Source organism: Helianthus annuus, chromosome 4, assembly GCF_002127325.2.
Source record: "Helianthus annuus cultivar XRQ/B chromosome 4, HanXRQr2.0-SUNRISE, whole genome shotgun sequence".
In the NCBI taxonomy this organism is placed as follows: Eukaryota; Viridiplantae; Streptophyta; class Magnoliopsida; order Asterales; family Asteraceae; genus Helianthus; species Helianthus annuus.
Genome location: NC_035436.2, coordinates 198156035 through 198228123, shown reverse-complemented (window position 1 = coordinate 198228123; position 72089 = coordinate 198156035). Strand labels below are relative to the sequence as shown.

General features: G+C 39.9%; 1 pseudogene; it reads left to right on the top strand.

Annotated features, from left to right (window-relative positions):
- Window positions 1-45032: 45032 nt before the first annotated feature.
- LOC110934144 lies at window positions 45033-69966 on the top strand (annotated as a pseudogene).
- The last annotated feature ends 2123 nt before the right edge of the window (window positions 69967-72089 follow it).

Genomic DNA, 72089 nt, shown 5'->3' with positions numbered 1-72089 from the left:
CACACGATTTGATAAGATGATGGATATATTGTTTATGTTTTGATTAGAATTAGAGTTCATAAGAATTGAGGTTGGAAATCTCTGTTTGATCGATATTAGGTTAATCACATGTTTGTACATTGTGTTAATTGATTGATATGAAAATAAGGAAACTGTTAGTGATTGTTGTAACCGAATTTGCTTGATTATTGGAATGATTGAACAAATCGCACAAGAGACCCCCCCATCACACAAGATTAGCCGGTCGCACAAGGGAGCCCACCCGTACAAGACACATCCAGTCGCACAAGGCTTGCTGGATCGCACATGCGTTTAACAGTTGGGCCTTCAAGCCCAAAGTGGGTCGCACAAGACACATGGACCGGGCTGAATAGTTGTTGTTGTTGTGACTGGGCCGCACAAGCCCATATCTGATCGCACAACCCAATCTGACCGACCAAGCCCATCTGTTTCGCACAAGGTGCACCTTATTGGGCCGATATACTAATTGGATTATTTATGTTATTGGATCGCACAAAGTCACTTACGAATATTAATTGGGCCGAGATTGTATTATTAGTTTGTTATGATATTTGGGCCGTATATGTTAAGCTGTTTGCTTGTATGTGGGGCCGGGGGATTTGTTGGACTTGGACATTGAATCGCACAAGATGGTTGGGCTCGCGCAAGCTCAATGGCCCAACCATCCGAACCTCAAAAGTGGAAAATGTTATACTTGGACTGATTACGTGTTGCTATGATCTATATACGTGTCTACTATGATTTATACGTGCATTATTTAAGTCAAAACCTGACTTGTGTGGTAACCCTGTTAGGACGTGATTGACCACTGTTAGTTCAAGAACCCTTTTTCTTTGTGTATCTGCCGAGCAATCCAAGGTGAGTTCACACAGCCAAGGCATGGGATTCCCGGGTTGGGAATTGGGTTGGAATGTTTGATATGGAATGATTACTCGTACTTACGCAATCACTAGACTATAGACCATCGTCCTCAGGATAGCCAGGACACTTACGTAAAACCTACGTAAACTAGTTTCTACCATTGTCTCCCGGGTCGGGAGGACACTTACGTAAATCCTGCGTAACCTAATACCCACTACTGTCTTCCGGGTCGGAAGGACACTTACGTAAATCCTACGTAAACCCCACGCGTACCACTGTCCTCGGGGAAGGGCACTCACGTAAATCCTGCGTGACCTAGTACGTATTCCTGTTCTCGGATTAAGAAGAACACATGGTTGCAAATAGTCTAGTAAGTACCATAATGGGAAGCCCCCATTAGTAAAGATAAACGTGGGAATCCCCCACTAGTATTATTATATATACAAGGCATGGGAAACCCCTACCATTAGTACATACATGCATGGGAAGCCCCCACTAGTTGAACTTACGCATTACTGTTATGAACTTACTTTCTGTGAACTCGCTCAACTAGTTGTTGATTATCTGCTGCATGCCTTGCAGGACCTTAGGTACTTATGGAGCTTGCACAAGGAGGAGCAGGTCGTTGTGGGCAAATGGATCGTGATCACTTATGTCATTTCATACATTAATACTTATGATTGGGTTTTTCATTAATGCTTCCGCTATACTTAACTATGTTGGTTTTGAATAACACCTTTCGTATTGATGGATAACTTTTACTATATATATTACTTGTTCAATATGATTGGTGGCTTGATCCTGGTCATGTCACGCCTCCAAGCGGTGGTACTCCGCGGGTGGATTTTGGGGGTGTGACAGATTGGTATCAGAGCCATTGGTTATAGAGAACTTGGTTTTAATATGGGAAAACGTTTTTATTAAAACCAGACTATAACCAGAACAGTGCTCTCAACGATCCACAACGACGCTTCGCTCCACGTGCAAGACTTGACATCCTAGGTAATAAGGTTTATGTTTATTGCCTGTATGTTAGAACTATGTAGAACTTTGCTCGTATTACGCTTAGATACACATGACACTATAGCATGAGAATCCCTACGTGCTTACTCTTTTCTGTCATCGCCCTATTCGCGAACCATTCTTACTTACGCTATTTTTACTATGAAGATCATGTCTGGACGAATTAACATGACTCAAGCCCAGCTAGAGGCTCTCGTTCAGGCTCAAGTGGCTGCGGCACTTGCAGCTGCTCAAGCAGGTAGTGTACCCTGCAGTATAGACTCACACTAGGATCCTTAGATCCTGCATTAACTCTCGTATTTAACTTCGTCCTATTCATACACGATAGGTCAACCCGCGCAGCAGCCTGTCTGCACATTCAAGAACTTCATGGACTGTCGTCCAAATACTTTCAGCGGCACCGAGGGGGCAGTGGGACTCCTCCATTGGTTTGAGAAGTTAGAGTCAGTATTCGAAATGTGCGAGTGCCCTGAGGCTCGCAAGGTTAAGTATGCCACTGGCACCTTGGAAGGAATAGCACTAACTTGGTGGAACGCCCAAGTTCAGATCTTAGGGTTGGCAGCTGCTAACGCCACACCCTGGAATGATTTTAAGGAACTTATCAAGAGGGAATATTGCACGCTTGAAGATATTCACAAGTTGGAAGACGAGCTATATAATTTGAAAATGGTTGGATCAGAGATCGAAGCGTATACTAAACGGTCGAATGAGCTGGCCGTGCTGTGCCCAACTATGGTGGACCCTCCAGTGAAACGCATTGAGATGTATCTCAAGGGGTTGGCGCCAGAGATCCAGAGCCACGTTACATCGGCTAATCTTGACAACATCCAGGCTATTCAACGCCTCGCTCATCGCATCACCGACCAGGCAGTGGATCAGAATAGGCTGCCTAAATGTGTCAATGCTACTGCCACTGTCACTACTTCAGCTACTCCCGCTACTACTAGTGACAGCAAAAGAAAGTGGGATGGAGATTCTAGTAAAGGTTCAACATCCGTTAAGTCCCAAGCTCAGCAACAGAAGACTGATCACTACCAGAGTCCTAGTCAGCAATCCTCTGGTGGTCATAGACAGAGAAGATATCAGGGATTTCACCCCAAGTGTCACAACTGCAACAGACACCATAGCGGCCAGTGCAACAAGGGTCGTTGTTAAAAGTGTCTCAAGATGGGGCACGAGGCCAAAGACTGTAGGAGCCCGCGGCCTGCAAATCAAAACCAACAACCTCAACTGCCAGCTCCGCAGAATCAGAACCAGCAGCAGCAGCCACAGCGTGGAAACAGGGGATGTTTTCAGTGTGGGGCTGAAGGTCACTTCAAGCGTGATTGCCCTCAATTGAACCAGAATCAAAACCGCAACAACAATCAGGGCAACGGGAATAACAACAACGGGGGAAACAACAAAAATGGCAACGAAGCTCGTGGTCGTATGTTCGTGCTGGGTCAAGGCGACGCAAGGAACGATCCCAACGTCGTTATGGGTAAGTTTCTCCTCGACAATATTTATGTTACTGTTTTGTTTGATTCGGGTGCGGATACAAGCTATATGTCTGTGAAAATGAGTCAACTATTAAAACGTGCACCAACACTTTTACCCACCAAACATGTAGTAGAGTTAGCTAACGGTAAAAGTCTAGAAGCCACGCACGTAGTTCAGGGTTGTAATCTTATCCTAGCTGGTCAAGTCTTCTCTATCGATCTCATTCCCATAGTTTTGGGTAGCTTCGACGTCGTGATTGGGATGGATTGGTTATCCCAACACCAGGCAGAAATCTTATGCAGTGAGAAGATAATTCGCATTCCTCGTTCTGGTCAAGAACCTCTCGAGGTACAAGGCGACAAGAGTAGTGCAGTGGTTGGCATCATCTCCTTCTTAAAGGCTCAGAAATGTTTACGTAAAGGGCACACAGCCATTTTGGCTCTTGTTTCGGATGCATCGATGAAAGAAAAGAGACTGGAGGATATACCAGTTGTACGTGATTTTCCTCAGGTATTTCCTGAAGACTTACCTGGATTACCGCCTCATCGTCAGGTTGAATTTCAGATCGAGCTCGCTCCAGGAGCGGCACCCATAGCTCGCGCACCATATCGTTTAGCTCCATCGGAATTGGAAGAGCTGTCCAAACAGCTGCAAGAGCTCTTGGAAAAGGGCTTTATACGTCCAAGCTCTTCTCCTTGGGGAGCTCCAGTACTTTTCGTGAGAAAGAAAGACGGTACATTCAGAATGTGCATCGACTACCGTGAACTGAACAAGGTGACGGTGAAGAACCGTTATCCTCTTCCGCGCATCGACGACTTATTCGACCAGTTGCAAGGGTCGAGTTACTATTCCAAGATAGATTTGAGGTCAGGGTACCATCAGCTGAGAGTCCGGGATGAGGACGTCTCCAAGACAGCCTTCAGAACTCGTTACGGTCACTACGAGTTTCTCGTCATGCCATTTGGATTAACGAACGCGCCTGCTGTATTTATGGACCTTATGAACAGGGTGTGCAAACCCTACCTAGACAAGTTCGTCATAGTATTCATCGACGATATTCTGATTTACTCCAAGAGTCAGGAGGAACACGAGCAGCATCTCCGTCTTATTTTGGAACTCCTTCGGAAGGAACAACTGTACGCTAAGTTTTCGAAATGCGACTTCTGGCTTCGTGAAGTCCACTTCTTAGGCCATGTGGTGAACAGGGATGGGATCCATGTCGATCCATCCAAGGTAGATTCGATCACGAACTGGCCTACACCGCGTACACCGACATAAATACGCCAATTCTTGGGTTTGGCAGGTTATTATCGGCGGTTCATCAAAGACTTCTCAAAGATCGCTCAACCGCTCACGTTACTGACACAGAAAGGTATCGTCTACAGATGGGGTAATACGCTGGAAACTGCTTTTCAGTACCTAAAGGATAGGCTTTGCAGCGCACCTATTCTCTCATTGCCAGAGGGCACGGATGACTTCGTGGTATATTGTGACGCATAAATACAGGGTCTGGGCTGCGTATTGATGCAGCGGGATAAAGTTATTGCCTACGCCTCTCGTCAACTAAAGGTTCGTGAACGGAACTACACGACGCACGATTTAGAGCTGGGAGCTGTTGTTTTCGCGCTTAAGATATGGCGACACTACCTGTACGGTACCAAGTGCACGATTTACACCGATCACAGGAGTCTCGAGCATATCTTCAAGCAGAAGGAATTGAACATGCGTCAACGACGATGGGTCGAGCTGCTTAACGACTACGAATGCGCCATCAAGTATCATCCAGGCAAGGCCAATGTTGTGGCCGACGCCCTCAGTCGCAAGGACACCTTACCGAAGCGCGTGCGAGCGCTACAGCTTACTATTCAGTCCAGTCTTCCCTCACAGATACGAGCTGCTCAGATAGAAGCACTGAAGCCCGAAAACGTTAAGGCTGAAGCCTTACGCAGCTCAAGGCAACGAATGGAACTAAAGGAAGACGGCGCCTACTATGTAACAGGGCGTATTTGGGTCCCACTCTATGGTGGTCTACGCGAACTTGTAATGGACGAAGCACACAAGTCTCGCTACTCGGTACATCCAGGGTCGGATAAAATGTACCATGATATCAAAACGACATATTGGTGGCCAAGTATGAAAGCTCTCATCGCGACCTATGTCGGCAAGTGCTTGACCTGTGCGAGGGTCAAGGTTGAATATCAGAAACCAGCAGGCCTACTTCAGCAGCCTAGGATACCTCAATGGAAATGGGAAGAAATTTCCATGGATTTCGTTACAGGCCTACGTAGATCTCAGCGTGGGAACGATACTATATGGGTGATCGTGGACCGACTCACCAAGTCTGCACACTTCCTAGCTATAAAGGAAGCGGATAAGTTCTCCACTCTCGCAGACATCTACCTCAAAGAAGTTGTTTCGAGGCACGGGGTGCCCATCTCTATCATTTCGGATCGGGATGCACGCTTCACATCAGAACTGTGGCAAGCGATGCACAAATCTTTCGGCTCATGATTAGACATGAGCACGGCGTATCACCCTCAGACGGATGGCCAGTCTGAACGAACAATTCAAACTCTTGAAGACATGCTTCGAGCGTGTGTCATCGATTTCGGCAACGGCTGGGAAAAGCACCTCCCTTTGGTGGAGTTTTCGTATAATAACAGTTATCACACCAGCATACAAGCCGCTCCATTCGAGGCATTGTACGGGCGTAAATGCCGGTCACCTCTCTGTTGGGCAGAGGTGGGAGATAGTCAGATTACGGGTCCAGAGATTGTTGTGGACGCCACGGAAAAGATTGCACAGATACGACAGCGCATGGCGGCAGCACGCGACCGTCAGAATGCCTACGCGGATAAGCGTAAAAAGCCATTGGAATTTCAGGTCGGGGACCGGGTATTACTTAAAGTCTCACCCTGGAAGGGTGTGGTACGTTTTGGCAAACGGGGTAAACTCAATCCGCGGTATGTCGGACCATTCGAGATTATAGAAAGAATAGGCCCAGTAGCCTACAGATTGAACCTCCCAGCTGAACTCGGGGCAGTTCACAATGTCTTTCATGTGTCGAACCTAAAGAAGTGCTTATCAGATGAAACCCTCATCATTCCTTTTAAGGAACTCACTATCGACGAGCGGTTGCAGTTCGTCAAGGAACCTGTTGAAATCACGGACCGGGATGTGAAGGTCCTCAAACACAAGAGAATCCCTCTTGTTCGAGTTCGTTGGAACTCCTGTCGTGGCCCAGAGTACACCTGGGAACGCGAAGACCAGATGACAGAAAAGTACCCCCAGCTATTCGGAACCAATGCAACCACTACTGAGGCTGAAGCTACTACTTCGGAATTTCGGGACGAAATTCCAGATCAACGGGGGGAGGATGTGACACCCCAGGAAAACCAGTGAACGATACAGCTTACCTAGCTTCCTCAGTGAGTGCATACCAAATTTCGGGACGAAATTTCTAATTAGTTGGGGATAATGTGACAACTTGTATCTCGGACCTACTTTGTGTAACGTATGTGAACGTGGTATGATTATATGAACGTTGATAATAATGAATGTTATGTGGATGTTATGACATATTAATACATGATTATGTGAATCTTAGTTAATAAACGTAAGTTGTATGTTATTATGTGTTTACGTGTATCTATGTATGAATATATAAACGAACCAAACCGCACCACACTCACACTCGCACAAGCCCTTTGGGCCGTTTTGCTTGTATTCGGACTTCAAGGGCAGCCCAAGTAGGGGCCGGCCCATTGCTCTTTCTTTTACACGTACAAACACACACATGAGGGGATTGCACCTCATTTGTTACAAAATACCTTACACACACAAAACCCTAGCATCTCTTCCTTCTCTCTAGAACTCGACGGCAACAACATCTCTCTTTCTCGAAGCTTGTGATTCGGATCACTCTCACCCATCCTAGTCGGTTAGTGTTTTGTTTATGCTTTCGTGTTAAATGATGTTATGATTACATGCTTGGATTAAACCGATTGGAGTTGCATGATAATAAACTAGGGCCGATTCGATTATGTTGTTATGCTTGGTCCTCGGATTGATTGTTACAATGATTGTAGATTGGGTGTTTGTTAATCGTCTGATATGTTTGTGTTTATATACGGATGATGTGCCAATTGTTGAGTTAATATGCATGCTAGTAATCGGACTGTAACACACGATTTGATAAGATGATGGATATATTGTTTATGTTTTGATTAGAATTAGAGTTCATAAGAATTGAGGTTGGAAATCTCTGTTTGATCGATATTAGGTTAATCATATGTTTGTACATTGTGTTAATTGATTGATATGAAAATAAGGAAACTGTTAGTGATTGTTGTAACCGAATTTGCTTGATTATTGGAATGATTGAACTAATCGCACAAGAGACCCCCCCATCACACAAGATTAGCCGGTCGCACAAGGGAGCCCACCCGTACAAGACACATCCAGTCGCACAAGGCTTGCTGGATCGCACATGCGTTTAACAGTTGGGCCTTCAAGCCCAAAGTGGGTCGCACAAGACACATGGACCGGGCTGAATAGTTGTTGTTGTTGTGACTGGGCCGCACAAGCCCATATCTGATCGCACAACCCAATCTGACCGACCAAGCCCATCTGTTTCGCACAAGGTGCACCTTATTGGGCCGATATACTAATTGGATTATTTATGTTATTGGATCGTCACATACGAATATTAATTGGGCTGAGATTGTATTATTAGTTTGTTATGATATTTGGGTCGTATACGTTAAACTGTTTGCTTGTATGTGGGGCCGGGGGATTTGTTGGACTTGGACATTGAATCGCACAAGATGGTTGGGCTCGCGCAAGCTCAATGGCCCAACCATCCGAACCGCACAAGTGGAAAATGTTATACTTGGACTGATTACGTGTTGCTATGATCTATATACGTGTCTACTATGATTTATACGTGCATTATTTAAGTCAAAACCGGACTTGTGTGGTAACCCTGTTAGGACGTGATTGACCACTGTTAGTTCAAGAACCCTTTTTCTTTGTGTATCTGCCGAGCAATCCAAGGTGAGTTCACAAAGCCAAGGCATGGGATTCCCGGGTTGGGAATTGGGTTGGAATGTTTAATATGGAATGATTACTCGTACTTACGCAATCACTAGACTATAGACCATCGTCCTCAGGATAGCCAGGACACTTACGTAAAACCTACGTAAACTAGTATCTACCATTGTCTCCCGGGTCGGGAGGACACTTACGTAAATCCTGCGTAACCTAATACCCACTACTGTCTTCCGGGTCGGAAGGACACTTACGTAAATCCTACGTAAACCCCACGCGTACCACTGTCCTCGGGGAAGGGCACTCACGTAAATCCTGCGTGACCTAGTACGTATTCCTGTTCTCGGATTAAGAAGAACATATGGTTGCAAATAGTCTAGTAAGTACCATAATGGGAAGCCCCCATTAGTAAAGATAAACGTGGGAATCCCCCACTAGTATTATTATATATACAAGGCATGGGAAACCCCTACCATTAGTACATACATGCATGGGAAGCCCCCACTAGTTGAACTTACGCATTACTGTTATGAACTTACTTTCTGTGAACTCGCTCAACTAGTTGTTGATTATCTGCTGCATGCCTTGCAGGACCTTAGGTACTTATGGAGCTTGCACAAGGAGGAGCAGGTCGTTGTGGGCAAATGGATCGTGATCACTTATGTCATTTCATACATTAATACTTATGATTGGGTTTTTCATTAATGCTTCCGCTATACTTAACTATGTTGGTTTTGAATAACACCTTTCGTATTGATGGATAACTTTTACTATATATATTACTTGTTCAATATGATTGGTGGCTTGATCCTGGTCATGTCACGCCTCCAAGCGGTGGTACTCCGCGGGTGGATTTTGGGGATGTGACAGTAAAGCCATTGTATAATTTCTCTACATGTGCCCAATCTGATAGACCGTGCTGCGAATAACGAGAAAGGAGGGTTTGGAATCTCTCCCAAGCTAGGTGTTAGGGCTCATCAGGGTCCATTTGGAACGAATGGATCTGATCGCGAAGTCGAGATGCCTTGGCTGGTGAGAAGTATTTGGCTATAAAGGTATCTCTAAGGGTGGCCCAGGTGGAAAAAGTACCTGCGGGCTGCGAATCAAGTCAGGTGGCTGTGCGGCCCGCAAGTGAGAAAGGAAAGACCTGTAGGTATCGAGCATCAAGGTTAACACCCTCTATAGAGTAGGTACCACAAAGGCGGGTAAGGAGATTAATGTGAGCGAGTGCGTCTACGTCATCACGACCATGAAATTGACACGAGTTATTGATGGCGGTCATGATGTACGAATGGATTTGCCAAGACCTATGGTTAGCTATTTCAGGAAGGGTGATGGGTGAATTTGCACCGGTAAAACCGACGACGGAGCGTTGGTGAACAGTTTTATTTTTAGCCATTTGGACTTCGGGTGGCGGACTCAGAGGACGGGTGAGTGGTGGGGAATTATGGGGTGATGGCTTCGGAGTGAAGTCGAAGGCTGGTGGTTTAGATTAAAGAGTAGAGTTAGAAGGGGCGAAGTGTGAAGAAGAAGAAGAACTAACCTCAGACGAAAAAGACGAGAAGGAAGACTTGATCGTAAACGGACTCAGCGGAGGCCCCTGCGAGCGCGTATGGGGCATCCACTGCAAAACCGAAAACAAACAAGTAAGAAGACTCTAACAAACGTCTCGCAAAATATAAAAGACACTAAAATAAATACTTTTTTTGATTTTTGATTTTTTTAATTAGACTCCTACGACTCGAACAAACGAACAAATAGCACGTATGATGTAAAACCAAGTCTAAACAAAGTAATTAACGCAATCACCAAAGACTCCCGTCAAAGGCGCCAAAAACTTGATGTGCTAAAAGTAGTTTAATAGAAACAACTAAAATTAACCTAAATCTAGACTCAAAGTAATACTCTAGACTCTCTAAACTCGATTAAACTACTAACCGGCAAGTGAACCGATCGACTCTAGTAAAGTAAAGTAAGTCTGGATTTCTAACCATGAGACTCGATTAAATTATGCTAAGACTCTATCTAGACTAAGGCTGACGTGAACTTAACTAATTGTTTATTTGATTGGGGGGGGGGTGGTTTACTAAAAATCCTAAAATTGCAATTAAAATTAAACTAAATTAACTAGATTAACTAGACGCGAATTTGGACGAAGGTTTTAACACAGTGGTGATGAAGACTACCTAGGCTAGAATCCTATTTGACTAGGAATGGTTTTCTATTCGAAATTAAAGTGGTATGGAACTAGGATCTTTGTGTGCTAAAAGAAATCCCTACTAAGACCTCCCGACCCTTCTCAGGAAGAACCTTGTGAGACTCTACAGAGCTGTTTTGACTACTTCTTTAAAAGTGCCTTAATCTGACAATCTACCTCTCAGCGCAAAAGTCTAAGGCAACTATGGATTTTGTTGGGATTGAACCCTGCCAAAGGAACATATAATAAAAGCCAAAACTGGATCAGAGCAGTAGATCCAAAATAAACAGATGTTTGCATGCAAGTCTCTCCCCTTGAAAGTGGTTTCAACATCTGCTGACCTCCTATCTGCTGATCATACAATCTGCTGACCTACAACTGCTAAGCAAGGTCAAGGACTGTTGAAGAATTAAAGCTCTGCTGCCCAATCTGCTGCCTTGAGTCAAGCACTACTGATCATGACAAGTACTGCTGGGTTTACAGCAGTGGAAGGATGCAGCAGTTGTTTTATTTATGTAATAAAATGTAATATCAGTAGTTAGCATAGCAGTATTTGTATAGATCAGAGGTTAGAGTTTGTTAGGAGGTTAGATGTCACTTTCATGGTGACGTCAGCTTAGATGCTCAGTAGTTTGCAAGTGCCTATAAATAGAACAGTACACAGCTCATTCACCATCTTTTTCCTGTACGAACAAATACTGAGCTCGGGCTGGGGGGAGTTTGCAAATCATAATGCATTGTAATCAAAGTTTGAAATAAATTTAATCATTTGATTCTGTGTTGAAAATGTATGATTGAAAGCATTTCTTCTGTTTGATTGTGAAAAGTTTACTTCCATTTAATTTCCGTTGCACTACTCTTCCATTATTCATCTAAATTCAAACACAAATCACAATCAATCCAAACTCAGATCCTAAAAATTGGTATCAGAGCCTGGATAGTTAAATTTGATTTAACAATCATTTTGACGTAAATAGTTCAGCTAGAAATTGTTGATACTAATAGTTTGTTCGTCTTGTTGAAAAACAGAGCAAGGGTTAATCACCGATAAAGTTGATTAATCCATACCTGTAAAACAACCATGATGTCGTCACAGTCTCAAGATGATAAGAATAACATTGGATCGCTTTTTAAACCTCCTATGCTTAAAAGAAATGAATACAACATCTGGGAGAGAAGGATGTGTCACATCCTTGGTCAACAGAACACTGGATGTTGGAGGTCTGTTGTTTTCGGTCCTCATGTTCCTATGGTGCCAAGTCCTGAGGACACCAAAAAGTTCATTCCTAAACCAACTGAAAATTATACTGAATCTGATTTTCAGATGTTCGGACTTGATGCCAAAGCATTTAGCATCATAGCTTTTGCACTGCCCAATGAAATCTATGCTGGGTAGTTACATTGTAACAATGCCAAAGAATTATGGGATGCATTGAAGGAACAATTTGGGGGAACGGAAGAGGTTATTGAAAACAACAGGGAAATTCTGAATCATCAGTATGAAACATTTTGTCATATCAAAGGGGAGTCACTAACTCAATAATTTGAACGTTTCAGTTGTCTCATCAGTGAACTAAGGCTTGTTAAAGTTTCATTTCCAAATGTAACTCAAAATAGCAGGTTCCTTAGATCACTGCCCGAAAAATGGGACACAATTGCTTTTGTCACCAGAAATTCAGCTGAGTTCAAAGATCTGACCCTGACCCAACTCCATGGTAGACTCCTGACCTATGAAAGGGAGTTAAACCAGAAAAGGAAGTTGCAAGAGTCTGGAAAAATTGCTGATGACTATTCATTTGGCAGCACAGCTCTATTTGGTCAGGAAGAATCTGGTAGCAGTAGTAAGGATCAGAGTTATGATCACTTTATTGACATAACTGCCGGGGATAATTTTAACAACTCTGATTCTCACTCTGCAAATTATGCTTTCACTGCGAAAACCAGATGTCAGACAACTTGTGCTTTGAACTGAATGATTTGCAACATTTTGATCCCACTGACTTAGAAGAGATGGACATTTTGCATTTATTGGCTTTGCTTAGTGTTAGAACAAGCAAATTCTACAAAAGAACAGGGAGAAAATTCCCAGGGCTTCATGGGAATTTAAGGGTAGGGTTGGATAAGTCAAAAATCAAGTGCTACAAGTGTAATAGGCTAGGTCATTTTGCTAGGGAATGTAGGAGTCAAACCATTGGTCCCATAATCACTCACCCTGGCTCAAACCCTAGACCACAACAACAAAACACTGTGCACTATACCCAATATGCCCCTGCAGCACATGTTAACACTGCTCATTATGCTGCAACCCCTGTGCCTATGCATTATGTTCAAACCACTGTTCCACGAATTCAGTATGTTCAGGCCCCTATTCCTCAGGCACAAGTTCAACCTTTTGCACCTCAACAAGCTGCTCCAACAGTGACATAACCAGATCAGCAAAGCTTTTTCACACAAGGCTTTGTTGATTGGGGCAGTATGCTTGATGAACTTGGTGATGAAATTTTGCTCTCTAAGCTTCTAATGATACTTTTGATGATGAATTTTGTTTGATGGCATTAGAGTCGATACCAGAAGGGGTTGAAACTGAAGGTGAATAGCTAAGTGCTGAAACAGTGGATGAAGTTGCTGAAGTAGTGGTTACTGCAGTTGCTGGTGAACTACTGCTTGGAGAAAATTCAGAAACCCTGCTTGAACCACTGTCTGACCCCTGGTCCAAAGAAGACAAAAAGGAAGAAGAAAAGAAGAAAGCTAGTGAGGAAGAAGTTAGAGCTGATGAAGAAGGTGATCATCAATGTGACTGTGCCATGATGGCTGCTGCTAAGGTATCACCTCAAGTTCTTGAAAAACTGTGATCAGACAAATGTATTATTGCATTTGCTAACATCAAAGAGGTAAATGAAAACCTTAGGAATAAAATCTTATCTGATGAAGTCAAATTTGAAAAGTCATTAAAAGAACTTAGTAACAAATTGGCTGAAAAAGATAAAGAGATCGACAGTTTAAAAGAAGAGTAGAGCATAACCAAAACTCAACTCCAAACTATGGTAGAAAAATACCAAGTTTGCAAAAAGGAGTTGGAGTCTACCCAGATCACCTGTGAAAGATGGGTAGAGTCTTGTAAAGGATATGAGGTTATGCTTGCAAAACAGCTTGAAAGCAATGTCAAGTTTGGAATAGGACATAGAAAATATGATGAACTTGTAAACACTGCTGAAAAACAAGCTGTTTAACTGAGATAATACCAACCAACAAAAATGGCCAAGAGGTTAAAATAACCGACAAACTTGGTAACAAAATTACTCTGGAAAGATCTGTGGGATCCTCAACTTTTGAGGAAATTGAGAAATACTAATTTAAACCCACATGGTCTGATGAGTGTGATATCCTGGAAAATTTCAAACCAATGGATTTCACAACCACTGATGGTGTGAAAGCTCCAAAAGAAAGAATCATTCCTATCAAAGATATCCCAACAGAGGTTCAAAACTCTGCTGCAAAGGAATTTGAGAAAAGGAAGAAAAGAGAAAAGATTAAAAACTTGTTTTGTGATTTTTGTGAAAAGAGGAATCATCTTACAAAAGACTGTTTTCATCTAAAAGCACATGATCTAAACAAAACAAATGTCATTGTTCATGCTGAAAGCTGCACCATCTATGGTAAAAATAACCACAAAACTAAGGAATGTGTGTATCTCAAAAACTTTGGTGAAAAGAAGAAAGAGTACACTGCAAAAACATCCTTAAGTTCATCAGCATCATCTGTTAAGTTCACCAAGAAACAACCACTGTTCGTCCCTGTCCAAACTGCTGTCACAAAACAGTTGAACCAAACATCTGTTCAAAGGGATGTACAGGTGACAGATGCACCTCCTGCCAATCAATTCAGAAAAGGCAAGGAAAGAGCATCATACCAAAGGATTCCACACGTTTATGAGGCTTACAAAAAGCCCTCTAAACCCAAAGTGAACAGGTATCCTTTTGGTTATCAACAGATGATTGGCCAAGACCCCCAACCGTGGTTAGAGAAAAACATTCTCAAAAATGATCAAACCCCTGTGCTAACCACTGTCCATACATCTGCATCCATCCCAGACACTGTTGAGACCCCATCCAAATCCTTATTGGCTTTGGAGACCTTTATGAACTAATCCTTTTACTTCATGTGCAGGGAGCTTCTGCATGCTTAGATAGTCTTTGGTATGTAGATAGTGGAGGCTCCAGGCACATGACAGGATGTAAAGCCCTTCTTCAAGATTTCAAAATCCATGGAGGGGGTGATATATCCTTTGGTAATAATAGTAAAGGAAAAGTTCTGGTGTCTGGTACAGTAAAGTCTGGAAATGTAAAATTTGAAAATGTCACTCTTATTGACAATCTAAAATTCAACCTCCTGAGTGTGTCTCAAATGAGTGATAAAGGGTTTGGCTCATTTTTCATAAAGGATTGTTGTAGGATTGTGGACCAGAATGGTTAATATATAAGATTGAAGCAATAATAAAAAAAGGCACAACTAAACTTGTTGCTCAAAGAAGTGGCAATGTTTATGTTGTTGATATGTCAAGAGAGTGTCCCAGAGCTGATGCCTGTCTGTTCTCAGCTGCCTCTAACAAAGAGACAGAGCTATGGCACAAAAGACTGGGGCACACAAATCTCAACACAATCTATGAAATTTCAAAAAATGACTTAGTAAGAGGCTTACCACAAAAGATGTTTTCATGTCCTGAGCATTCTGTTTCCTGTTTAAAAGGAAAACAACATAAAAGCTCTTTCAAGCCCATTGAAGAGTCCAAAACAACCCAGTGTTTGCAAATGCTGCACATGGATTTGTTTGGCCCAGTGCAAGTCATGAGTCTCAAAAAGAAGAGATATTTCTTGGTTATTGTTTATGACTTCTCTAGGTTTACATGGACTTTCTTTTTACACTCAAAAGATGAGACTGCAGGCATTTTGCAAGACTTTGTGACACAGGTTGAAAAGCAATTTGACCTTCCAGTGAAAGTCTTCAGGAGTGACAATGACACAGAATTCAAAAATAAGGAGTTGGATGCCTTCTGTGTGAAGAAAGGGATTGTAAGGCAATACAACATCCCTAGAACACCAGAGCAAAATGGGGTTGTTGAAAGGAAGAACAGAACATTGATTGAGGCTCCCTAGAACACATAGTAAACACTGCTTGCTATGTCCAAAACAGAGTTTTAATCAACCCCAGGCACAAAAAGACTGCCTATGAAATTTTGTATAAAATAAAGCCATTAATCTCATATTTCAAAGTTTTTGGTTGCCCATGTTTCATTCTAAACTTAAAAGATTCTATCTCAAAGTTTGCAGCCAAAATTGATATGGGATACCACCTGGGATACTCAACCATTGCCAAGGCCTACAAAGTGTTTAATACACGGACCAAGGCAGTGGAGGAGACTTTGAATGTAATGTTTAACGAACTTTCATCAATGAAAATCCCAGCAAATCCTACTGATTTGTTTGATCTTGATAAATTCACTTTTGAAAATACTACTGTCAAGACTAACAGTGCAGGGTCATCAGATGATTCATCACCAGACTATGGGTATGAGATCATCATTCCTCAACAAAAGTCTGCTACAATGGGAAGAGCAGCAGATGTCCAAAGCAGCTGTCAAAGCTCAACCACTGCTACCTCAACAGTTGTTGACCAAAGTAGCCCTTTAACCCCTGCTTCCACCTCATCAAACACTGCTGAAAAAAGCCCTCAAACAGTGGATTAAAGTCAGCAGGTGTCCACATCTCTACCTCCTATGCCACCACCTTTTGAAGCCACTGCTGGGTCATCAAAGTCACCGGCAGTGGTTAGCTCAGATGATACACATCTGCAGCCCTCACCACTCAATGCCATTGTTCCATACCAAGGAGAGCTCATCTTCTTGAAATCTCATCCACCAGATCAAATCATTGGCAACATCAATGAAGGGGTGCTTACAAGAAGGCAATCCCAAAACATTTGTCTTTTTGCAGGTTTTCTATCACTCCATCAGCCAGTCAAGTACCAAGAGGCACTGAAAGATAATAGCTGGGTAGGAGCCATGCAAGAGGAGCTCCAACAGTTTAGAAGACAACAATTATGGGAGCTTGTTCGATTGCCAGAGGGTGTGAGTCCTATTGGCACAAAATGGGTCTTCAAAAATAAAACTGATGAAAGGGGTATTGTTGTCAAGAATAAAGCCAGGCTTGTGGTTCAAGGTTACAGACAAGAAGAGGGCATTGACTATGATGAAACATTTGCCCCTGTAGCAAGATTTGAAGCTATCAGACTCTTCCTGGCCTTTGCTGTCAACCACAACATCAAGGTGTATCAAATGGATATCAAATGTGCATTCCTCTATGGTAAGATTCAAGAGGAGGTTTATGTATGTCAACCTCCAGGTTTTGAGGATCCATTTAATCCAGATCATGTCTACAAGCCTTTGTATTGCCTGAAGCAAGCACCAAGGGCCTGGTATGAAACTCTGTCCACCTTTTTACTTTCCATTTGTTTCACCAGAGGCAGGATTGATAAAACACTATTTTTAAAATGGAGAGGGAAGGATTTGATGATTGTCCAAATTTATGTGGATGACATCATCTTTGGAAGCACATGTAATAAAATGTGTGAAGAGTTCAGGCAATTCATGACAGCTGAGTTTGAAATGAGTGCAATGGGTGAACTTCAGTGCTTTCTTGGTCTCCAAGTAAGGCAGCTGCAAAATGGTACTTTCATCCATCAAGGCAAATATGCCAAAGAACTTTTAAAGAAATTTGATATGTATGATTATAAACCATGTAGTACACCCATTGCAACCAATAAATTGGTCAAGTCTGAAGAAAAGGATGAATTGGTTGATCAGACCTTATATAGAAGCATGATTGGGTCTTTATTGTACCTAACTACATCTAGACCAGACATCATGTTTGCAACATGTGTCTGTGCAAGATCCCAATCAGCCCCTAGAAAGACAAACCTTATTGCTGTAAAAAGGATATTCAGATACCTCAAAGATGCTCCCACACTTGGTATCTGGCATCCAGCTGATGGTAAAATTGAGCTTTCAGGTTTCTCAGATAGTGACTTTGCTGGATGTGATAAAACAAGGAAGTCCACTTCAGGAGGGTGCCAATTCCTAGGCAATTGCTTAGTGTCTTGGCAAAGCAAAAAGCAAGCAGCTGTTTCCACATCCACAGCTGAGGCAGAATATATAGCTGCTGCAAGCTGTACAGCCCAACTGCTCTGGCTTCAGAATCAGTTGCAAAACACAAGCAGAGGTGCCTGAGCAGACTTTAGCAGCAAACACTGCTCCTCAGGTATCTGCTGCTAAGCCCACTGCTCAAGGTGATCAAGGTAGCCAAACAACTGCCTTGAAACCCACATCTAAAATCACCAAAAAGCCACAAAAGAAGAAAAATCAAAAACCCCCCAAACCCACCAAAAAGGCAACTCTGGAGGATGAGATACCAGAGCAACTACCTGTGATAGCACAAAAGTCACAACAAACCACTGCTGCTACTTCCTCACAACAGTTGGTAAAAATATCTCAAACCTTAGCCGAAACTCCTCCTGTCTCTTCACAAAAAGAATAAGTTGTACAACAAAGGTCACCACATCATGATGCTCTTGAAGCACTTGTTTCCATCATCCACAGCCCAATACCCGGGGCAACTCCTCTTTCTACACCCAACTTCACATCCCCAATTCCCCCGAACACCAAACTACTGTTGGATGCAATTGATTTGAACCTGGCACAAACCAGTCTGTCTCAATCACCTGTTCATGAGAATATACCTCAACATGAGACTAGGCCTGATGTATCAATCTCTGCTAACCCACCAACACAACCTGAGGAGGTTACACCCCTTGAGTTACAAGTAACTCTTGGTGGTAATCCAAGTGAAGCAACCACTACAGGTGTGGAACCTACAGTTTTACACTTGGATAGTGGTTACATCAATAAGACTTCCTTGGAGGCAATTCCTTCCATAACACCTCTGTTAGGCACAAACCAGTCTTTCTCAATCACCTGTTCATGAGAATATACCTCAACATGAGACTAGGCCTGATGTATCAATCTCTGCTAACCCACCAACACAACCTGAGGAGGTTACACCCCTTGAGTTACAAGTAACTCTTGGTGGTAATCCAAGTGAAGCAACCACTACAGGTGTGGAACCTACAGTTTTACACTTGGATAGTGGTTACATCAATAAGACTTCCTTGGAGGCAATTCCTTCCATAACACCTCTGTTATCTGCCAGTGAGTTTGTATTAACCACTGGTTCCATCAAAAGATTATCAAGTGTTGAAGGAAGAAGACCCCACTACCAAGAAAAAGGGGCATCAGTTGTTGATGTTAGGAGTACACTCCCTACCTCAACCTCTGATACAACCACTGCTAGTGGGAAATCAGATGATCCCATTAAATTGGGTGATGGTTTAAAGTACCAGGAATTGACGAAAAGAGTTGAAAAACTGGATACATTTGTTGTAGAAATCAAAGAAATGCTGCAACAGTTATTGACAGTTCAAATGGTACCATCCACTGCTGTTCCACCTCAAGCACCTGCTCCACCACCAGCAAATGTTACAAATGAGCTCTGGAATCTTTTTCAACCATTTCTCCACCACCAACAACAGATGGCTGAGCAGCAGCATGAAAAACATGTTCAAGAGCTCAAAGAAGCAATGGAGTCTAGTTTCAAAACCACACAGGCAGACATCAAGGCTCTAAAAACACATCTGTTGGCAACCACTGGCACTCCTCCTCCAACAGTTCTTTTTATTGATGAACTCCCCACAGATAATGCCAAAAAGGGGGAGAAAATTAAGGAGTGGACAAAGAAAGGAATTGATAATGGGTTGTATCTTGATCTAGAAAAGGATGCAATGCTCAGAAATATTCCCTTACCAGATGGTAGCAAGAAGGTTGATGTTACCCAGAATGCACTTGATGGAGTCATAAGTGTAAAAAGGGATAGAGCGGCAAAGGATTTATCAAGGTGGAATGAGGAGAAAAGAGCTTTCATGGAGCTGAATGCGCAGGGTTGTTCTGGTGAAAAGGATGATCAAAATCCTGTTCCAAAAAGAAATCTTACTAGAAAAGTAAGGAAACCCAAATCCACACCATCCAGCCTTCCTAAGCATACTTCAAAGCCACCATCCAAAAGCCACCAACATCAAACCTCCACCCAAACAGTTGCTGAAACTTCTGTTGTTCCAACATCTACTGGTACTTCAGTTGTTACAACAACTGCTCTCACTTCAACACACACCACTTCAACACACACCACTACCACTGCTTTATCACCTTCAAAAACATCTCCACCATCATTTCCTGCCATAAAGCAGAAGACAACAGATGTTAAAACATCTGTTGTAATGGCAACAGTGGTTGAAACACCAGTTGTTTCAACAACTGTTAGTCAGTCACAAACCACTGCCACTCAAATCACTTCCACTGCTCCACCCAAAACATCATCTGCTTCTCCTAAAATTAAAAGGAGAAGGATTATCATATCAGATGATGATTCTCCATCACCACCTTCAACAGCTTCAAAATCCCAAGCACTTCTCACAATTCCAAAACCCATTCCTCTCTCTTCAACTCAAACTCAAAAGCCATTACCTTCTGCAGGTGTTGTATTTCCTTTAGAACTCATAGCAGTTAGAGATAAAATCAAATCTTTCTACTATGAGGATAACCCTGCCAAAAGGAGCTTACCTTCAGTTAAAGGATATCATAGGCCAAACAACATTGAAGAATATTTAGAAATTAAAGCCAAGCAAGCAGAGGATATCGCTAACAAAAATAAACAAGGGAAATCTGATAGGGAATTTCAACAAAACTATCAGTTTCATCTCACACAGGTCAGTTCAATGGAGCAATTTGCCAAAAATGTTAGTCGACAAATTTCAGAAAGGGCATATGAGACCCTAAGAAAAGACTACATTGAAAATATCATGATCTACAAGAAATACAAGGGGGAGAAACACATGTACAAAAACTGGACCATCCCTGAGCTTGAAAAAGAAGTAGCCAGGATTCATGAAATGATCATGAATAAGGTCAAGCAGACTCCTCCTAAAAAATTCAAACAAATTGAAGATGACAAGGCCTTAGAATTGAAAAGAATGAAAGAGGAGTTGGTAACAGCTGATTATGGGTCAAGGAATTCTGTGTCAAAGTGGGGAAAAGCTAGGGTCTGGGCCACCTATAAAAGGTTGGAGGAACTTAGAAAGAAAGATCCAACAGCTCCACAAAAACCTGACTACTCCAAAGTAGAGGTCTCAAAACGACCATCAAAGCCGCAAGCCAAAAGAAACACTGCTCCTACTGGTGCTGCCATCTACAAAAAAGGAGTCAAAGCCAGTTTGGTGCTGAAACAGTTCAAGATCTAATTGCTGGAAATGACCTTGTAAAAGAGGGCATTAGGTTGATGATAAAGGAAGAGTCTTAACTGGAACAATCTGCAAGTACTACTCAACCAGTCATGAATAGGCCAGCATCACCAAATACCTCATCTAATAAAAATCTCCCAAGAATCCCACCAGGCTCAAAAGTAGTAAAGTGGAAAACTGATAAACAGACCCACGTACAGACAGTGTTCAAGTCTAGTGGAGAAGTGAAGAAATTAACAAGGGAACAAGCTCTTGGCCAGAGTATTGAAGATTTGCAGAATCTCCTTGATCTTTCACTTAGCCGGGATGAAGATGATCAGATGCCTTAACCTTTAAACTACAACTCAAAGGGCAAATTAGGGAACTGTTGATGAGGCAATAAAGATCTGTTAATAATGAAGAGTTTTGGCATTATCTGTTCCAGGGGGAGATTGTTGGGATTGAACCCTGCCAAAGGAACAGATAATAAAATCCAAAACTGGATCAGAGTAGTAGATCCAAAATAAGCAGATGTTTTGTAACACCTCGAAATTTTGTGTCCAATAATGTATTGACACGTGTCATGAGTTTAACACATGGTATTAAACATTTAATAAAGGACTAAAGTTGACAAACCTTGAAACTATGTAAATTCGAGGGTTAAAATGTCACCGAGGGGTAAATATACTGTATAGTAACCCTAAATGATGCTCGTACCTTCAAACGAATGAATCATGGATCGTACGGAGCGAAATGCGGGAGAAAGTGAGAGATTACAAGCTACAGGGGTTAACTGTGTCAACATGTTTAATTTATACCTCTGAGTGACCCTTTGATGAACCCGAGGCTTTGTAACAGTAAAATACGCTCACTAGAATATACGACATAAATTTCGCTAAGTTCCGTTTTAAAACGAGAAAGTTATGATCAAATTCGTATGCGAGGGGTTAAAAGCGTCAACAATAAAAGTTAAGGCTTTTCGGATAGTAATTAAACTAATCGGGGACTTAACAATGCAGGTAAAAGTCACGAGGCCCTTAATCGTAAATAACCAAGGGCCAAATCGCAAAGTTACCCCTTCGAAACCGAAAGGTCAGGTTAATGATTACGAAAGATTTGGTTAATCATTACAAAAGATTTGAAAATCTTGAAAACCAGACCTAATGCGGGCCGCGTCGAAGATGCGCATGAGTTCATGCGGGCCGCGAGCCACCTGATAATCCGTTTCCTGACATGAAGATTCAGGCGGCCCGCGTACAAGTTGCAAGATCTTTCATGCGGGCCGCATGGGACTCCCAGATGCAGAATTCTTGGACAGATTCAATGTTTGAGCTTGTGAACGATCATATGTGCATTAATTGAAGCATGGGCGCCCTCTACATGCCCCTTAGCACCTAGGGCCACCTGCTGATCATCCATGCTCCCTTGTAGGTTGAGTTGTAATGATCTTAAGTCCAAATCTTCACAATAAAAGGACCTACATTGCACCAATGTTCACCACACCTCAAATCTGCCTTCTTGTGCATCTCTGGAGCTCTCAAGCTTTCTTCTAGCATCCTTAGTCGTGCACCAAGCTTCTGTAAGTGTGTCTACCCTTTTGTGGCTTAGTTTAGCTTAAAAGTCAATCCGTCGTAATTAACGATTGACTTTGCGACAAATCACAAATGGTCCAGTGGTTTGTTGAATCAAAGATAGTTATATGTTGGTAATCATGTGGGCTTTAAACCCCTAAAAGGGCTCCCTCTGATTCCCACTCTAACTAGTCCGAATGTCGAGTCAAACATGCTTAGAAAAAGTCAACAGAAATGCTATTTTGCGATTTCTTGCATAATCAGTAATGTAGTTGATATGTAACCTGTTTAAACACATATAAAACATGATAATAAGTATATTAACAAGTCTAAGCTTGTTTGATCCGACCATTTACCGTTCTGACCCGGTTCGGAGCCGAAAGTCGCAAAAAGCTTTGGCTTTTGCATTGACTTCAGTTATGACCCGTTAAAGTCTAATTTAGATAGACCTTAGGACTGTCTTAGGACCAGGTTACATGATGGTATACCCCTCTGTGACCGGTTCGTTGTTTGTCCAAGTCGTTTACACATTTCCGTTAAATGCTTAAAAGTTGACTGTAACGCCCTTTCTAAATTAAAACGAGAATTTCGGACATGTGAAAGAACCATAACATTAGTTACTGATTTCTAAGCATGTCCCAAAAATTACACGTCAATCCGAGGTCCAGAGTAGTAATTATGCTAAATAGCGCAAATTACGGAAACTTTAGTAATTAAATAGCGCAATTAGCATAACGCCTATCTAAACCCAGATTTCGACACCAAAACTTTTACACACTGATGTAAAATAATATTTTGGGATTTTTAAAGATTTTTAATTATTTTTTTTGCCTGCTCATAACATGCGGTTATGGCATCGGTTCGGTAATTACCGAATATACCCTTTTCGGACGTAACTTGAGTTCTACAAGGTCTTTTGACCCGATTCCAGTTGCTACTGATTTTAAATATTAAATAGAGTATTTTGAACTTTATAAAGTGTTCGGGAAAATCAGATTTCTTGTAGAACTCGGAAACCTCCTTATAAATCTTTAAAATGACCGAAATACCCCTACGGGGCATAAAATGGATTTAAACTCGTTACGGGCATTATGGAAGGTATCCTACTGATACCACAACCTCTTTAAAGCATATTGACTTAGGAAACCAGTGTAGGACTGTTACGGTTACCCATTACGCCTTTTGCGCGCACGGTTCGGCTTATGTAACTAGTTTACATAAACTAGCCCAAACGGGTCAAACCTTATTGTTTTGACCCCAAAATCCAGAGTGTGGTTATTAAACCCATATAAAACAAGTCTTCAAACTTGTTGGGTCCAAATCACGTTCCACTCCCGATTTTCGCCTTTCACGCGATTAAACCGTAATTATCCTTTGAAACTGACCGGTCTAAGCTAAGGCTAAATTAAAGACCCGTTAGGATTTTAATAGGTTATTATAAACCTTCGTTCCAGATTAGGAGCCCAGTAAAAGTACTTGCATTTGCTGTATTTAATTGATACTTTGCTCAGGTAAATACTCTTAACTTATTTTCCCTATACGGGCTTGGGATACGGTATAATGATACCGCTTGGTCGGGTATTGAATATTTAATCGGATTGTGATTAAATTATTGAGGTAACCCGGTTTGATCTGTATTGTTTGAAATAAAAGCCTTTAGGGGTTAATGACCATGTCCCGGATATCCTTGACATCATTGTATTATAAAATGGCCATGTCTTAAGCATGGGGTGTAGGCATACACCTGACAGTTGTTTAAGTAATAACGGTATCTCACTCTTTTGTGGGCCTATACTTGTGGTGTGTCTGTTAATCTTGACTCGGTTTCTATATCGGGCCCTGAACGTACAACGAACATGTAAATCTGTATACAAGATTATAAATATGATTGTCCCAAGTTATAAAAGATTAATTTTGCCTCTGTGCATTTTAATCATAGTGTCAAAATAATTTGTGCCTGGTGCATCAAAAATAAATTTTCTTAAACTCTTTTCAAATGAGTCAGTGGAGTGTATTTACCAGTGTAAACTGATGTATTTTTCCAAAAAGGCTAAGTGCAGGTGCTAGACGTAATAGGCTGGCTACTCCAGACATCATTACTCAAGTTTTGCAAGCTCTAGATGTTAAAGTCTGTTGAACTATTGTTTCATATTTTTATTTCCGATCCTTCTGTGGATAAACTTCCGAATAATGTGACAATTGATATTACAATAATAAATTCGGTTGTATTATATTTTCAACTGCTTTCGCTGTGCATTCATATATTGTGTGGTTTGACTATATTGTTGCCAACTACGTCACGATAATCCCCCACCGGGCCCACCGGTGAGACACGTGGAAATCGGGGTGTGACAGGTTGGTATCAGAGCCAACATTGAGTGAATTAAACACTAGCCTTTTGTGTTTAATCTCAATGACACAATTGCACATACTTGAGTCTAGACTTAACATAGGAATATTCTCAATTCTAATCTGGAAATTTTGCTTCCAAATTTTAATTATATATGTCGCCAAGCGAAGAAGCTGTAATAAAAACTTCTCCACATCTAGAGCCTTGAAATGCCAAGCTTCGTACCGCGGCTAGAATGAAACGAGCATCTAAGGAGAGGACACTCATAAATAAAGTAAAGAAGAAACTCCTCTTGCTGAAGATCGTTTCCTTAATAAAGTCCTTATAAGGACACAATAATCTTTCAGTCCCTACTAGGACAACATTATTCCTTTCAAGTCCCGCTTAGGGCAACCTTATACTTTTATTTTTATGTAGTGGAATGATTAAATTTAAACTTTCATTCTAAACAAGAATATTAAATAAATGGAAAATAACATTTCCTTTTGCAAGATCTACCATTATAATAAAATGGCAAAATCTAAAAAGGGCAAGACCTAGCCACGTGTTATTTTAAGATCGGGCCAAGATGGTAGTTCCATAATTAGATTCAGATCCACATTTAACACCTCCATTTAGAAATTGTTCTGCGATAAATATTAAAAGAATCTTAAGAGTGAAACCTAGCCAGGTGTCTTTTTAGACCCGACCAAGATGGTAAGACCTGATTAAAAGATTCAGAATCCCAGATTAATCTCTGTGAACATGTTAACAACCATGGCAGATGCGATTCGTTAAAATCGCACGCGTCATTCTTATATAAGAATCCTTCTAAGGATTCCAAAGCCCAAATGAATGATTTGTAAATCATGGGTTAAATCGTCAATGAAGATGACCAATTATTAAACATCCATTAGTGATGTAGTGCCTACGGGCCAAACTTATTAAACATCCATTAGTGATGTAGTGCCTACGGGCCATACTAATTGTCATATAAGACAAAAGGCAGTGGTGGTCTATGACTCCCTGTCAGAAAAAGGTAATGAACTAGGTTCAAACCTCAAATGCTTTGATTCTCTGAAATCATAGCATATAATTTATATATGTCCTTGTGACTAAGCCTGTTGTGCTAATAAACTTAAAGGCCTTGATTCTCTGAAATCATGGCTTTGATTTAAAATTGTCCTTGTGACTAGGCCTTTTGTGCTATTAAATAAAACTGTTATTGTTGCTTTGATTCTCTGAAATCATAAGCTTATAATTTGTAAATGTCCATGTGACCAGGCCATTGGGTGCCACAAATAAAACTGTTAATGTTTTATAAATAGGATAAATAATAATAGAAATCCTAAATAAATATGATTAATAAATTAACCAAATATGGTCTCTGCTTACCATGGTTAATGAAATTCCCTAAGGGAAATTCTGTAATAAACATCCCTAAGAAGGGAAGTGCCTACGGGTTATAGTTAATGTCCTCTGAGACTAAAGACAGTGGTAGCCTATAGCTCCCTGTTAGGAAAAAGGTAATGAACTTTGATTCAAACCTTAATGCCACGATTCTTTGAGATCATGGCTTATAAATTAAACTTGTCTACGCGACTAGGCCATTTGTGCTATTATTAACTTTTAAATTAGGGTTTATGATAAAAATCCTGAATAAAATAAACATCCTTCCTTCCCTACCAGTATGCAGTTTAAAAAGAATCTTAAAGGTGAAATCTAGCCTACACGGCCAAGATGGTGAAACCTACTCAAGGGATTCAGATCCGTGTTAACACCTAAAAACGTGTTAGCACCATTGACAAATGTGATTCGGGAAAATCACAACAGTCATCCTTATATTGGATTCTTCCAATTCCCTTATCTAGCCTAGTGATTTAGAAATCATGGCTTATATCATCCTATGAGATGATCATATTATAAACATCCGTTAGTGATGAAGTGCCTGCGAGCTAAACTTGTTGTCCGATAAGACAACGACAGTGATGGTCTTTGACCTCCTGTCTAAAATATTGGACTATGTCCAAACATAATAGTCTATATGATCAATGCGATCATGACTAATATCATCTAATACGATGATAATATTATTTAACATCCTTAGTGATGTTTTGCCTACGGGCTATAATATATTGTCCATTTGAGACATTGACATTGTTATCTTTATGATTCTTTGTCTGAGGTGGTGAGCTATGCTCAAGCCAAAATAGTCAATATGATTAACGCAATCATGACTTATATCATCTAATAGGATGAACCTATTATAAACATCCATTAGTGATGTTTAGCCTATGGGCATATCATATCGTCCATGTGTGACAAAAACCTTGTGACCTTTACGATTCCCTATCCAAGGTAGTGAGCTATGCTCAAGCGATGATTAAAAAATCAACAATACCATGATTAATGCCATCATGACAAAAATCATCAATACGATGATTAAAAAAAAAAATTTAACATCCTTAGTGATGTTTTGCCTAAAGGGCTATATTACGTTATCCAATTGAGACAAGGCAATCGTAATCTTTTGTGATTCTTTGCCCAATGGGGTGAGCTATACTCAAATCCCATAGTCTATACTATCATTGCGATCTTGACTAGGATCATCAGTATGATGATCATAATATTAACATCCCTCGTGATGAAATGCCTACAGGCTATACTTTATTCTAGTGTCGGTAAGACAAAAATAGTAATGATCTTTATGATCCCTTGTTCAAAATGGTGTGATTATACCCAAACCTAATAGTCAATATGATCGATGTGATCATGACTAATAGCATTAGATACGATGGTTATATATAAACATCCATTAGTGATGTTGCTTGGCTTATCTTCTGCCAAACGAATCGTCTTTCAAGATGATGACAGTTGTAGTCTATAACTCCCTGTCCAAAGGTGAAGAACCACGTTCAAACCTTGAAGCCCTAATCTAATAAGATAGCGGCTAATAAATTAAGGACCTTGGTGGTAGACCATCGAGTTATGTTTTAAAGTCGTTCATGACAAGCCTATGTGCCAAAAATTGTCATTCGTGACAAGCTAACATATTAAATGTTAACATTCCTGGTGACATGCCTTGTGCCAGATTTGATAAATGTCCTTATAACAAGGCCGTTTGTGTCATATCTAAATGTCATTACGACAAGGCCTTCGCGCCATATGATTACTTATGTCCTTCATGACTAGGCTTATTGCCATACCTTTCTACGTCCCTCGTGACAGCCTTCTATGCCATTTATGTGTATATATATATATATATATATATATATATATATATATATATATATATATATATATATATATATAACCAAAGTCATGTAAGGCTAGCCTTTGAGCTATTTATAATCGTCCTTGTGACAAAGACAGTTGTGACATTATGGTCCCCTGTCAAGTAGGTATTGGACTAGCTCCAAACCTTAAATGCCATTGATGGTCCTTTTGTGACCTAAGCTAAATGTAATAGATATACATTCAGATAGCATACATTAAGAATATTCAGAACAGAATAGCCCATATGGTTTATGGACGCCGTGGCTAATCTAGGGCAGGTCATCAGAATGATGACTAATAATTGTTAAACCTTGGTGATTGGTACCAAGTTTCGAGTATGGAAAACTCGGATGAGGTAGGCGACAGTCGCAATACTATTAATACGATGAAAGTTAATAAAACTACAAACGTAAACCTCAATATGAATGGAGTTAATCTCCAGGCTGTGGTTGACGCAACAATTGGAAGGACCATAGAAAGTTCATGAAACAATCCAAGGGCCGAATGCTCCTCGCTCTGAATCTCATTCAAAACCATGTTCAATTGCTCATGAGAAGAGTTTGGTTCACACTTCGTATATGTAGAATGAACCAAATGAGGAAGATAACTCCCAGGAATCTAAGAAAGAGAGCAAGTACAGGCTTAATAAAAAGCAACGAAAGTTCAGTAAGAGCCTGTATGTAAGAATTGCTATAAAAGACACTAGGAATAGTGTCAATTTGAACAAAGACCAAAGCAGTGTGACATCTGCTAAGGAAACTTGTCATCATTCCCATGAATGTAGGGACATAAAGACTGCAGTCTATTCCGGCTGTGGTGAGCAAGGCCGCATCAGAACTAGATTCCATAAAGCTGCCAAAGAAGGTACAGCTAAGCCTGGAAAGGCTAAAGGAAGAAATGCCTGAACTCACCTGATAAATGCCCAGAGGCAGTTCACGATGTCATCAAGTGCATCCCTTATCATTACCAATGATAATTTCTGCTAAGTGTCCTGATTTGATTCAGGAAATAATAAATCTTCATAAACCATAAGCTTAGCAAACTCTTATATCATCCACAAGGTATAACTTACCAAGGAAACCATAGTAACCGATTCTTTTCGTATCGGCAGGAAATCCTTCCGAAAAATCTAAGTGTACTCTTTCTTTGCATAGAGTACGACAACATATGTTATTTTGATTATTTTTTTTCTCATTGTTTTTCTATCGCCTGCGAATGCCAAACTATGTTTGATAAAAGTGCCATATGAGGATTGGCGTATTCTAGTGTGTCCCATAGATTACTTCCATGCCTGATCAGTATGGAGGTTTAATACATGGAACCCCTGAGATATCCCAATGATCATATTGTACTAAAGTCGACTAGTAGTATTCAAAGAAGATATCCAGAATGGAATTGTCCAAATGAATGTTCCCGATTAAGGAATTCGTGGACTTATAACATAAATGTATCACTTATTTTGCAGAAACAATGATGGATGAACTGGAGCCTGAGATATGGAGAATCTCTGTAGTCTCCTTGTATCTTGATTATCTTCTCATAAGTTTTCCCTGCTTACCTCCTGGAAGGCAGGTAGAGTTAATATTAACATCCCGCTGTGGGCTGGAGTATTGTGAAAACTCCATATTGATTATAGAATAATCGAAACCTTGATTAAGTAGGCTTTACGACATAGGCTCATATAGCCTGACTCAATATTCTGAGGGTTTTATGTTATTAAATAAGAAAGACGGTTCATATTGCTTATGTATTAATTGCCACAACCCTAATTAGGCAACGATTAAGAATTTGCCATTAGCTACCCAGGAACTAAAGGCAATTTATTGGTGGATAGGGTTGAAAAAGTCTGTAACCACTCATGTAGCCAAATGCTTGACTTGTGCGCAAGTCAAAACTGAGCATAAAAAGCCGTCAGACTTGCTACAACAGCCTGAACTCCCCGAGTGGAATTGGGAGATGATAACTATGGATTTTATTACCAAGTTACCCAGGACGAGAAAAGGAAATGATACAATATGGGTTATAATGGATGGACTGACTAAGTCAGCACATTTCTTACCCATCAAGGAGACTTATAGCTCCGACATGTTAGCCCAGGTATACGTTGATAAGATTATAGCCTTACATGGCATACCTGTGTCTATTATCTCTGACAGAGATACTAGATACACGTCGCATTTCTGGAAGAGTTTCCAGCAATCTTTGGGCACACGTTTGAATTTTAGTACGACTTACCATCCTCAGACTGACGGTCAGAGTAAACGTACTATTCAAACGTTGGAAGACATGCTACGTGCATGTGCGATCGATTTGGGTGGTAGTTGGGATAAGAACCTACCATTAATCAAATTCTCCTACAACAATAGCTACCATACCAGCATTAAGGCTGCGCCCTTTGAGGCATTATACGGTAGAAAGTGTAGATCGCCTGTTTGTTGGGCGGAAATTGGAGATGTCCAATTATCAGGACCAGAGATAGTCTTCGAAACAACGGACAAGATTGTCCAGATTCGAGACCGTCTCAAGGTTGCCCGAGATAGGCAGAAGAGTTACGCGGATCTAAAGCGTAAAGATTTTCACTTCGAAGTAGGTGAAAAAGTGTTACTTAAAGTGTCACCCTGGAAGGGGGTGATGCATTTCGGTAAGAAAGGCAAACTAAGCCCAAGATACATAGGACCTTTCGAGGTTATCGAACGTGTTGGGTCCGTTGCCTATAAGTTAAACTTACCGGAGGAGCTCAATGGAATTCACAAAGTGTTCCACATCTGCAATCTGAAGAAGTGCTTCGCTGATGAATCACTGGTAATACCCCATACAGATGTGCACATAGATGAGAGCTTAAAATTTGTGGAAAAACGTGTGTCGATTGAAGATCGACAGGTAAAGAAGCTTCGAAGGAAGCATGTACCTACTGTGAAGGTCAAATGGGATGCCCGTAGAGGTCCCGAATTCAATTGGGAAGTTGAATCCACGATGAAAGAAAAATACCCTTATTTATTTCAGTAAATCTCGGGTCGAGATTTATTTTAAGGGGGTGAGGATGTATCACCTCGAAATTTTGTGTCCAATAATGTATTGACATGTGTCATGAGTTTAACACGTGATATTAAACATTTAATAAAGGACTAAAGTTGACAAACCTTGAAAGTATGTAAATTCGAGGGTTAAAATGTCACCGAGGGGTAAATATAGTGTATAGTAACCCTAAATGATGCTCGTACCTTCAAACGAATGAATCATGGATCGTACGGAGCGAAATGCGGGAGAAAGTGAGAGATTACAAGCTACAGGGGTTAACTGTGTCAACATGTTTAATTTATACCTCTGAGTGACCCTTTGACGAACACGAGGCTTTGTAACAGTAAAATACGCTCACTAGAATATACGATATAAATTTCGCAAAGTTCCGTTTTAAAACGAGAAAGTTATGATCAAATTCGTATGCGAGGGGTTAAAAAGCGTCAACAATAAAAGTTAAGGCTTTTCGGATAGTAATTAAACTAACCGGGGACTTAACAATGCGGGTAAAAGTCACGAGGCCCTTAATCGTAAATAACCAAGGGCCAAATCGCAAAGTTACCCCTTCGAAACCGAAAGGTCAGGTTAATGATTACGAAAGATTTGGTTAATCATTACAAAAGATTTGAAAATCTTGAAAACCAGACCTAATGCGGGCCGCATCAAAGATGCACATGAGTTCATGCGGGCCGCGAGCCACCTAATAATCCATTTCCTGACATGAAGATTCAGGCGGCCCGCGTACAAGTTGCAAGATCTTTCATGCGGGCCGCGTGGGACTCCCAGATGAAGAATTCTTGGACAGATTCAATGTTTGAGCTTGTGAACGATCATATGTGAATTAATTGAAGCATGGGCGCCCTCTACATGCCCCCTCGCACCCAGGGCCACCTGCTGATCATCCATGCTCCCTTGTAGGTTGAGTTGTAATGATCTTAAGTCCAAATCTTCACTATAAAAGGACCTACATTGCACCAATGTTCACCACACCTCAAATCTGCCTTCTTGTGCATCTCTGGAGCTCTCATGCTTTCTTATAGCATCCTTAGTCGTGCACCAAGCTTCTGTAAGTGTGTCTACCCTTTTGTGGCTTAGCTTAGCTTAGTTTAGCTTAAAAGTCAATCCGTCGTAATTAACGATTGACTTTGCGATAAATCACAAATGGTCAAGTGGTTTGTCGAATCAAAGATAGTTATATGTTGGTAATCATGTGGGCTTAAAACCCCTAAAAGGGCTCCCTCTGATTCCCACTCTAACTAGTCCGAATGTCGAGTCAAACATGCTTAGAAAAAGTCAACAGAAATGCTATTTTGCGATTTCTTGCATAATCAGTAATGTAGTTGATATGTAACCTGTTTAAACACATATAAAACATGATAATAAGTATATTAACAAGTCTAAGCTTGTTTGATCCGACCATTTACCGTTCTGACCCGGTTCGGAGCCGAAAGTCGCAAAAAGCTTTGACTTTTGCATTGACTTCAGTTCTGACCCGTTAAAGTCTGATTTAGATAGACCTTAGGACTGTCTTAGGACCAGGTTACATGATGGTATACCCCTCTGTGACCGGTTCGTTGTTTGTCCAAGTCGTTTACACATTTCCGTTAAATGCTTAAAAGTTGACCGTAACGCCCTTTCTAAATTAAAACGAGAATTTCGGACATGTGAAAGAACCATAACCTTAGTTACTGATTTCTAAGCATGTCCCAAAAATTTCACGTCAATCCGAGGTCCAGAATAGTAATTATGCTAAATAGCGCAAATTACGGAAACTTTAGTAATTAAATAGCGCAATTAGCATAACGCCTACCTAAACCCAGATTTCTGCAGGGTCGTAAGTTGACCCAACCGAGTCGTTCAGAGATTTGCTCTTGCTCTTCAGATGCGGAATAATAAGAAAAACAAGTAGAAATAGCACGATCTTCCTTTTAACTCTCTTTTGTATTGAATATAAACGTTTTACAGTTCAAACGTCACACCGGCAGAGCTTCGGCGTGGAATTCAAGACCTCTACAACTGGAATCGCTCATGGATCTATTTATAGTGTTCTGGAGCCGCTCATGTGGTCAAGTGACACATGAGCGGTCCATACATGTACACATAAGCGACCCAAGGTGACACATGAGCGACCCGACCATATCATGTCCCTAAAAGCGACCCGACAATCTAAAACCTATACAGACTCCTGTTTTCTCGTATTTCGAGCCCTATGCTATACAATATGGTATAAGACATGATTCTAGACACTTAGACGGAATCAACAGATGTAGTGCACCAACAGACTCCCCCTCAGATGTTGATGGAGTCGCACTCTGAATTTAACGCTGTATCTTCACCTCGTCAGGCTAGATCAGTCTCTGGGCTTTCTCATTCTCTCTATCTTCAGACTCCCCCTCTCGATTTGCTGGTATTCTTTTGTCTTTCAGCAACATCTTCAGGATCTTTGTCTGCTCTTCACAGGTTTTCAGAATTGATTTCCAGGATCGAAACTTGGCTTTCTTCTATCAGTATCGAAACCTGGTTACCTGCAAAATCTTAACCCAGAAATAAATTTCCTAGATTCATCACATATCACACATCTCTGCACTAACATATTACTCCCCCTCAAAACAAACTATGATAAACCACTTGAAGAAGGCTAGATTTAACGAAAACAGTTAGATTTACACAAACACTGCCCCTCAAATTCTGTTCATCATGTTTAGCACACGGAATTTTTTAAAATCAGTTTTCCAATATCAGTTGTCGAAAATCTTTTTGTCTTTTTCAAAAATTTATGCTAAAACACACTAAAATCTTTTTGAATTTTCAATAAAGAAACTAAAATGCAGAAATAAACTATTTACAAACAATATTTTTTGTGAGCTCGTGCAAGAGGATCATATCAGTTTTGAGACAAATCACCAACACCGTTAAGCTTTAAACATTCTCAGTTTTAAACAATTTACCTAGATTGTCAGTATGTTAGTCCTCTTAAATTCTCAACACAAATTTCAATTGATTCGAGATACGATATTAATGTTTTAGAGACTTAAACTTAATTGTGTATCACTCCACTTGAATATACTCCCGTATCCAGATCCCAAATATTCAGTCTTACAGGTGAGTATACCACAGATGATATCTGTAAAGGGGTTAAATGCGAAACCGTGAGAGCTCAGGTCAGAACTTCCGTTCAGCAAAGAGATGACGGCTCGACTTTTGGTGGGTCCCCTTTATAGGATCTTTTTGCATTTCAACAGCAGCGACTATCAATTTTATTGTTTCATCAGCATGCTGAGGGCGAAGCTTATGTTTCAAAGCTTTAGCAGAAAGTATTATCCGGGGACTAGGTCAGTACTTCCATACAGCAGAAGTCCCGGGATAATACCCCAGATATCACTGAGTATAAAGACCTAGTATCTCAGAATACGGGACCTTTCAAACAAGATTTCGGGGGTTACCCATATATTCAAGAATAGTTACCCACGAATTAAGCAAGTTTGATTTAGGTTTATATCTCTTTTCAATTTACTAAATGTGCGAAAATCTACTGACACATCCGCAGTAAGATTGTTTAACATTTTTTAACTTTTCATTTCTTTAGCGTGCCGTGATAGTCCACTGATATACTATCATTTCCTCTTTTTCGCAACAAAACTCATTTTTGAATTTTATCATGTTTTTGGCTTTTTCAAATTTTCAAATGTTTTTGGATTTTCTGAAATTTCCCTACTCCCCCTAAAATGCAAACACATTTTAAAGAAAATTTGAAAACTTCTAAATTTTTACCTACTAGAAACATAAAAAGTAAAACAAACTATACAGAAACTTGACAACTGACACTGAATCACATCAAATCGCCATTCACTAGGCATAAACAATCTGAACTCCCCCTATCACAAATCATTTTCTCATTTAGATTTCAAAACACTTAAGTTTGTTTTAATCAAAATGATTTTTCCGGAAAATGAATATGTGTTGATAACAACCACTTGTAGGTTTATCAATCTTAAAAACAGGGATGTGGTTCATCATCTTGTCTATCTTTTGTCATGAATAGTAAATCAAGTACAAATTAATGTCCCTGATTTACCATTTGCCGCTAAGAACCTTCTATATCACTTGTAAATATAAACACTTCACAGTATCCAAGCATCTCAAAAATTTAACCACAAATACCACTTGTGGGATCAAGATTACCACTTGTAGATACAATGGTTACCACTTGTAGGAATGTGACCTCTACATTACCATTTTTCAACCAAAATGCCGATTCCTGCTTCGCAATTACCCACCTGGAAGCTCCGGCGTAGTCCTTCAACCTGTAAACAAAAACATTCAAACCTTAAACACAAACATTCAAACTTCTCAAATACTAGAAAGATGCCGATTCATGATCCACGATATAAACTTGGGATCTCCGGCGTAGTCCTTTGACTATTCTGGGAAGCAAACTTCCCTCCAAGTCTTTTCAGACTTGATGGTCTGTAGCTCTTGAGCTGTTGGGTTGTAAGTAGCCTTTTTCGTTGCATAAAAATCTTTCACCCCTTTAGCTCTCCCACTCAACATTTTCTCAAATATCTTCTTAACATTCCCGTTGAATGTTTTCTCAACATCAAAATCTTTTTCATCATCATAAAATTGATTTGAAATTTCAATTTTTCCAATTTTCTTCAAAACCTCCTCAAACTTCAATGATGGAAAAACATCATCATTTTCTGAACTTTGTTTCATAACTTGTGGCTCGTCTGGCTTTGTGGAACCAGATTCATTGCCGTCTTTCACTTCTCCTTTCTTCGCAACCCACACTTGGTTGTTCTTTCCTTTCTTATCATACTTGTTCTTTTGTGAACATTCTCCAACTTCATTTTTCGAATTCTTAAACATTTTGGATTTTTCAGCTTTTTCTTCAACTTTGTCTTTCATCCTCTGAGAAGCTCCCTGTTTTGCCTTGAAATCTTTTGAACATTCTGATGCAATGTGACCAGCTTCATTGCATTTCATACAGGTTTGAGCAGTTCTCGGATGAAAAACTCCAGTTCCATTCTTTCTCTTTTCAGCCAGAAACTCTTTGTTAGTTTGTCTCCAAAATGATTTCTGCTGTTCGTCTTCCGAGCTTCCACCTGTCACAAATTCAGATTTCTTTTTAGAATTTTTCATATTTTTATCATCTTCTAGTGGAATAAATCCTAAACCTTTCTTTTTGTAGCTACGATTTTGGTTAGATTTCTTTGGAAAATCAGGACCAGAATTGTAACCTTTTTTCTTGTTTAAACGCTGCTGAACTCTGGAAGTATATTTTTTAAGTTTTTCAAAGTTTTGTGAAACTTTCAACTCAGAAATATTAACCTCTATAAGTTTAAAAGTTTTGTTGATTAGATCCGTTTTAACACTAAAAATTGGAAATTCTTTGTTGTAATATAATTTGTCAGAACCATTCAAAGTATAAACAACTTCGAATGTTTCATCATTCAAATCAGCTTTTGATAACAAAAACTCTTTACTATACGACTATTTAGCCGACGAATTTTGACTGTTGACAGACGACTTTGACTCTCCAGACTCAGATTTTGACTCTGTCTCCTCATCAGTATCCAACACCTGATCGACCACCTTTTTGATTAGAACAGACTCATGATCGGTATCGGACGAGGTAAACGTCACATCAATATTTTCTGGTAAGACGTCAGTTGTGTCTGTTTTAAGCTGTATATTGACTGCTTTTGCAAGCTTTTCCTCATTTGGTTTCCTAGGTGAATACCCATCCCAAATTGGAGGCGGACACTTGTTATAGCTAACGGTCGGTTTCTTACCACAGTCTTTCTTCTTTGTTAGCTTCTCGTCTTGAAAAGCTTCCATACCTGCAACAGTTGGGTAAACTCGATCAATAACATAATCAGAGGTAGAATAGCTCAACAATAACCTCCTAATCCTTTCATTTTCAATCTTTTCCTTCTCCAACTCTTGCTTCCATTTGGCACTTTCTTCAATGTAGAAATTTATAGCTTTTTGCTTCGACATTAAAGTTGCATTCATCATTGTCATCGCCTGTTCTCTTTCTGTGTTTGTCTTTTGAAGACCAGTAACTGTTTTGTTCAACACATCGTACGATTCCTTCACATAATTGAGATTGAACAATAACTGCTCTTTCTTTTTCTCGTACTCAGCTATGATTTCATCTTTTGCTTTACACTCTTTGCAGACTTCCAAACACTTCTCACAGGGCTTGATGACTTCAATAATTTTTTCAACTTCGACTGTTTTCACAACTTCTACCACTTTCTCGACTTCGATCACCTTTTCCACTTCGATCACCTTTTCAGTAATCTTCTCAGTAACACTTTGAACATTCTGAAATTCACCTTCAAATTCAGATTGTTTATCTTTTTCATCTCGTTCCTCTGCCAGTTTCTCCATTTTTTCTGCAAAATAGAAATGAAAACTATTAGGAGACAATTGAGATTTTGCAACATTTATATGTTTCTCTTCTTCATCATCGCTGCTGCTTAGATCAGGTGATTGATCAAAATGTACAGACTTATCAGAATCACCATCTGATACATCAGAAACCGATGGTGTTTTGTCAAATACAATATCCTGTTCTTGCACAGTTTCATCTGAACCATCTGTAACATCTCCAGAGTGTTCTGAAAGTCCATCAGTACTATCTGAACTATTGTCTGATGACACAGATTTTTCATCACCACTTGATACAATCTCTCCAATAGATCTCATCCATGCAGCAAACAAATTTGGTTCTCGGACGATCTTTGCAATGAAAGCTTTAAAACCTCCCTTTTCATCTACAAACATATCCCAACTGAAACCATCTGGTAGTTTCTCATCATCTTGATCGATAACTCGTTCTGCTGTAGCATCAGATGATATGTAGTCACTCCAGCTGAAATCTACCACACATGCTCTTTTGGAATCTTCAATTTTTCTTCCGTGAGCTGTCTGAGGTTCCTGGGATTGACCAACTTGTTGATAGATAGCTTTGCGGTAGTAGTCATCTTTCCCGAATGGATTCTGTGCTCCACTAGCTTCTCTTCCTTTGCATTCCCGCTTGAAATGACCTTTCTCCCTGCAACGAAAACACGTAACTTTAGATTTATCAAAACCTAAAGTAGAAACATGTGCATCAAGAAAGTCATTTCTCCCAGTAATAATTTTGAATTTCTCAGCTCGACGAAGAACACTCGCAAGACACCATTTGATATCCATAAGTTCCATTTCCTCGGCGTCTATTTGGTCGTAATCCTCTTTGGTGAGCATAGGATTTCCGATTCTACCAGCAACTAGACCTTCATAGGATAACAGAACTGAACCCAGAAGTGCCATATGGTCTTTAGCAGTGTCTTCAGAGAAGCTTTGACCTTCTGGAAGGTTGAGAGCTATGTTGCACTGAATTATATATCCATTTCCAGTTTTCGTACTCTGAGACTGAAAGTTTGTGTTAGTCTCTTTTGGATTCACACTCGGAAACAATGAAAACCCGCTGCTAATCTTGTTTGGACCCTGATCAGCTTTTTCAGATGAATCTCCAGCACTGAAGGCGGTTTGAATCTTTGGACTTCTTTCAGCTTCAGAAACTGGAACACTTCCTTTATAGTACATTTTAACGTCTTGTTGACCACCTGGGCTATTCATCCGGGCTATCTTTTGTTGTTCTAGATCTTGCCCCTCTAACTTCTCAATAAATTGCCCGATAGTTAATCTATCATAAACACCTGTGTTCTTCAATATCATCAAATACGTTCCCCACTCTTTCTGAGGTAACGCATCAGCCAATTTTTCAACCCATTCCTCTCGACCTTTTTCAACTCCCAAAATTGATAACGAACGAACTAAATGGCAATATCTCTCAATTAGCTTTTTAGTATCCTCTCCCGGCAAACTGCTGAATAAATCAAATTCTTTTTTAAGCAAAGCCTTCTTGCTTTTGAGCATGCTTTCACTACCCTCGAATTTTGCTTTAAGAGCATCCCAAATTGATTTAGCAGTTTTGTCATGCTGTAGCAAAATGAATATGTCTTCTTTAACTGCCTGCTGTAACAAGCTAATCATCATCTTTTCTGCCTTGTACATTGCCCGTTCTTGATCTGAAAATTCAGATATTTGTTTAGTAACTTGCAGCTCTGTTTTAGGCAATTTGTACTCTTCCAATATGCATTCCCACGATCTGAGATGATTTGCCTGAACCCAGTTTTCAAACCGATCTTTCCAACCGAAGTATTCTTCTATACTCATCAGTTTCGGAGGTTTCTGGGTAGTTCCCGTTTCGTTTTCAATACTCATGGCTTGTGCAATTGTGGCTGGAGTTGTAGGTGTAGCAAAGGCGTTATAAAAACTAGAATCCATGTCGACTTAGCACGTATTTCAAAGTAACTGTCAGAAAAGCGATTCAACTATTATCACAAAAGCGAACCAAACACAATGTCAAATACGCGATCCACACTTTGTTCGAAAAAGCGATCCTCGATGATCCAAATAAGCGATCCAGAAAAACAATGTTTTGGAGCGGTTCAACACTTTTCCTTGGAGCGGTCCTGAGGTGTGAACTTAAAAGCGGTTCAAAGTAATGTATGAAAAAGCGGTTCACAATTTTGCTGTTCGAGCGGTTCACGACATCCAAATCAGCGATCCAACAAACCGAATAAGCGAACTAAAACATCCCTATGAGCGGTTCAACTTGTCTGAATGAGCGATCCAATGAGTCAAATAAGCGGTTCCAGGTAATGAAATGTACTAATGAGCGGTTCCATCTAATACTTAAAAGCGATCCATGCTGATGTCATCTCGAGCGATCCACATTTCGAACTTGTTTTGAACTGTTTTTAAGCTGATATTTGATCTGGAACTTCTAAGGGTTTATCTCAGTACAATGATGAACAGTCTGTGAGAACTTGAACGATTTTTGACCGAGAAATCTTCTTTGAAATTAGAAAAGAAGGTGTAGAAATGAAAAACAACACTGAAAACCGGCTATATTCTGTAGAAAATCTCCTCCGTGGCTCTGATACCACTTGCAGGGTCGTAAGTTGACCCAACCGAGTCGTTCAGAGATTTGCTCTTGCTCTTCAGATGCGGAATAATAAGAAAAACAAGTAGAAATAGCACGATCTTCCTTTTAACTCTCTTTTGTATTGAATATAAACGTTTTACAGTTCAAACGTCACACCGGCAGAGCTTCGGCGTGGAATTCAAGACCTCTACAACTGGAATCGCTCATGGATCTATTTATAGTGTTCTGGAGCCGCTCATGTGGTCAAGTGACACATGAGCGGTCCATACATGTACACATAAGCGACCCAAGGTGACACATGAGCGACCCGACCATATCATGTCCCTAAAAGCGACCCGACAATCTAAAACCTATACAGACTCCTGTTTTCTCGTATTTCGAGCCCTATGCTATACACTATGGTACTTGCAGGGTCGTAAGTTGACCCAACCGAGTCGTTTAGAGATTTGCTCTTGCTCTTCAGATGCGGAATAATAAGAAAAACAAGTAGAAATAACACGATCTTCCTTTTAACTCTCTTTTGTATTGAATATAAACGTTTTACAGTTCAAACGTCACACCGGCAGAGCTTCGGCGTGGAATTCAAGACCTCTACAACTGGAATCGCTCATGGATCTATTTATAGTGTTCTGGAGCCGCTCATGTGGTCAAGTGACACATGAGCGGTCCATACATGTACACATAAGCGACCCAAGGTGACACATGAGCGACCCGACCATATCATGTCCCTAAAAGCGACCCGACAATCTAAAACCTATACAGACTCCTGTTTTCTCGTATTTCGAGCCCTATGCTATACAATATGGTATAAGACATGATTCTAGACACTTAGACGGAATCAACAGATGTAGTGCACCAACAATTTCGACACCAAAAATTTTACACACTGATGTAAAATAATATTTTGGGATTTTTAAAGATTTTTAATTATTTTTCTTTGCCTGCTCATAACCTGCGGTTATGGCATCGGTTCGGTAATTACCGAATATACCCTTTTCGAACGTAACTTGAGTTCTACAAGGTCTTTTGACCCGATTCCAGTTGCTCCTGATTTTAAATATTAAATAGAGTTTTTTGAACTTTATTAAGTGTTCGGGAAACTCAGATATCTTGTAGAACTCGGAAACCTCCTTATAAATCTTTAAAATGACCGAAATACCCCTACGGGGCATAAATTGGATTTAAAGTCGTTACGGGCATTATGGAAGGTATCCTACTGATACCACAACCTCTTTAAAGCATATTGAATTAGGAAACCAGTGTAGGACTGTTACGGTTACCCATTACGCCTTTTGCGCGCACGGTTCGGCTTATGTAACTAGTTTACATAAACTAGCCCAAACGGGTCAAACATTATTGTTTTGACCCCAAAATCCAGAGTGTGGTTATTAAACCCATATAAAACAAGTCTTCAAACTTGTTGGGTCCAAATCACGTTCCACTCCCGGTTTTCGCCTTTCACGCGATTAAACCGTAATTATCCTTTGAAACTGACCGGTCTAAGCTAAGGCTAAATTAAAGACCCGTTAGGATTTTAATAGGTTATTATAAACCTTCGTTCCAGATTAGGAGCCCAGTAAAAGTACTTGCATTTGCTGTATTTGATTGATACTTTGCTCAGGTAAATACTCTTAACTTATTTTCCCTATACGGGCTTGGGATACGGTATAATGATACCGCTTGGTCGGGTATTGAATATTTAATCGGATTGTGATTAAATTATTGAGGTAACCCGGTTTGATCTGTATTGTTTGAAATAAAAGTCTTTAGGGGTTAATGACCATGTCCCGGATATCCTTGACATCATTGTATTATAAAATGGCCACGTCTTAAGCACGAGGTGTAGGCATACACCTGACAGTTGTTTAACTAATAACGATATCTCACTCTTTTGTGGGCCTATACTTGTGGTGTGTCTGTTAATCTTGACTCGGTTTCTATATCGGGCACTGAACGTACAACGAACATGTAAATCTGTATACAAGATTATAAATATGATTGTCCCAAGTTATAAAAGATTAATTTTGCCTCTGTGCATTTTAATCATAGTGTCAAAATAATTTGTGCCTGGTGCATCAAAAATAAATTTTCTTAAACTCTTTTCAAATGAGTCAGTTGAGTGTATTTACCGGTGTAAACTGACGTATTTTTCCAAAAGGGTTAAGTGCAGGTGCTAGACGTAATAGGCTGGCTACTCCAGACATCATTACTCAAGTTTTGCAAGCTCTAGATGTGAAAGTCTGTTGAACTATTGTTTCATATTTTTATTTCCGATCCTTCTGTGGATAAACTTCCTAATATTGTGACAATTGATATTACAATAATAAATTCGGTTGTATTATATTTTCAACTGCTTCCGCTGTGCATTCATATATTGTGTGGTTTGACTATATTGTTGCCAACTACGTCACGATAATCCCCCACCGGGCCCACCGGTGAGACACGTGGAAATCGGGGTGTGACATGTTTGCATGCAAGTCTCTCCCCTTGAAAGTGCTTTCAACATCTGCTGACCTCCTATCTGCTGATCATACAATCTGCTGACCTACAACTGCTGAGCAAGGTCAAGGACTGTTGAAGAATTAAAGCTCTGCTGCCCAATCTGCTGCCTTGAGTCAAGCACTACTGATCATGACAAGTACTGTTGGGTTCACAGCAGTGGAAGGATGTAGCAGTATGTAATACAATGTAATATCAGTAGTTAGCATAGCAGTGTTTGTATAGATCAGTGGTTAGAGTTTGTTAGGAGGTTAGATGTCACTTTCATGGTGACGTCAGCTTAGATGCTCAGTAGTTTGCAAGTGCCTATAAATAGAACAGTACTCTGTACTGTTCTGTTTAGCTCATTCACCATCTTTTTCTACACGAATAAATACTAAGCTCGGGCTGAGGGGGAGTTTGCAAATCATACATGCATTGTAATCAAAGTTTGAAATAAATTCAATTATTTGATTCTGTGTTGAAAATGTATGATTGAAAGCATTTCTTCTTTTTGATTGTGAAAAGTTTGCTTCCATTTAATTTCCGCTGCACTACTCTTCCATTATTCATCTAAATTCAAACACAAATCACAATCAATCCAAACTCAGATCCTAAAAATTTTTACTTGGCTTAGTAGACACGAATATGATTAGGGAACTAAGACCGATTTCTCTCAAATCCAAATCCTAGCTATATACCAAACCGAGACCTATTAATAACCTCGAGCCTCTTAGCGACAAGATTAGCAGAATATCAAGTTCTAATTATCTTTTAATTACCGTTTCTAAGGTTATTGGCCAATTCACCCAACAATTACCCAAACCCCCAAAGATTAGATAATTAACATAAACCTATTCTATGAAACGAGTGAAACGAGTAAATAATCGATAATCAAAACAAGATACGTATATACACCAAATTAAAGATTCCAAAGTCGGTTACTTTTTAAGAAAATCCATACACACGATAATAAACAAATAAAAATCCAAACTTTGTCAAATAGTCATCTTAACCTAGGTAGTTTTAGGCTTTTAGCCGAAGATCATAATGAATAAAGTCACAAGAATCATATATATATTAGAATTCATTGATCAAGAACTGAAAACAAAAGAAACAAGAGAAAGACGGGAAGATGAAATCAAAATTCTTCACTTCCAAATGCTCCCAAGCTCTAACGCGATGATTCCTAGCCTTCAAGCACTTCAAAACCAAGCTTCACACCTCTGATTTGCCTCCAAGAACTGTAAAATTCATAATTCTCCGGCTGAGGCTGAGATCGAATAAGATGAATATATAGTTTTTGGACATCTAGCCGTGGCTGAAAACAGAAGTCGGTGCGCAAATTGACGTTCTCGTGGCCCGCTAGAAGGGTGGACTTCATCAGTCGCGGCCAGTGACTCGCTTGTGATCCAAAACTTATTTAAACTCTCTCGCCGGGCGCGAGAGAGCTGATGATGTGGTTCGTGACCCGCGAAGATGCTCAAGATGTATTGTTTCCGTTGCCGTTTCGACCTTTGACCTCTCAACTACGTCCCCGTACTTAGTAACTTCACATTTTAGCTCGTTTTCGCACTTTTCAGCTACAAAGACCTGGAAATACCAAAACAACTCAAAGTAATGAAATTCTAACTAAAACTAAACAAAACGAACACGGAAACTATACAAACTGCACACGATAAATGGATGTATTTTACAATACATCAACCACCATCGCCACCTCCACCACCCACCTCTGCCGTCACCCACCACCGCCGCCACTGGCACCACCCGCCGAAGTCACCACCCACCACCACCGCCGCCACCCACCGCCGCCGCTACAACTGCCACCTATCATCACCCACCATCACCTCCTACCACTGACCACCGCCACTGCCCACCACTGACCACCTCCACCTGATTCTATTCCTTCATCTTTCCTTGCCTACCAAACAACAAGAAGTAATGATTCATTCCATTCTGACATGGTAACCAAATAAGAAATGGAACGGTAATGATCAATTCCATTACCTCATTCATTCCATTACCTTGTCCATTCCATTACCCTGTTCATTCCATTACCCCATACCAAACAGACCCTAGGCTTTTTCCAAAGGAAATGCGTAGAACCCCAATTCTTCTTTCTCTTTCTAATTTGTTCTGATTTACCTTCATAATCTGATTTGTTGATATGTGTGCAGGTGGTCAACTTGAAGCCAACAAGAAAGCTATGAAGATCCGGGTTAGCTCTGATTAATCCACAACTATTTCAATCTGTTTAGGGTTTTATGTTTTAGTAGATCTGTTTCTGAATCAGATGGAGTGTTTGTTTCTGATGGTATACATGTTGATTTGGTAGGTGATATGGCTGAAGCAATTGATTTGACTGGAGATGGAGGTGTTTTGAAGATGGTTATGAAGTGAAGAGTGCTAAAAACCTGATACTGTTGCTCTTTCAGAGAGTCTTCCTCTTGTTGATGGTAATGTTATTTTACACTTCTAGACTAAAACTGTTTGCTAATCTGGATCTGATAATATCCAACACTACTGAGATATATGTATGTTGCTGCTCATCATCTACCTTGCTCTCGGGTTATATATATTTCAAACATGTTACGCGACAATAAAGTTGGATTCTTATTGTTTAGGCGATAGACACAACACTGTCATGTGTTTATTTGTATCACACACACATTATAATATTAATGGACCGCTGATAATGAACATGGGATGGGGTGTGTGGATTGTTGGACAGTGCATTATGAAGGGAGTCTGGCTGAAATAGATGAAGTTTTTGATACTACACATGAGGACAATACAATTTTCACTTTTGAACTTGGCAAGGGCCCTGTGATTAAGGCATGGGACGTTGCTTTAAGAACAATGAAGGTTGCCCCATTTTTTACCTAGCAGCACAGGTTTCAAAGCCTCTTCACATCTCAGTATCCAAAACTGACCAACAAACTTCATTTAGGCGAAAGCTGGTAAATATCTTTGATTTTTTATCTTACACTCGACTTTCAAAACTTTTAATGTTATCAACTAAAATGTTGTGACTTAGTTTTATAGAATATTTGAGGATTTTTCTTATTAACAACCATACACATTGGTTGACTTGTGTTACTTTGCATTATGGTCGTTAAATGTGTATACAAAAGCTTGAGCTCAGTAAATGCTACTTATTCCATGTATGTTGAGTTTCTGCCAATAAGAATCACTTCTGCTATGTTAACTTCTAATTTAAAATCCTAGCCAAGCCAAGTTCAAGCTATATTTTTTTTTTCAGCTCGGTTATGTGAATTTGAGCCGAGCTCGAGCTGACTCTGACTTGGCTCGGTTCAGCTCAGGGACAACCATGTCCACATGGCGCCTTTTGATTATGTTATACTTACGTGTAATTATTTGTAACAGTCAAATGCTTATATTTTTTAGATGTTGGTCAGATGTGTATTTAAGCAAAAATGGTCATTATATACATACATTGTTTATATTCATTTTGTGTTTTTTTTTAACTCGGAATTACAACTACTTTACTTTTACATTTAATATTTGCGAGTTCATAATCTTAATTTTTAGGTTGGGGAGGTTGCCAAAATAACTTGCAAGTCAGATTATGCCAATGGTATGTTGGCCATCAGATTTACTATCAGCGGAAGTATTAAAACGATTTGAATTCATAATAACAATTTGATATGTTTGTGATTGCAGAGAAAGAAAGTGAAGGGACAATTTGGCGGCTAAAATTGTCTTGGTGCCGGGAAACTGTTCCGGCCAGACATATATATATATATATATATATATATATATTATACATAATGGTTATGTCGGATAATTTGGAGGGAACAACCGTTAATGAAATGGTGTCTTCTAATCCATCACAACCGTTCAAATATTCTTGATACACATACAAAGACATAAGTTTAAATATCCTAAATATAACATACACACTTAAATAGTAATCGAATATTAGGAATTTATGTTTATTACTTCTAACACACTCCCCTAAACAAAATTCCGTTTACGAGAATGTGTTAAGACGATATTAGCATCGTCCACTGCTGCCTTGGCTCTCTTGAAATCGAACCTTCTCCTCGTATTTAGCCTTCTTATACCTTCCCAGTCGTTGCCAGCAAAGAGTGAAAAGTGATCAACATCATTTCCTGCAGTTTCTCTAGTTCTTGTATTTTATGTTGTCTGCATAAAATCAGTTCCTTCCAGTCTATCTTCATCGCTTTTAACCTGCCTTGAATCTGTCACCATCTTGATCTCCTCTCTCTGGTTTGCATGTTCTTGTACTGACTTGTATTTGTAATAGTAGATTATTACATCCAAATACATCGCATATAACAGCCTCATGTATTCTCCTTCGCTGTAGTCGAAACCGATTTCTTTGGGGATCTTTGCCTATAAATTATTTTCAGTGACATATCAATGTCCTCCTTCTCGTTTTACACTCATATACAAGTCCAGTAAACATACCTTCCTGTTCTCTGAAGCATACGCCGGTAACGGTCTCGTGAAAATTTCTAGTTTGGCTTTCAGAAACCAATCTATCATTTCATTAAACTTGATATCAAGATGATATCGGTATTTCACAAAATAGTCCTCATCCTCTAACATATTTAATAAGGCCTTGCAGTCGTTAAACTCTTTGAAAGACATGGATTGAAGTATCAGAACGTTCCAGTCAGGTTCATTCGATGATACATCCAAGCCTTCGAAGTAATCATTCAAGAATTCATTTTTGAATCTTTCATGATCATCTTCCCTGTTTAATACCGATTCCTTTTCTAACATGCCTACTTCTTCTTCTCTCGTCATGCCTGTTTTACCACTTCTTTTGTTAAACAATGGAACACTAAAAGTAGGAAAGAATTTACATGTGTCTCCATTAAACTTAACAGTGTAACCTTGTGTTATTAGTTGATCTAAACTTAAAACATTTCGATCAATATCTGGTGTGTAGAACACACTTTGAATCCAAATATTCTCCATTCCAGACATGATTTCTGTGACCCCTATGCCTCTTTTAAAGAAGAAATGATTTTCTCCTGTGTTAGTTTCGACACTTGACAGGTTTTTTATGCGCTTAAACATGTCTAGATTTCCAGAAAAATGATGTTTAAGATTCTTACTCACATACCATATTTCTGACCATAAACCACCATCGGTACCAGTCACTATAAATTCTTTTCTTTGACCGCTTTGAAATTCAGCATCAGTGATTCGTGATTTCTGCGTTCCGGCATTCACGGCTAGACGGAGTAGTTGCACTTCTTCATCATTTTCTTTCATTTCACATGTAGAGATTTGATGACCGGGCTGATTGCAGTAGTAGCACCGCCTCTGCATCCATCGCCTTTCTCGTTTTTCTTCAGTGCAGTGCATACACGGCAATTGTTGAAGACGGCTTCAGATCATCATCGCTAACATAACTGGCTCTGATACCACTTTGTTGGCCATCAGATTTACTATCAGCGGAAGTATTAAAACGATTTGAATTCATAATAACAATCTGATATGTTTGTGATTGCAGAGAAAGAAAGTGAAGGGACAATTTGGCGGTTAAAATTGTCTTGGTGCCGGGAAACTGTTACGGCCAGACATATATATATATATTATACATAACGGTTATGCCTGATAATTTGGAGGGAACAACCGTTAATGAAACGAAACGGTGCCTTCTAATCCTTCACAACCGTTCAAATATTCTTGATACACATACATAGACATAAGTTTAAATATCCTAAATATAACATACACACTTAAATAGTAACTGAATATTAGGAATTTATACATGGTAGCACTGGTTCTCCGCCAGGTATTCTACCAGAGTAATTACCTCATAGCTTATGGTGTCTAATATGATGCAATTGTTATTCCATGTTAACCTGAGGTAACTAGTTTTGATTATCAGCACAGTTGACTATATTGTTATTGATGGACTTCAAAATTTATAGTACAACCCTTATCTTTGAGGTGGAGCTGGTGGCTTGCAGGCCAAGAAAAGGTTCTCGCATCGCTAACGCCACATATGAAAGGGCTAGACTAGAGTAAGTTATTTATCCAACTTTATACACTTGAACATATAATTGGACGGGGGTGTAAACTAGTTGGGCCGAGTCCGAGCCTTACTATGCTTAAGCTCGACTCGTCATGTTTATATGAAGCTCTAGCTTGGCTCGGTTTGAGCCTACTTATTTGAGCTCGAGCTCGGCTTGTGAGTAAAACCCAAATCTTGAGCTTGGCTCGAGCTATTTTGAGAACAACCTCAATGAGCTAAAAGCTAGGTTCGAGCTCGCTTCAATGTTACTTAAATGAGCCACAGCTTGGCTCGAGCTTAGCTCGCTAATCTTATTATCATTATTATATCACATATAAAAACTAAAAAAATGTTTGGGGTCGTTTAGGCTCGCGAGACTAGGCAAGCTTTGTACTTTAATTTTAGGCTTGAGCTCGAGCTCCATAACTAATGAGCTCTATTTCAGGATTCAAGGCTCGGGTTGTTCGAGCCGATAACGAGTAGCTCTTGAGCCTTTGACCTTGTTTACACCCCTATTTGCATGCTCAAATGGATATGTTTAATAACTATTGAGCTGAACTTATATTTCTATGCTCAAATGGATCATGTTTAATAACTAGTGAGTTGAAGAAGCAAAGGGAAATGGCTGTTGCATAGAAGGAAGAAGAGAAAAAGAAGTGTGAAGAAGCAAAGGCAGCAACTGTTGTTCCTCATATTCAAGTAGCGAGTATATGGACTTGAAGAAAACAACCAAGAAATAACTCTTAGCTTCTGTGTACATTTGTTTCTCTTTGCAACTTTTATTGATAGGTTTTGATTAGAAGTTTATGTCTTTAATTAGTATTTAAATTGAAAACTTATGTATGGATTTTAGACTATCATTGTTATTGGTAATGTTAATTGGTTTATAGATTATCTCATGTTTATTCCAGTTTTTATTTTACAAAAAAATGAAAACAAAATAAATAATGACACGAAAATGGTCACATAAAACTATAATAAATATGCGTGACCTTAAATAATAGTCACACTTAAAATTACAAAATCATGTGGCTTTACATGACAATTAGCCATGCCATTGTCACTTTGTTCTTTCTTTGTGTGATGAAATGATAGTAAATGTCATTGGAAAAAAAGGTTGTGTTCTGAAGGTGAGACAATAGTCACACTTAATACTACAAAATTTTGTGTGAGCATATATAACCATTAGCCACACCATAGTCACTTTCTTTCTTGTTTGTGTGACTGAATGATATCAAACGTCATGGGAAAAAAATTATGTGTGACCAAAGGTTATACAATAGACACACTTAAAAAAAACTCAAGTGGCTTTACATATCTTTTAGCCACACCATCCTTATATTGTCTTTTTTATGTGGCAGAATGATATCATACGTAATGAGGAAAATGAACATGTGTCAGATGTTAGATAATAGTCACGCTTAAAATTATAAAGTTTGATGTGGCTTTATATAAGCATTAGCCACATTATCGTTACTTTGTTTTTTATGTGACGGGATAACAGCAAACGTCATGTGAAAAGTAAATTATATGTGACTAAAGATTAGTTATTAGCCACACTTAAAATTACAAAACTTTATGTGTGACTAAAGGTTAGACAATAGTCACATTTAAAATAACAAACTTGATTTGTGTGTTTATAAATATAGTTTTTAGCCACACTTATAGTAAACTCATGTGACTAAATAATAAAATGGCCACACTTACAGTGAGTTCATATGGTTGTTGCTACCATTTAGTCGCGCTAAATGGATGAAATGCTTGATTACAACAACTCTTTTTGCCACATTACACTTAAATTGATGTGGCTAAAACAAATTTTTATGTGACTATAATAGAAACTGTCACACTTACAATATATTCATGTGGTTGTTGCTACCCTTTAGCCACACTTTTAAGTTGCTACAACCACTAAACGTGAATGTTGCCCTATGTGTGAAAGCACTGGATCGATGACGAACATCAAACATTGCACTTGATTCAAGACATGAAGAACAAGAACAGGGTAGATGAAGAAGAAGATGCAAGACAAACTCATTCATTTCAATACAATCATCACAGATTACATACCAAACAAGTATACATCATCTTCTACAAGCTGGTTTAGATCACAAAGATCTAAACCTAGCTTTCTCTCACAAACACATAGTCTCTCTGGAGAGGTGCACAAAGCTTCTTTTTGTTCTATCTCGTTCTAGCCTCTGTTTTGTCTATGTTTTTGCCCTAATCCTATACAACACATATATATAGACTAGGGACTAAAGTTCGGACAACACAATCTACACAAAGCTGTGACTTTTGTGTCCTATAACAAAACTCATACAAAAGCCTATTCTAAAACTTGGACCTTTTGTCCTAAACAAAACTCAGACAAAAGGCTAGTCCAAAACTTGGACAAATTGTCCAAGGATAAAACTAGGACTAATCTAAAACTTGGACAAAATGTCCAAGGATAAAGTTGGGACTATCTTTCAACAAATGTACAATAAAGACCCTAAAAAATGAAGGCATGCACTTTTCACCCAAAGTGCATTAACAACTCCCCCTTGATCAATGCATGGTCTTCATGTGGTCTTGAATTCTTCATTATCATTGACTTTAACTTGGACTTCTGCTTTGTTTGACACAGAACTGATAAGCGACAGTTACCCGGCAGGAACTGCACTTACAATCTCCCCCTTAACTGTTGCATCAGTTCTGTGTGGCATCGATAATCTTCAATCACCGGATACTGCACTTACAGACTCCCCCTTGACTGATGATATCATGCATGCTTTCAGTTTTAGCTGAGACCTGATCATTTAGGTAGAGCACAGCGATCTTCAACCCTTCTAATTAAAGACTTGCTGACGATCACTTAAGGCCGCTTTGAGAAACCCGAAGAATCCAACATCAAACACTGTAGATCCTCCCCCTCAGACTACTCACGAATCAAGTTAACGCGAACCGACCTACAACCACATGTAGGAATATCGCTCGATACATTAATCTTCAAACCTAACCGGTAGCAGAAAGAAACATTGGATTTCCAATGCCCAACCTTGATCACTTCAAACTTCACAAAGACATGAAGCTCAGTTCGATAAGTTAATAACAAACTGAACTTTGTAAAAGTACATCCGCCATCTTGATCAGAGTCTTCAACCGAGTGACTGAAATCATTTCATCTCGAATCTTCAAGATCCAATCTCGTATCTTCACAAATCCAGCAATTACCCGATGACTTTTGTCTCTGATCTCCCCCTCAATGTAAGAACCCCTATTTCGAGAATCCGATCAGTCACCAACTTTGAAGAGGTACCAAGAAGACTAATATTCTCTACTCTAACCGGCATACGATAAAGGCATGACCTTCAACTACTTGCCAAACGAACAATTTGCTTCATCACGTCAACACTTGATTGAACCTCGAACAAACTTGACAAAACTCAATCATACACTAGCTCTAACTTGCTTCCTGTTATAAACACTTCGCCACCGGTAAGATTAACACTAAGTTAATCTCAAAGATAGTAAACATGAACTTGTTTCGATGTAGCACCACGAGCTTTTGATTTACAAAGAAAACAGGAATTTCAAAATTTTTACTTCCCCTTTTTCTTTGTAAACAATACAACAATCCAAGCATGTCGTATTCTCTTCACCCCCTCACTTCGCCGCCACGAATCCCACAAAGAACCATCAAATGACAAAAACCCGTACCACATCTCCGACGAACGGAGAACCATTCTAATTATTCTTAAACTCACCAGAGAGTACGAAGAATCGTAACAATAACTAGTCATCACCCTTGTTCACTACAAACCACTGTAGACCTATAACCATTGGCCGACACAGCAGTCCCTGGTTTGTATAATGACATCGCTACAACATGGTTTCAAAGCTCAGACTATGGAAAACCTCGGACTAGGTCAAGATCAAGTAAAACTCGGACTAGGTCAAGATCAAGTGAAACTCGGACACAAGGGACTAAGAAAGCTCGGACTAGGTCAAGATCAAGTAAAACTCAGACACAAGGGACTAAGAAAAACTCAGACTATTAGTTACTTAAACTAATAAAATTCGGACTAAAGTAGATCTAAGACAAAACTCAGACCTAACTAAAGAGAAACAAACTCGGACTCACTAAGAAAGGTTAAAAATACGGACCTAATTCAAAGGAGACAAAACTCGGACTAGTTCGGACTTAACTAACTCAGACTAAATAAAGTCGGACTACTAACAAGTTTAAAATTCGGACAAATTCTAAGAATATTATGAATATTCGGACACAAATAAACAGTAACCAAAAACTCGGACCTGAGAACCATATAAAAAGTCGGAATTTTTATATGGAGGACAAAAACTCGGAAATTTTAATAGTCGGGACTTTAATAGTCGGACCATTAACTTCATCCATATTAAAACTCGGACCAACGAAAGTTTCAAAACTTGGACACAAAGGAAGTTTTAAAACTCAGACACAAAGGAAGTTTTAAAACTCGGACACTTTAAAAGAATAATAAAAAAACTCAGACTTTTGGAGGTTCCAAAACTCTGACCCTTGTTTCCAAAACTCTGACCTTTTGTAGTTTCCAAACCTCTGACCTTTGTTTCCAAAACTCTGACCTTTTGTAGTTTCCAAACCTCTGACCTTTTTTGAAGTTTTCAAAACTCTGACCTTTTGAAGGTTATAAAACTCTGACCTTTTTGGAGATTCTAAAACTCGGACCTACCAACCTCTAAAGTTGAAACCTCTGAACTATTCATAATTCCAAATTGTAAAGCCCGGACAAGCTTCAGTAATTAGTCTCCGGACTATCTCCCCAGTGTGACTTCACACTGGTTCACCTAAATTTATAACGACACGTACATAAAATAATCACATAAAATTCGTAAAGTAACTCGAATTTATATGGTCGATTGAAAACGTATTATATTTAACTCGACTTATTTTCAAATAAAATTTATGTTAAAACGTAGACCAACATAAAACGACCATAAAAATAGGCTCGAAAACATATTATATTAGACCCGAGTCATTTCCTAAAAACATTTATATTGAAACATAAACGAAAATGACAAGTACAAAAAAGACATTTTACAGAGTTTTAAAATGCGACAGAGTTTAAGTGTCAATACTGAAAATTAAGTGGTGAGTTACACAGAAAGAGAAAAAAAAACTACTATAGTAAGCGATTGACAAATTATATATTTAATACATATAAATGAAAAGTAGCTACAAATAGTGATTTTATTTTTATAAGTATATATACTTTTTTTAATATTTTATTGTTTAATATAATTATAGATTATTATTATATTTATTATAAGTTTTAACATATTTTTCTAAAACCATATTTCCGTTATCATTTGTTTTTTTTGTTTTTAATAATTCTTTTTTAATTATTTCCTTTATTAATTAATTTTTTATCCCTTTAATAACTTTCGTTCGTTCATTTTTTCATCGATATTATGGTATACGTTTTGCTAAAAACGTATTTGTATTCAAAATTCAGTAATTTATCTGATATCGTAAAATGGTATGATGATAAACTGAACCGATTCTAATGGTCTGGCTTTCTAAATAACATGTTTCATTTTTTAAATAATGTTTGTTTTACATTATCATTTGTTCCGTTTAACTGCAATGCGTGGCGTCAATAAGTGTAATTGGAAAGTAAGCATGAATAGAAATTTGATTTTTATAATAATACATATAGGTTTTTTCCATATTTTATCATTATTACAATAAATTCTATTATATTTATTATAACCTTACACATATTTCTTTAATTATAACTTTTAATGATTCTTTTTTTAATGTTACTGATACTGTCTGAACAACATCAATACTGTATCGTACCGTATAACATCAATATAGTTTTTTTTGTTATTAGCGTCATCATGTATGCTTATTATTATGTACAATTCGATAAAAGTTCTGTTCGAAAGAGCCGTATATAGTTGATTTTTTTATCATCCCAAACCGAATATATATGGATGAAACAACATTGATAACGGTATCGTATTCGTTTTTGTAGTTTTCTGAATGTGACAGTATAAAATTAATTGAACACAAAGTAATATTCGTAATAAAGTATTTTTTTTTTTGGTATTGTAAGCCGTAAGCCATATTGAGTGTCTGTACGATACTGGTATCACAACGGACCGATAGCGACCAAACAACACCGGTACCAGTGCATTTGCTTTTATTGTTTCAGTCGATGTAAAACACATGTTGATTGGCAACCATAGTTATGCCCAGTGCCAATACGATTACTGCAATGAACCAGTCTGATAATCATTATAGGCTTGCAGCGAAGCGCGCGAAAAACACACTAGTATCAATAATAGAAGCCAATAAATAGTTTGTTATAATAATATATATTATTTTTTAATACATTTAGTATTTTAATATTATATAGTATTTAATACCTGTATTATTTTAATATTATAATAACTATTATTTTCTTTACTTTTTAAGTTGAATAAACTTGGTATTAACTGATACTGGTATCGAAAATGCTGGTATGGTCTCGTTCGTTATCGGTACATAAAGGTAAAAACTGTCACCAGCCTCGTACAAAAAATGCTAAAAGCTGGTACCGCATTGATTTTGAAAATATTTTAGTTCGGGAAATTCGGTACTGCTACGGCCCGATACATTTGCTCATCCATGATCACGGGTACCATACAAACAACAACGGTGTCATGCAACTTTTTTTTGTTGATTTTCTTCTACTTTTAAGGATTTCGTTTTTTAGTTTCAAGTGTTGGGATGAGCTCGGTTCCGAATCAGTACTCGTACCGAAAATACCGGTTATGGTTCCGGTATATGAAGGTAAAAACCGGTAGCGAACCGTGTGACACTTCGGACTTTCCCGAACAATCCTTCGATGTAACTTACGTGTGTATATTTATTAAATGAAAACCCGTGAACTTCGTGTTACATGTTATGTGTATCTGCGTGTTGGTGTATTTAGATATGTATATATATATATGTGTGCGTGTAATACATATGAGCCGAAACCACAAGCAACCCGACTCGAGACCACGGTCTCGAGTGAACATTAGTGACGGGCCGGTTTGGGCCTTGCAACACTTCTTAGCCCACCCCCCTTTATGACCGACACACACACACACGCACCCTAGCCCACTCGCAACTATATAAGCCAACCTTTACCTCCCTAAACCATTTTACACTCTCCTCTCTCTCACATTAAACCCTAAGAACACTAAACAAGATCATATCCTCCCCTCTCCTCCTTCTTCTCGGATCAACCAACATCAAGAACCCCCCGGCTCTAGCTCGGAATCACCAACCGGAAGCTCTCGTCGATCCATCATCCTCTCACACCTTGAATCTCTAATTGGTTAGTGTGTTTTAAGTGTTTGCCATGATTCTTGCTTGTATTAATATAGGATGATGGTATAAATTTCGGATAAAGGATTTGATGCTTGATAATGTTTGAAAAGCATGCCTAGATAACTTAGGGTGAATGTTTATGAAATTATGTGAGTATTCGGTTTTGTGGGGAGATAGTTTTGTTTCCGGTTAACAAGGGTTTGGTTTAAGGGGATTTGGGCATGATGTTGGATTGAGTGTTCATGACTTTCATGATTTGAGATTGTGGTTAAATATTGCTTGAATAACCTGATTTTGGTTAATTGCCATTTGGATACTTGTGATTGAATATGTTGAATGTGTGAAGAACAATTTGAATGTGTTATGAACATGATAAATATTTGAAATTGTGCTTGTTTGATCTGTTTTGGTTTGTAATCAGACAAGAAAACATGTTTTAGTGGCCTGGTACAATCTGTTACATGAAATTGCAATATCATTGGATAGTACGGTTTGCAGGTTCTAGAAGGTCTTCTTGTGCACGTTATCACGGTTGCGAGTCGCAACCTTTGGTTGCTACTCGAAACCACGCGTGACCAGTCGAAACCTCCCAGTTGCGAGTCGCAATCAGCACGCATCAAACCTGGTTGCGAGTCGCAACCAAACCTGCTAAGTCGCAATCTCCGGTTACGAGTCGTAACCAAAGCGTGACGGACCGAGACCGCAGTTGCGAGTCGCAACCTCGGTTGCGAGTCGCAACCACCTTAGTTTCGACTGGGCCGTTTTATGTTATTGGGTTTTGACTGTTTTGCTGTTTTGGGCCTTAACTGTTGGACTTTCTGATGATTGGGCTGCACGTATACTTGTTACTGTAGATGTTTGCATGTATGCTAAGTGTGTTTTATACGTGTTTACTTGTACCCAACTTGACCCATACTTGGTAACCATGCTAGGACGTGGTGACCAACATACTTAACCAAGTAACGTATCATACCGAGCAACCCAAGGTGAGTTCACAACTTAAAAGCATGCGTCCCGGTGGTTTGGGACACGAGACTAAAACAACCCTATCCCCTTGAAAAGGGGATACCGTCTACACTCCTTCCCTAGTTATTGGGAAACAACTTACTTTATCTTCCCTTGTATTGGGAAACCTTTTTAGTTAATTACTGTTTATACGGATTGCAACTAACGGCACTAAACGCAACTCTATCACTCAAGTCCCTACTACATAATACCGATTAGTCGCCGGTGCCAGGCGAACGGGTTATTAGTTGATAGCGCTATTTAGGTCTTACCAGCCTCACACCGTGCCATGGTATGGGATCGGTCGTGAACTAATGTACTCAGGCATCCGTCAATGATGATAGAACATTGACATCGGGGCATCCTGCGGAAACGCATTCGGTTACCTAGTGTTCGGTATTGGAAAAACAGTTTAGTCGCTAACTTTTGGGGTAGCTCCCCATGGCATGTATAAACGGATAAGTTAACTGGTGAAACGAGTTTTTGGTAATTAAAACTGGACAACTAGTGAACTCACTCAGCATTATTGTTGACCCCTCTACTGCATGCTTTGCAGGTGGCCAGTGACTGGAGCAGCTACTTGGGATGCGTAGTGGTCGTCTGCCCGTGTGTTGGGCATTTATCATGTTTACCTTGCGAGCAATGTTTAAAACTGTTAATTATGCTTCCGCTACATTTTCTCTGAACTTAAAACTCTGAACTTGATATTTGCTAATCGTATGGTTAGTAAGTATTACTTTAATATTAACCAATGCTTAGTATAATTGGTGGCTGGATCCTGGTCAGTCACGCCCCCGAAGCGGGTGTTATCCGCGGGTGGATTTTGGGGGTGTGACAGATTGGTATCAGAGCCATTGGTTATAGTGAACTTGGTTTTAAAAAGGGGAAAAATCTTTTTGAGAAAAACCAGACTATAACCCGTGACTCGTGACGACACTACACTCCAAGTACAAGGCTCGACTTATCTGACCTCATAGCTCGGACCCATAGTTACTTGCTTACTTGTCTTATGCTTTCTGCTTTACTATACGTACTAGTTACCTGATTAGATAGATGCGTCTTCTCTCTTCTATCTTATTCTCGCTATGTTACGACATCACACTCATACTATGTTTTCCGGTTATGAAGACAATGAGTGGACGCGGACGAGGAAACGTCAACATGACCCCGGCTCAGTTCACTAGCCTGCTCAACACTGTGGCTGCAGCTTTCGCAGCTCACCCTATAGGTAAACTCGTTGTCTTAGGATGTTTAGATCCTACCGCCGCATCGTCTTTTCGCCTCTAAACCTATTTCGCTTCACTCCTCACAACAGGTCAGCCTGCACCTGTGCAACCACGTGTTTGTACCTTCAAGACCTTTATGGATTGCAAGCCTCTTCCTTTCAATGGCACGGAGGGTGCCATAGGCCTTCTGCACTGGATTGAGAAGGTCGAAGCTGTTTTTGCTGTCTGTGAATGCCCAACTGCTAACCGGGTGAAGTTTGCTACTGGTACTCTAGAGGGAAGCGCACTTTCATGGTGGAAAGCGCAAATTCAAATGCTTGGCTTGGAGACTGCAAACGCTACTGCGTGGGAAGATTTCAAGGATATGATCAAGGAAGAGTACTGTCACAGGGACGACATCCACAAGCTGGAGAATGAGTACTATGAACTCAAGATGGTTGGGTCGGAGATTGAGACCTACACCAAGCTGTCCAACGACTATGCTGCTCTTTGTCCAAACATGTCTCGACCCATGTACCGAAGGATCGAACTGTACATCAAGGGTCTGGCCCCAGAAATCCGAAGCCATGTAACTTCAGCCAACCACACTACCATTCAGCCGATCGTTCGACTTGCTCACAAACTCACGGATCAGGCTGTGGAAGAGGGCAGGTTGCCCAAAAGGATCAGTGCTGCGGAAGGAAGTTCTAGTGATGGCAAACGAAAGTGGGATGGAAATCAGGGCAAGGATGCTAACCCTACTCAAGCCCCAGCTCAGCAAAGGAAAACTGACAACAACAAAGGCGCTCAGCAACAGGGTGGCTACCGGGGAAACTACCCTAAGTGCAACAAGTGTAACAGGCACCACAATGGGGCATGCAACAAGGGTCAGTGTCAGCGATGCCACAAGATGGGGCACGAAGCAAAGGATTGTAGAAGTCAGTTCCCGGCAAGGCAGAATCAGCAACAACCCCAACAGCAACAGCAGCAGGGAAACAACAGAGTATGTTTTAAATGCGGGGCAACAGGGCACATGCGAAAGGATTGCCCTGAACTGAATCAGAATCGCAACAACAACCAGGGAGCTGGGAACAATGAGCAGAATAACAATGCTGGAAATGCAAGGGGCAGAGCTTTCGTGATTGGAGCTGGAGAAGCTAGGAACGATCCCAACGTCGTGGCGGGTAAGTTCCTACTTGATGATCGTTATGTTTCTGTGTTATTTGATTCCGGTGCCGATGCCAGTTATGTATCCCTTCGCATTAGTAAGAAACTTAAGCATTCGCCCGCATTATTAAGTTCTAAGCATACCGTCGAGATAGCTAATGGTAAGAACATCGAGGCCACGCACGTGATCCACGACTGCACCCTAGAATTGTCTGGCCATACGTTTAGTATCGATCTTTTCCCTGTCAAACTCGGAAGCTTCGACGTCGTCATTGGTATGGATTGGTTATCCAAACATCGCGCTGAGATCCTCTGTCAAGAGAAAGCAGTTCGTATACCTCGTCGTTCTGGTCAACCCCTCATCGTCAAAGGCAACAAAGGTGGAGAAGTCACAGGCATTATCTCGCTTCTAAAAGCCCAGAAGTGTTTGCAGAAAGGGCACACCGCTATCTTAGCACTTGTCACCAACGCCCACGATAAGGAAAAGAGGATTGAAGATTTTCCTGTAGTACGCGACTATCCCGAGGTATTTCCTGAGGAATTACCTGGACTCCCTCCTCACCGTCAGGTCGAATTCCAAATCGAGCTAGCTCCCGGAGCAGCACCCATAGCTCGTGCACCGTACCGATTGGCTCCTGCAGAACTGAAGGAACTCTCTACGCAACTACAAGAACTATTGGATAAAGGATTTATCCGTCCTAGTTCATCACCCTGGGGAGCCCCAGTGCTCTTTGTCAAGAAGAAGGATGGCACATTCCGAATGTGCATCGACTATCGTGAGCTGAACAAGGTTACCATCAAGAATCGTTACCCCCTCCCGCGCATCGACGACCTATTCGATCAGTTGCAAGGATCGAGCTACTATTCAAAGATTGACCTGCGATCAGGCTATCATCAGCTGAGAGTTCGTAACGAAGACATCTCCAAGACTGCATTCAGGACTCGTTATGGTCATTACGAGTTCCTCGTCATGCCTTTTGGAATGACTAACGCACCTGCAGTGTTCATGGATCTTATGAACCGCGTATGTAAGCCTTACCTCGACAAATTCGTGATTGTGTTTATCGACGACATCTTGATTTATTCAAAAAGTCAAGAAGAGCATGAACAGCACCTACGCCTTATCCTCGAACTCCTTCGCAACGAGCAACTGTACGCCAAATTCTCTAAATGTGACTTCTGGCTTCGAGAAGTCCATTTCCTCGGCCATGTAGTTAATAAGAACGGAATTCATGTCGACCCAGCTAAGATCGAATCGATAAAGAACTGGCCTACGCCTAAGACTCCCACTGAAGTACGCCAATTCTTGGGTTTGGCGGGCTACTACCGCAGATTCATTCAGGGATTCTCAAAGATTGCACAACCTCTCACAACACTCACTCAGAAAGGCGTCGCCTACAAGTGGAATGCAGCGCAGGAATCTGCTTTTCAGAGGCTTAAGGATAACCTCTGTAGCGCTCCTATTCTCACGTTGCCTGACGGCACTGACGACTTTGTGGTTTACTGCGATGCGTCTATTCATGGGCTCGGTTGCGTGCTAATGCAACGCGAGAAAGTCATTGCCTATGCCTCTCGACAACTCAAGACGCATGAGAAGAACTACACGACGCACGACTTGGAACTAGGAGCAGTGGTTTTTGCTCTTAAGATATGGAGACATTACCTGTACGGTACCAAGTGCACTATTTACACCGATCATAGGAGTCTCGAGCATATCTTTAGGCAAAAGGAATTGAACATGCGACAGCGTCGATGGGTCGAACTCTTGAATGACTACGAATGCGCCATCAAGTATCATCCGGGCAAGGCCAATGTCGTGGCAGACGCCCTCAGTCGAAAGGACACCGTACCAAAGCGCGTGCGAGCACTGCAACTTACCATCCAGTCTAACCTCCCTACCCAGATTCGAAATGCCCAAGTTGAAGCATTGAAGCCGGAAAACATTAGGGCTGAGTCTCTGCGTGGATCGAGACAGCAAATGGAACAGAAAGAAGAAGGTGCTTACTATGTAACAGGACGCATTTGGGTTCCTCTCTTTGGAGGTTTACGTGAACTCGTGATGGACGAAGCCCACAAGTCCCGCTACTCAGTACATCCTGGTTCGGACAAGATGTACCATGACTTGAAGACTACGTATTGGTGGCCTGGTATGAAGGCCCACATAGCAACATACGTCAGCAAATGTTTGACTTGCGCGAGAGTCAAGACAGAATATCAGAAGCCAGCAGGTCTACTCCAACAACCAGAAATCCCGAAATGGAAATGGGAGCAAATTTCCATGGATTTTGTTACAGGGTTACCTAGATCTCAACGAGGAAATGATGCTATTTGGGTAATCGTAGATCGATTGACCAAGTCCGCACACTTTCTGGCTATTAAGGAAACAGACAAGTTTTCTACCCTGGCAGAGATTTACTTAAAGGAAGTAGTTTCGAGGCACGGAGTGCCAACCTCGATTATTTCAGACCGAGACGCTCGATTTACTTCAGAATTGTGGCAAGCTATGCACAAATGCTTTGGCTCACGTTTGGATATGAGCACTGCTTATCACCCGCAAACGGATGGACAGTCCGAACGCACCATCCAAACTCTAGAAGACATGCTTAGAGCGTGTGTGATCGATTTTGGTAAGAACTGGGAGAAGCATCTACCGTTAGTAGAATTCTCATACAACAACAGCTATCACACCAGTATTCAGGCAGCACCTTTTGAGGCATTGTACGGTCGTAAATGCCGGTCACCTCTCTGCTGGGCGGAAATCGGTGATAGTCAAATCACGGGCCCAGAGATGGTGGTAGATACAACGGAGAAGATTGCCCAGATCAGACAACGCATGGCGGCAGCTCGTGACCGTCAGAAGAGCTACGCTGATAAGCGTAGGAAACCATTGGAATTCCAGGTCGGTGACCGGGTTCTACTTAAAGTCTCACCCTGGAAGGGTGTGGTTCGCTTTGGTAAACGGGGCAAGCTTAATCCGCGATATATCGGACCATTCGAAATTACCGAGAAGATCGGTAAGGTTGCTTATAGACTGAACCTGCCTGAAGAACTGAGTGCGGTACATAACGTTTTTCACGTATCTAACCTGAAGAAGTGTTTGTCGGATGAAACACTTGTGATTCCTTTTAAGGAACTGACGATTGACGAACAGCTACACTTTACTGAGGAACCGATTGAGATCACTGATCGAGTGATCAAAACCCTCAAACGTAGCCAGATACCTCTTGTACGAGTTCGTTGGAACTCGCGACGTGGCCCAGAGTATACCTGGGAGCGGGAAGACCAGATGAAGCACAAGTATCCCCAGTTGTTCCCAAACGAAAACCCCAGCACTGAAGCTACGAACGAATTTCGGGACGAAATTCCAAACTAACGGGGGAATGATGTGACACCCCGTTGAAACGCTTTCACTTACACTAGCTTGACAGTGGCTGCCTTAACTTTCGGGACGAAAGTTCCTAAAACTTGGGGATAATGTGACACTTCGGACTTTCCCGAACAATCCTTCGATGTAACTTACGTGTGTATATTTATTAAATGAAAACCCGTGAACTTCGTGTTACATGTTATGTGTATCTGCGTGTTGGTGTATTTAGATATGTATATATATATATGTGTGCGTGTAATACATATGAGCCGAAACCACAAGCAACCCGACTCGAGACCACGGTCTCGAGTGAACATTAGTGACGGGCCGGTTTGGGCCTTGCAACACTTCTTAGCCCACCCCCCTTTATGACCGACACACACACACACGCACCCTAGCCCACTCGCAACTATATAAGCCAACCTTTACCTCCCTAAACCATTTTACACTCTCCTCTCTCTCACATTAAACCCTAAGAACACTAAACAAGATCATATCCTCCCCTCTCCTCCTTCTTCTCGGATCAACCAACATCAAGAACCCCCCGGCTCTAGCTCGGAATCACCAACCGGAAGCTCTCGTCGATCCATCATCCTCTCACACCTTGAATCTCTAATTGGTTAGTGTGTTTTAAGTGTTTGCCATGATTCTTGCTTGTATTAATATAGGATGATGGTATAAATTTCGGATAAAGGATTTGATGCTTGATAATGTTTGAAAAGCATGCCTAGATAACTTAGGGTGAATGTTTATGAAATTATGTGAGTATTCGGTTTTGTGGGGAGATAGTTTTGTTTCCGGTTAACAAGGGTTTGGTTTAAGGGGATTTGGGCATGATGTTGGATTGAGTGTTCATGACTTTCATGATTTGAGATTGTGGTTAAATATTGCTTGAATAACCTGATTTTGGTTAATTGCCATTTGGATACTTGTGATTGAATATGTTGAATGTGTGAAGAACAATTTGAATGTGTTATGAACATGATAAATATTTGAAATTGTGCTTGTTTGATCTGTTTTGGTTTGTAATCAGACAAGAAAACATGTTTTAGTGGCCTGGTACAATCTGTTACATGAAATTGCAATATCATTGGATAGTACGGTTTGCAGGTTCTAGAAGGTCTTCTTGTGCACGTTATCACGGTTGCGAGTCGCAACCTTTGGTTGCTACTCGAAACCACGCGTGACCAGTCGAAACCTCCCAGTTGCGAGTCGCAATCAGCACGCATCAAACCTGGTTGCGAGTCGCAACCAAACCTGCTAAGTCGCAATCTCCGGTTACGAGTCGTAACCAAAGCGTGACGGACCGAGACCGCAGTTGCGAGTCGCAACCTCGGTTGCGAGTCGCAACCACCTTAGTTTCGACTGGGCCGTTTTATGTTATTGGGTTTTGACTGTTTTGCTGTTTTGGGCCTTAACTGTTGGACTTTCTGATGATTGGGCTGCACGTATACTTGTTACTGTAGATGTTTGCATGTATGCTAAGTGTGTTTTATACGTGTTTACTTGTACCCAACTTGACCCATACTTGGTAACCATGCTAGGACGTGGTGACCAACATACTTAACCAAGTAACGTATCATACCGAGCAACCCAAGGTGAGTTCACAACTTAAAAGCATGCGTCCCGGTGGTTTGGGACACGAGACTAAAACAACCCTATCCCCTTGAAAAGGGGATACCGTCTACACTCCTTCCCTAGTTATTGGGAAACAACTTACTTTATCTTCCCTTGTATTGGGAAACCTTTTTAGTTAATTACTGTTTATACGGATTGCAACTAACGGCACTAAACGCAACTCTATCACTCAAGTCCCTACTACATAATACCGATTAGTCGCCGGTGCCAGGCGAACGGGTTATTAGTTGATAGCGCTATTTAGGTCTTACCAGCCTCACACCGTGCCATGGTATGGGATCGGTCGTGAACTAATGTACTCAGGCATCCGTCAATGATGATAGAACATTGACATCGGGGCATCCTGCGGAAACGCATTCGGTTACCTAGTGTTCGGTATTGGAAAAACAGTTTAGTCGCTAACTTTTGGGGTAGCTCCCCATGGCATGTATAAACGGATAAGTTAACTGGTGAAACGAGTTTTTGGTAATTAAAACTGGACAACTAGTGAACTCACTCAGCATTATTGTTGACCCCTCTACTGCATGCTTTGCAGGTGGCCAGTGACTGGAGCAGCTACTTGGGATGCGTAGTGGTCGTCTGCCCGTGTGTTGGGCATTTATCATGTTTACCTTGCGAGCAATGTTTAAAACTGTTAATTATGCTTCCGCTACATTTTCTCTGAACTTAAAACTCTGAACTTGATATTTGCTAATCGTATGGTTAGTAAGTATTACTTTAATATTAACCAATGCTTAGTATAATTGGTGGCTGGATCCTGGTCAGTCACGCCCCCGAAGCGGGTGTTATCCGCGGGTGGATTTTGGGGGTGTGACAAACCGGTACTAGGAATACCAAAAGTCGACACCGAATTCGTACTTAAGATCTTTCGGTTCGGGAAATTCGGTATCGGTACCCTGTACCATTTGCTCATATCTGACCACGGGTTTTATATGATTTTCTTTGGGTTATCTTTTAGTGTTTTTTTCTATATTTTCTTTTTATTTTTGTCAGCGGTTCCGTGCGCAACGCTCGTATTAATTTCAAAACACATGTAAATACAAACTAAATAATAAAAGAAGTTCGCCGCAACGTGACGATTGTTAAAAACCTAGTATATATAGTTAATGAGAGACGATGAATAGTAACTTTATTTTTAAAATAATATATAGCTTTTATTATATAATATATTATAATTGTTTTATTATTATATTTACTTTTAATAACATATTTTATTTTATTTTTCCTTTTTTTAAAACTATATATTTCCTTTACAATTTTTAAATAATTCTTGTTTTCTTTTTTTAGAATATATATTAATTTATCAAATAATTAGATACATTTTTAATAATTTACGTTTATAACTTTTTTTTTCTAAAAACTTAAGTACGTAGTTGTGCTTGATTTTTTCCCTCGATATTCCGTTATAAGTTTTGTTAAAAACGAAGTTGTATTCAAAATAAAATGTTTTTTTTTGGTATCATATAACGGTATAATGATAAATTAAACTGTTCTAATGGTTTGACTTTCTAAACAACATGCTTTATTTTCAAATCATGTTTGTTTCATATTATCATTTGCTCGGTTTTGCTGGAACGCGCGACATCAAAAAAAGCTAGTTATATGTTATACATCTAATGCTAATAAATGTGTCCAATTAATGGCACATGGCATTCTCTCGTAATAAAAGATTACACCAAAATGCCATGTGACAATTTCTCATGCTACTTCAACCATAATAAATAATAAGTAAATTAACATAAGGACCATGGTCTACCTTAATAAATAATTCTAATTAAACCTCCTTTCCCTCAAAAGAAATTGATATACCATGAGTCTTGGGTTAATAAATTATACTATATGATATGGAGATAAAAATAAAGGAATTACTTTATCTCTTGAATATTCCGATTTTACATATTAGAAATCAAGAATATCTTTCTATTTATGACATACCATAAAGGATCATTGTAATTTTTTAGTATGTTTGTATTTAATATGAAAATCCATGAAAAATATATATTTTGAAAGAAAAGTTTATTTTTGAATAAAAAATTATTAAACAATGGTTAAGGAAATATAAAAACAAAAGTTAAAAAATTTTCAAGTATATTTTCGGGTAATCGAGTATATAGTTTGGGGTAATCGGATCAGGTATCACCTAGTCCTATACTCGTAGAAAGATAGTGTTGGACGATTTTATGTCTCTAATCTTAATCCTTGCTTAACTACTTACAAAAATACACATTAACTTTGCGTCTTACTCTGTTCTAATAATTACTTTTCGTTGTACGAATTTCGGTTGTTCTTATTCTAGTCTTGCGTACTCAGTTTTCATTCAGTTTTGATTGCTTCGGTTGTGTTTTGTTAATTTGGTTTTGATGTTTAACACAAATATGTCCACTGCATCATTTTGATTTCTGTCAATTGTTTCTTTATATCTTTTTTAAACCAAACAGATTCACAAATTTGTATTCCTTCTTGTATGAAAATGTGAGTACCGTCTTGATTATTGATCTTAATTAAATTATATATATATATATATATATATATATATATATATATATATATATATATATATATATATATATATATATATATATATATATATATATATATATATAAACAAAAAGGGATCATCAAGCTTTGCTGGTGTCAACAGATTCACAAATTTGTCTAAAGCACGTTGGCAGCTCTTGCTGTGAGGTTGACATACATACTTGTCCAATAACATTCTAATTTATGCATTTGACGTTGGTGCTCATTTTCTTTAATGTAATGATAAAACCAAGGAATATATTATGACGTTGCAACATGATATTATTAACTTCTAAAAACTTAAATATTAGCTGCCGTATTTGTCCACACATATAAACAACAATTTCTTAAAACAACATATAGGATGGTTAGATATAGAATTGTTGAAATCGCATATACATATTTATTTAAGAGCTTGATATGGTCAGAGGCACAGCATATTGGGGCGGGGGGGGGGGGGGCGGCCGACCCCCCCCCCCCCTCTTCGCTCAGTAGTGGAGAGTATGTAGTTTTCGTATATAAATTTTTGGGTATATACGTTTTCGACCCTCGGTCGAAAATCTCAGGCCTCGCCATTGGATGGATACGGTATTTGTAGGTAAATCAACCCAAAATACTGGTATGGAACCATAAGTATCGAATCACATAAATGGCAAAAAGTGGGTACCAAAAATGGCCAAGTACACTATGGTTCGGCACTAGAACAGTAGATTGCGGTTAGATTTTGATACCGGCTCCATTTGCTCATCCTTGTTTAAAAGTAATAATAAGTGATCATGTTACCACATAAATTAACGAATATCTTTCTCTCTCACACTACATTTGTATGCACTACATACAAATAAGGCTTATGGGGACTTTGTAGTTCTTATATAAAATTTTCCATAAAATAAAGGAGTTCCTTCCTCACCCGCTTAAGCATTGTTATGCCCCTCTTAAGAATTTCAGTTCTTTGGTTTGCTATAAGAAAATGAAGGGAGATATGAAACTTAAAAATGTCTACAACAAGATGATCTGAATACCGTACGTTATGCATTATTTATCAAGTACAATAAGAATTACTATGGTTTAGATAGATCTCTTTTACTTTCGATATTGCTTCTTGTCATAGACAAACATTCCGCTTTGGCTAGAGAATTTGTTGTTGCGTTACGAAAAATTTTAAAGCGAAAAACGCTTACATGAATCGATCCTTAAGAAACCACAAGTCCACAACCTACAATTTATAATTTGCTCGGATTCGTACTTAATTTTCTATGCAACGTACCCTCTTTTTATTTTGTTATAATAAAAAGGTAGTTGTTTTTCTTATAATAAAAGGGTATTTGTTTTAATGTATTTTCTAACAGGGGTTTCCCCGCATATAGGCTTAGGGGCAGTGCTTTTACGGTAGGTCAAACTGCTTTAAAGGCAGCTTCGGGTAAAGTGATCAAACACGAGAAAACGTGTCTTGACAACCAACACGTTTTTATCCCATTTGCTTTTGATACTTTTGGTATTCTAACGACAGAGGTTGTGGACCTACTTAGTCGAGATCAAAGGGTCATGCATAGTAATGTTATGACCTCCAGATCTTTGGACGTAGTTTTTAAAAGAGTTTTGCTATTCAAAAAGTGGTAGCGGCGCAGCTTGTTGTCCGTTTACCATGTATCTTGATGTAAATAAATGTCATCGTGTAATCTTTGAATTTTATCAAATTCACCTTTTATATCTTTTAAAATTGATTAATATTTTTGACGATAAAATTAAAGTTTATTTATTTTTTTGTGTTTAATTGTTTAATTTCTTTTATATTATAAAATAAAAAATATTTAGGGTAGTTGACAGAAGAACAACAGTGATTTTATGGTATTAGCGTTGTGGAGGATTGATGAGTTTTTATGGTTGAGTTTTTAGAAAATAGAGTAAACTGCCATTTTGGTCCCTGTGGTTTGGCAAGTTTAATTTGCCACTTTAGTTCAAATCTCAAACTTATTACATATGGGTCCCTGTGGTTTGCATTTTGTTGTCATTTTAGTCCAAAAGTGAAATTTGACCAGATTACCCACTTTTGACCTTGCTATTTTGTCTTCACCCTCAGAGGCATTTTGGGCATTTGTAATTATTATAACTCAAATTAATAAATAATAATGCCATTGCCAGAATAACAACAATAATGCACTGCCAGAACAACATCAACAAACACCGCCACCTCCTCCCCCTTCTCACCACCACCCCCATCACCGGATCTGCAGCGCCACCACCACCACTCTGCCGCCACAAGCACCGCCACCTCCTCCCCCTTCTCACCACTGCGACCATCACCACCCTCTCCCCACCCCTGTGTCAACTCCATACCTCTGCCACCACCGACCCCCGCCACGACCACCTACTACTACCCAACCTCAACCACCACCACATTTATCAAATTCCAATTCATTCAAAATCAACTTCATTATGTGTAACGTGTTAAGAAAAGAATCAAATACATACAACTAACTCAATTAACAAAAACTCTAAGAATAGCTTCTTCCCAACTACAACCTCCACCACACACCGTCCAAACACACTGTTAAATTCACCCCTGCAACCACCACCATTGCACCTCCGAACAGCTTGTCAATCAACAGAGCGAAGAAATTCCCATGTGTCCCCCCTCAATTTCACCTGCTTCAATCTAGGGTTTCAACCAGGACACCCCAGGATTTCCCTTTCAGAAAATGGACCTGATTCCGATTCAGGAGGATGTGAAGGTGGAGGAGGTGAGGGTGTCGGGGGTGGTGGCGGTGATGGTGGAGGCAGTGAGGGCGACGGTGGTGGTGGTGGATCTTTAGTGGTGGTGGTGATTGACGGAGGTGATTCAAATCCGATTCAGGAGGAAGTGATTCAAATCCGATTCAGGAGGAGGTGAAGGTGGAGGAGGTGCGGGTGTCGGGGGTGGCGGTGGTGATGGTGGAGGCGGTGAGGTGAGGGCGACGGTGGTGGTGGTGGTGGTGGTGATTGACGGAGGTGATTCACAAGAACAGTAAATCCTATTCCGGGGGAGGTGAAGGTGGAGGAGGTGAGGGTGTCGGGGTGGCGGCGGTGATGGTGGAGGTGGTGAGGTGAGGGTGACGGTGGTTGTCACACCCCCAAAATCCACATGCGGAACACCACCGCTTGGAGGCGTGACTGACCAGGATCTAGCCACCAGTTATACTGAGCAATTTAATTAATAACATAAGTAATACTCACCAACCACAAGGTTGGCAAATATCATAATCAAAGTTCAAAAGTATATAAGTTTAAGTAATAGTTCAGATAAGTAGCGGAAGCATAGACAAAATAGTTTAGAACAAGATTCTTAGTTCAAGTTTGTTTAGAACCCAACACACGGGTTAGACGACCACTACACATCCGCAAGCTGCAAGCTCCTGAATCACTGGGTACCTGCAAAGCATGCAGTAAGGTGTCAACGTAAAGTTGAGCGAGTTCACTAGTTGTCTAGTTTTAGTTTTCAAAAACATAAGTTGTTTAGTTAAAGCATTTATAATCACGTTGTGGGGAGCTACCCCATCTGTAAGCTCACTAAACTGTAGATACCGAAACTGTTGACGGAAAGTTGTTGTGCCCCGAGTCAATGTCTATCGTCATTGACCAAGATGCAAGGTCTACTAGTTCATGCCCGATCTCCCCCGGTCACGGTGTGAGGTTGTCAAACCTAATAGCGCTATCAACTAATTACCCGTTCGCCCCCGGCGATTAATCGGTACTGTAAGCAGGGACTTAAGGTGATAGAGTTTCGTTTAGCTTGGCTAGTTGTGATTTATAAATAATATCCAAACGTATCTCCCCCGGAGATAGTAAATACCCATTCGGATTTCCCCTGGAAATAATAGTTCAAAAGTATTTTTCCCAAAGTTGGCAGTTTGTCCGTGTCCCTCCTTGGGACGCATGCTTTTAGTGTGTGAACTCACCTTAGGTTGCTCGACAGATTAGGTTACTTGTCAAACACGCTGGTCACCACGTCCTAACATGGTTACCAGTATAGGTCAGGGTTGGGTACAGAGAATATCACGTATATTTACACATTATCTAACACATAGCATGCACACAGTTACATGTTGAGTTATTGGGCCTGTTCTACTATTGGATCAGTCAACAGTATCAACTAACACATAGTTTAGTTAAACAGGCAGCCCAAACAAATCACGTTGTGGCCCAATTACTAAAGTGAACAGCCCAGTCGAGACAAGGTGGTCTTGACTCGAGAACCTGCGGTCTCGAGTCGCAACCAGGAGGTCTCGGCTTGTAAATGTTGGTCTCGAGTGGTGCAGGCATGACTCGTAACCCCGGAGATCTCGAGTCCCGTCTCGAGTTATCACGATGTGGTCTCGAGTCGAGACCTTGATGGTCTCGAGTCCCTGAAGTCCGTTTTGAAGTTGCTTGGTCCAGGTCTCGAGTCGCAACCGTTGCGGTCTCGAGTTGCAGCTTCATGGTCTCGAGTCGCAACCGTTGGTCTCGAGTCGTTTACCTGCTGATTCTGATGCATCTGCCCGAATTGTACTATGCAACAAAACTCTGATTTCCTGAGGTTATGTACTATCCACTGATATCACACAAACATGTTTCCTTGTCTAAAACTTAACCAAAACAGATCAAAACTAGCATTTTCAAATGTTTACAACACATTCATATCATATTCATGTTGTTCATCATTAGGGTTTTCATCCTAAACAAACATACTCATTTAAACCGATTTATGCTAGCATAATACACCTAGTTTAATGTACTATCGATCATCATCATTCACACACCCAACCGAGAACATGTTAGCACCATATTCAAGCATTTTTCTACTTATTCATATGTTAAGCTAGCATGATTATTAACAAACCACTCTATCTAGAAACCAAGCATCTACATCATAGATGAACATCAATCTTCATGTAATTCATGATTTTTACTCACCAAATCAATCAAGGTCATGTAAAAGAGGTTAAGCATATATTTCATTCATCAAGCACACAAGGCATCTAACACACATATAACACCTAGTACACATTAGAACACTAACCGGTAGAGACTCGAAGTGTGAGGGTATGAAGGGTCGATGAGTGAGCTTCCGAATGGTGATTCCGAGCTTGAACCGAGCCGAGTGTCCTTGTTGTTG